This window comes from Coffea arabica, chromosome 1c (assembly GCF_036785885.1).
Source record: "Coffea arabica cultivar ET-39 chromosome 1c, Coffea Arabica ET-39 HiFi, whole genome shotgun sequence".
NCBI classification, from domain to species: Eukaryota; Viridiplantae; Streptophyta; class Magnoliopsida; order Gentianales; family Rubiaceae; genus Coffea; species Coffea arabica.
This window is the reverse complement of record NC_092310.1, coordinates 5,984,206-6,056,294: the sequence shown is the minus strand read 5'-3', so window position 1 is coordinate 6,056,294 and position 72,089 is coordinate 5,984,206. Positions and strand designations below refer to the sequence as shown.

The window sequence follows — 72,089 nt, the reverse complement described above, 5'->3', positions numbered from 1 at the left end:
TCAACTCTAGTTTGAAGAAAGGCAACATCCTGTGGAGTTTTTTGGAGAATTTTTGGTGGAAAAATCTGGTTTCATCTAGAGTTTAGGAGGTAACCTTCATCTCCTTTAATCTTTCCATTTAATCAAAGATTAGTGGTTACTCTTCATGGGTTTACAACCCTAAGCAAGAAAATAGGTTAGAGGACTTGAGGAAACCATTTACCTTGCTTTAATCTCTAGGCTAGTGGTCTTGAGGAGGCTTGTAGGTAGCTAACTTGAGGATATGTTGCTTGGTTAATGTTGTTTGTGTGATGAATGAGAGGATTATGGTTAGAAAATGGAGAGAAAGTTGGAAAATTTTGGAGAGTGTGCTGGCCGAAAATTCTGTCCATGTTGTTCAGTTTTTATTTCGAAATTTTGATACTTGGTTGAATGTAAAATTGATGGATATATGTTGTATATTGTGTGTACAAAGTGCCTGTCAAAAATTGTTTCATTTGGTTGCACAAAACTTGAGTTTTGGTAAAGGTTCAAATTTGGAAAACGTATAGCAGAACACTCGGACAGTGGTCTTTTGTCTGAACATAACTTTTTGTACAAAAATTAAAATTGAGTGCTGTTAGCTGCATTCAAAACTAGACATTCATAGCTTTCCGACGGTATAAAAATCCCCTGCTGGTTCATTTTGAGTGAACCGTAATGAGTCGGCAAATTCGGCTGTTCTGTTTTGACTATCTATCCGAATGAAACTGGGAAGCTGCATTTTGTGGCTCGATTTTGTTCCTCTTGTGAAATGATTTTCAAAATGATGCCTTCTGATGAATTGTAGCATTTTGAACCTAGTTTCCAACGCCATAAACCATTGTCAATTTGGATTTTTATAGAGTTAGTTATGGTTTGATTTTGAAACTGTGACAAAGCTGGAAACTGGAAAAATTTCCCTTCCTTGCTGACCGAATGGTCAAATCTGTTTTGGGATGATATATTTCAAAAAATTTAGTGTCATTTAACCATAAATTGCTTATTAAATGTTTCTAAAATCTTGGTTTAAAAAATGGAGCGAATTGGGGCTGATTTCATTGGGCAAAACTTTTGAAAACGAAAGAGAAATAGGATGGCAGATTAGCTTTGAAACATTTCACAAACTTTGGTCATATTGTTAACTGCCTTTTCGTGTGAATTTTTATCTAAATTTTGATAAAGAGATATTCCATATATGGAGGTTTAGGTGTACCAAATTTGACATAATTTTAGTATCATTTCGATATCAAAATGATGCCCCAAAGATTGCTCTTCAAATCTGGAAATTCACTGTTTAAGTAGTGAAAATCAACCAACTTTAAGCTGTTATATATTGTTGCTCAAAACTCCGAATTTAGTTCTGCTTACTGTGTTTGAAACTTTGTTTCGAACTCTTATTGTGTTATGAATTTCAAAGGCTGATTCACTTTCTGTGAATTTTTTCGAATTTCCAAATATCACCGAAAAACCAAGACTGGTTCTGTCTTGCTTTCTTGAATCAGCAATTTTAAGCTGAAAAATGAATGCATTCTGTTTAGAATCTTGGAAAAGCATCTACCAGAAACTTTTAGTACTTTGGATCTAGTTTCCAACGGTATAAAGTTTTTCATTTTTTGGATGTACTAAACTCAAAATATGATTTTTCAAGTTTTGTCGCGGAAAACTGAAATTTTCTGATTTCTTAAGAGTTGAACTTTTAAGAACTTATCACGTTCTTTTGATATTGATGGTTTATTTTAAACCTGATTTCATGGAGGATACAAGTTTCCCTTGTGACTTTAAATCCTCACTTTTAAATCTTGATTTTTGATGGATTAAGCTCCTTTAAGACATTGTTTTAAGTTTTAAACAAGTGTACTTCTTTCTTGTTTGATAAGCAGACGTGAGTGTGTGTGAGTGATGGTTGGTAAATATTTCTTCAGGTACTCAAGAGAGATTCGAAAGGAATTCCGGCGAGGAACACTAAAGGACTTATTTGCTCACTTGTTTTGACTTGGTGAGTATCAAGTACATGACTCATTGCATAATACTTGAAAAGTATCTAATTGAATACTTTAATTTAACTTGTCGAGACGAGTATGTATTTTATCACACTCGCTCTCTTTACTTGACATGTTACTCGATTTACTTGACTTGTTACTCGATTTACTTGACTAGTACTCGACTTGCTCATACTTGAAACTATACTTGTATGTGACTTGGCGTCGATTGGAGCGTTGTCTCATCGACCGATCCTACTCGTGGGGACGCCAAAACTCATCGGATAACTTTGTAAATCGACCTGGCATGAGCTTGGTCGAGAAACTTAGTGAGCCATGAGCAAACAAAAAGATTGATCTATTGGAGAGATCTTACTTGGCATACTCGCGTAGTATTGCCACGTATATTCAAATAATATCAAAACTAGTGATGAGCGGGGCCGGTATAGGGGGTGTAACGGTGACGGGAATCTGAGGAAAGTGGAGATTCTATGGATTTGATACTTACTGGGTTGACGGAGAGTCAACGTGGAAATTGGATCAAGACATTGACCCAACTACGTGGAATTTAGCTCGTGAGAACTACAGTATCCTTGAATTGTTTCTGTTTACTTTCCTTACTTGAAATGTCAATTACTTGAAATCTCTAGTTATTATTATCTCGATTTCTCCCATGCTCTTCTACTTGCTTTATTACGTGCTTGCATGATTTTCTTGGCCTTACTAAGGGTTAGCTCACCCCATTAGTTTTGTTTTCCTTAACAGGACTTCGGAATGGAAAGAATTGTAGAGGGAGTCGACTTGATTACTTTTAATTAGTATTTTGGGATGTAATTGATTTGCCGATTTCTAACGGTTGTATTTTGGAAAAACTGATGTACTTTTGATAACTGACGATGTAAGATTTAAATGTTGATTTAAGAAAGTAACTTTTCTTACTTCGACTATTATTATTGATTGTGTACCTTTAAGTTTCAATTCAACTTATATCGAGTCCTGGCGAGAGTTGGGCAGGTGTTCCGCGGATACCCTTGGGTTCGCCCTAAGGAGAAGTGGGGACGTCACAAAATGAATTCCTTACCACAAGGAACATCCAATTTATTTTTGAAACAAACCCCTAAAAATTTTGTCATGACAAACATGCTGTGCATTTTTTAAACAAATAGACAGAATTTACCACAAAAGAAATACTGTAGTTTGGGGATTTAGTAAAGAAACAAATGTACTAGATATTCTTACTCAAATAGCCCTCAGAAAACAAATCTACATTGCTGCAACAAGCATAAAAATGAATTTTAACATGTAAATTCTCAGAAATTTGTGTATTTTAATGTAGGATAATTCTTTTATATGCTGTCAGTATATATATTTACAGTTATAGATTCATGTCATCTATATAAAATTTGGTGTTTAAATTTAAATTGAAATAATGTGACATAGATCTAGACCTACCAGTGTATACACTGAAGGTGTAGGAAAATTTATTCCTTTAATGTAACGTCACTAACTTGAGAGAGGGACTCCTAACTCCTAAGACTAGAAATATACGTGATTGAAAGTCAACCAAAATGAAGGAAATTAAAAGACGAAAATATTCTTGGACACAACGACCTAAACAAGATAAGCAATCTGCAAATCAATAAAGTAACAAATATCCGATGGAAAAAAAATGAAAAAATCAACTTAGAATTAATCTTTTACAGCGCCGACAATGTAAAGATAGTTTTGTACTTGCAAACTTAGATGCCTAACACATGTACCGAAATAGAATTTTAGCTTTGAAAATATTACTCCTTTCATTTCATTATTATTATCATGTTTTCATTTTATTGATATCTCAAAATAAGAGTGAGCATTTCAAATTTAACACATGCTTTCCAATCTGTAATTTTTTAAAATTTTAATAAACATCTATCAAGAGAATATTTTGAATTCAAAGAATGCATATGTAATTTTATCAATACTACCTCATCTAGATATAATGATTATCATGTCTCTATAAAATGTTAGATTCTCAAAAAACAACTTTAATATTGGGATCGAGGGTATAATTTGTTATGCATTGAAACGTGCTTGTGCAAGTAACCTTTTACATTGTTAATATAGGAGGAACTAAATTTTATAAACTTTTAGGCACTAGATTGGACCAAATAACTAACTTTGGCACCATGATTTTTTATCCAAAATTTGCATTGCCTTCCTTAAACTTACGCCATCAAACTTGAGCTTGCACTGGCATCTTCTTCGACTATAAAGATTGTCTGTTTACTTAGTATTTAAGTTTGCAATAATTAATGGTAATTTCTTTATTTTAAACCAACCAACTATGGAGGAAGTGAAAATTGGCAAACTCTAAGGTGACTTGCATTATTTGTGCCTGGACTTGCGTTATTGGTGTCTAAGTAAGTCGACTAGAACAACTTACAATAAAGGACTGTAATATTCTTTAATATTCTTATTTGGCTCCTCAATGTTTAAAAGCATCTATTAGGTTTCTAAATTTTTGAATTTGGTTTCAACAGGTCCCTGAAACCAAATCCCATTAAGTCAATTTTCATTTTGCCTCACTAAGCTATACTATAATGTTAGTTTGGCCCTCCAAGTTTAAAAAGTAAGCAAATTCTTCACTGTTGTGGTTTTGGGGAACATTGAACGAAACATGTGAAAGCAACTTGAATAAGTTTTATTTATTGTGTTCTAATAAATTGTTATGGTACTATCAAATCATTTAAATCAGGATCACAAATTTAGTGAAGAAAGGAAGCCCATTTAAAACAAAATTCATAAGTTAAGGGATCTAATAGGAACTTTAATTAGCTGAGAAACAAAACAAGAATATAGGCAAAAGTTCAATGACCAATGGTGTTATTTGCTCAACATTTAAACTTGACTCCTCTAAGCACAAATTCCAAAACCAATGGCTAACTTGTGGTATTTGCAACCCAAAGGTAGCCCATTGCAAGGAAAATTTAGTAATGTTTATTTTTTTAAGGTAAAAGTATAAATTGATATATTAAGGCACAGTCACAAGAGCAAACCTACACAATGGTAATAAAATCATTAGTCAACTATAAACTAAACATAACTGATAAGCGTGGGGTGTGTATATAGAAATAATCTCTGCAACAAGTTTTAAATTTGTAACTTCCTAAATAACCCACACACAACTGCAAGTGTACAGGTCATGTTTGAATATAGGGTATTAAGGGTCGATTCTACAGAGAAAAGTGATCAATTACTGATACTATTTGAACTCTTTTATTATTTAAACACTCACTGATGCGAGAAAGTAAATGTAAACTACAAACATATAATAAAAAGGAAATAAATCAATAATATCAAGCTTCTAAGGAATGGAATTCCTAACCACTCTTTGCTTGCAAGATCACTTGGGTAATTGAATACTACTAACTCAGTTAGTTATAGTATAATTTCCTTATGTGTGCGAAATCTACTCTCGTAGTGAATCAACTATACCTATAACTAATTTATATCTACTCTCGTGGTTATGAAATTAGATACAAGTTCATGAACTTCTTTGAAATTATTATAAAACAAGTCACAAAGATGTACATTTACTCTCATGAGTGTACTCTCTAAGTTTAGCATTTTCTTGAACTAATATTGAATTACAACTTTCATTGATAATCCAATTGATAGGTGTCGAGCCTATATAACAATAAATAGCTACTCAAGTAAAATATAAATTATATATATAACAGTGTGCATGATCAAATCCACAAGGATTAGAGATAATTCTTTTGTTCTAAAGTTCATAATACGGGGAATTTTATAAAAATAGAAATAATTAAAACACTAAAATAAATAAAAATACAAATTGAAAATTTATTGGAATTAAAACAATGGTTGGTAGACTCTAGCCAAGAAATAACTCTGGTGATGGTTCACTTAATTGATCATTGATGCAAAAGTAACTCCACTTATTAACTGATAAACAAGTTATAATTGCCAAATAAATAATGACAGTCAACTTTTTCTTATTTTATCGATAGTTAAGGTACAATCGTTAGCTACTACCCTAATCAAGAAATAATCCTAGGTACAACCTTAGAGTTTAATTTCCTAATTGCCTCAAGAATTAGAGAAACCCTATTCTAACCAAATAATACCCTACGAGAATTATTTTAAATTAGCCCATATACTCACTTGACACAAACGCAATAATGCCAGTCATCACTAATTTTAAACAATTAAACAATTATGGATATAACTACTCTAATTGGTTTTACGTTATTAGATTGAATTAAATATCAGACGCCTTTGATATTCAAATAAAATAATAACAATAAGAAATTAAATTTGAAAACATACGAATACCAATAAAATAAAGGAAATAAATATAATCAATTTGATCTCATAATTTTAGATAAACCAAAACCTTAGTTCCTTTACTAGAAAAGAGCTCTTAGTTCATCGTCATGGAAAAAGCCGCGTGCGAAATATTGGAATTTATTGCTTCGGCCATTCTCCAATTGAGATGAATTTCAGAGGAAAAGAAAAACGTCTGCTCCTTGCGACCAAGGAGAAAAGAAAAGTCAAGTACTACCACTACTAGTCTATTCGGCCCCCAAAAGAAAAGCTAAGAAACGATGCCTTTCTATTGTTCCGTTCTTCTACTCCTACTCAACTACTAATTAATACTTAGCCAGTTCAAATTATAACAAATCATCCTCCTTATCCGAAAAAGAAAGATCTTAATAGATAAATAAACTAATGTCCTAATTGGGGTAGAGGACTCTCAATCCGATGGATCATCTATTTCTTGCAACTTCAATTCGAATTTTGGAGATCAGGTGCCAAATCCCGAGTTTCCCGAATGTGTAGAATTAGATTTTGATGCGTCTACGCCGGATTAGATAAAAATTCAGTTAAAAATCACCTTTTTTTTAATTCTTTTTATTACGGATCCCTACCACCAATAGAATTACCAAATATAGGTAGAATCTACCAATTAATGTAATATTTAGCTAAAAACAATGGGAAAACAATAATAAATTTAATAACAAAATTGCAACCTGTCACCAATATCTTCAAATAATCACAACTAATGACTAGTTAATCATGATTGTAAGAACAAAAGTGCTAAATAACTAACTCAAAGCAATAGCATCAACCTCCCAAGCAAATCTCACAAATAAATCATAGCAAATTCATCCAACCCAAGGCATGAAACTTTAGTTAAACATAAAGCAAATGAAAATACAATCTAATCTTGTATTAAACCTAACAAAGGAATCAAATACAAGAGTTAAAGTGTTAGGAGAGATCAAACCCTTGTCACTAAAGCTCAACTTCTCCATCTTCAACCTCAATCCTCATTCAAGCTATCCAATACAAAGATAGGATGATTAATCTACTCCTACACTAACCTAAGATCTAAGATCTAGTTAAGATCTAAATGCTTGTGGTGATTTTTCTCCTTGTTTTCCTTCTTTTTTCTCCAGAAATTTTGTCCATGAGAAGCCCCCTTTTATAGGGAAAAGAAAAGGCTCAATTATTGTGCACATTGACCACGTTGCAGCTTTTCTCGGACTCAAACCGGCTGACAATCCGTGCACTGATTGTTGGTCTGATTGCTCCCCTGTTTCTGCTGAAAAGTTGCTCACAAATAGCCTTCAAAGAGGATCCACGAGGTGATCTGCCTTCAAGTTTGTGGATACCTCATTTTGCTTTGTTTTTCATTAATCTTCTGCTCTCTGCCTCCAATTCGTCCAGGAATCTGGGTCCAGATTTATATGAAAATTTCTCCATGAATAAAGCTGGATTAGCTCTTCTGAAAAACAGAAAAGTTGTAGTCCTTTGAGATAGCTTTTCAATGGCTTAAGAATCAAGTCATTTTGAGATTTGAGGACTAAGTTATAGCTAAAATACTAATGACTGGTCAGAAAACATTGTAGGAGAAAAGCACTTCAGTACTTTGGACTTTTGGCTATGAAAACATGAGAACTAGATTTCGTTGTCTTCATAAGAATAGCATCCCTTCCTTCTAGCTTTAACATGGTTTAAGAATAATTTCAATCCAAACTTTGTAGCTCAGGTTATAACCAATGTACCAAAATATATCATTGCTGCCAATGCTCTTCTTCTTGTTTCTTGATTGCTTTTCATCCCTTGCTCCTTCATGTCATATGATTCCACTTCAAATCATCAACAATCATGCAAGTATCTTCTCACTTCCCTTCAATTAATGATTGAATTATCAAAATCTATAAAAACATAAAATTTTCGTGCTTGAGTCCATAGAAAATGCAAATTTTCTCACTTAACCACCAAAATGCAAAACTTAACTAAAAACCTAGTTATTTGACTCAAATTTAAATGAAAACACACTAAAATACACATAAATAACCACACATAAATATGCAAGACAAGCACTCATCAATAACTATTCTAAACAAAAAGATACATTGATTAAATTGTCAAGCAGTTACCAACTCCTAGTTTGCTCTAATCCTTGGAACTTTCATCTAGCTTGCAATAGCACCACTCCAGCAGCCCTAGCTTTATGTTGAAAACTTTGGAAATTCCTCCTACCAAATCGTAAATAGTAGTTCCTAAAGGCAATTTTCGGATGTAATTCAAAAAGGAGGAATGCTGCAAATGTTGAGCTGACCATGTCATTTCCTCCGCAAGGAAGAAACCCTTATATAATAGACAATAACTTTATGTCCAGCCACAAACACATGTTGAATAAGAACATTCAGTAAAAGAAGTGATCAATAGATTCCAATTGCATATAACATAAGCAATACCTTCAATGAGTCCCAATTCCCCATTTCATAAGACTATCCTTGGATTCTATACCAGATTTTTGGGATATCGGAATGTGCTATGCTACTGGTTAGCTACCATTATGGCCATAGAACACAGGCTGAAGGTGATATGCAAGAAATATTCACACAATGAATAAGGCAATGTGTCTTTGCTATCTCCTGCCATGTCTCTCTTTGCTATAGCATGATATGTTCAATTCAGTTTGCAAATGTGAAAAAGAAGGTGATCTGAACAAGTATATAGCAATAGTAACCCCTGTGCTTCCTATTACTAGGAGGGGTTCACTGCGCATTTGATAAATGCTCAGTTTTGCCAAGTTATACCCACTTAATTTGCAAATTATTATAATGGTATTGGATGTAAATGATAAACAAAATATCCAGAGTTGTAATCTTAGGAAGTATATAATTAGTTCACAATTGTAATAAAGTCCAAGAGATGAAAATTGTAATACAATGCCTTTAAAAGATATAATAGGGCATAAGAAAGACATGATTAGGATGTATATAACTATATATTGGCCCAAAATACAAATTATGTTGTGGTGTCCTCAATATTTACAAATGAAATCTCATGCTTAAAAGCAGCTACATTAACATATTTGCATTACTTAATATGATTCAAAACTCATTCTTAATGTATTCCTGTCTTTTGAGGAAAGCAATCTCAGAATTTTTGTACACTTGTTGGTGGAGAAGTTTACGACATTATGGGAAAAGGCCAATCTAAAGAAAAAAAAATCCTACAAGAAGCACCAAGGATACATATCATAAAGAAACCTCTTTTTCTTTTCTTTTTTTGTTTGGTACATTGGAAGAAGTCATAACCTCTTAAATAGAAACAAAATGAGGATATGCAACCCCTAACACATCTGTTCCTAACAAATCTCGCATCATTGCTGGGATGTCATTTGGAACTTATAACCCTAATGGACCATAGATGTTGCATATTGTGAGATCCCGATTCGTCCTTAATTTTGAATAAGGAATATTAGTGCTAAATTTTGCTATAAAATTTGATTTTAAGGATGATGGTAATTCTTTACATGTGATTTTGCTTTTTAGAATCGAAAAACCTTAATTTGGAATTTTATTAAAACCCTAATGGATTTACACCTTTGATATTTTTACACAAAACCCTAGTTTACGTATTAATCATAAGTTTATGTGGTAGTAAATATTATGCATGCTAATGTATGTTTTCGTATGAGTAGATACCGGATTCGATTTCTATTATAAAGGTTAAGTAGGATTAGAAAGCTAAAAAGTCTTACACTAGTAAATTCCCTAGTGTTTTGCTAATTGAACAACCTTAAGTTGGGTTTAAAACCCTTAATCTAGCTAACGTAAAAAGATTGTGGTTTAGTTGCTTTTATGTGGAATAAGGAATAATTAAGGATGGGTTAGCTTTAGCTTCCCTGCAATTGGGAGAGCATCGGTTGTTTGAGTCACTCACGGCCCTTCCATTCAAAGCCAGAGGGGAGGCACGACTAGATTGCCATGGAGTTCCCCGTATCCGCGCGAGAAGATGTTGAATAGGAGCGACTGCTTTATCTTTCTTGCCATTGTTTGGTCTTTCTGTCATGTAACCTCTTTTGGTTCTAATAAAAGTTAGTATTTAAAAAAAAAAAGGATGGGTGATTAAGATAATAAGGTGATTAGTGAAATGATTAAGTGTGACAAAGTATTTTGGATTAGAATAAGTTGTATCCTATGGAGTTAAGTGCAAGAGTTCCAAACATTTGTGGGCAAGAGTGTGAGAAAACAAAAAGGAAGTTGCAAGGACTAGGAAGTGAATAATCATCTTTTATGTGATTGGTTGGTGGAAAATATCTACTAATAGTCTTGACTAAGTATTAATTCTAGAACATCCAAGAGAACACAAGACATAAACCAAATCAAAAACTAAAAAGAGAGAGAGAGAGAAGGCTTCAACTACTTCATCCATTTCTTGCACAAATCTTGTGATTCAACCATCCAAACTTGAAATCACTCCATAAAACTCCTTAGCTAGGTAGGATTGTGGAAGGTGGTGGAGTGGTTTGGAAAGAGGAGGTGCTAAGGTGCTTCTTTTCTTGAGGTTACAAGGTGAGTTGTTAAGAATATTTCCCTTTAGCTTTGATAATGTTAAATTAGTGGCTTTAGTGGCTAGATATGATGACGTGTGGTGTGATTATGGTGTGTTTATGGTTGGAGGTGAAGTTTTGATGGATTTTGATTTATTATTGCTATTTTTCTGTTTTATATGATAATCATGGTTTAGTTATGGATTGAGGGTTTATTATGATGTAAAATGAAGCTAATATATGTTGGATACGATCGGCTACGGAAAATTTCTGGTTAGTGCGGAAAATTACAGTTGAGGGTTGTGATTAACCCTGTTCTGCCCGAATCTGTTCGACCTAGTTAGAGGCCGAATTGGCCTTAGCACAAAACATGAAAGTTGTAGGGAATGATATTTTATAGTTGCCTACAAAATTCAACTCAATCAGAGCAACATAGCCTGTGAAAAGATGGAATTACCCTGACTACCATAGGATTAAAGTCAGTGAACAGTTTTGACAGTGCACCCATCTGATCGTGTCTTTTCACCTTGATACATACTGAACTAGCATTTATCCAAAACATGAAAGTTGTAGTTTCTTAAGTCCTTGTTATTCCTGCAAGATTTCAGGTCAAACGGATCAGTGTAGCCCGAGTTATAGCCAAAACACTTGCACCTGTTTTGAACACTGGATTGTGTTACGTTTTTGGATTTAGCCTCTGACCATGCTCGGTTCACCTGGATAACGTGCGAACTGGGCATTTATCCTTTCATAAGAAATGTAGATCTTGGTTTTAGCTTCAAAACGGTATAAAGTGCGTCCAAATCCAAGTTCCGTAGCTCCAGTTATAACCAAAACAAGATCGGTTGTTAGAACTGCCTTTGAATTTGGACAGTTCTGACAGGAACTTTGGACCCATTTTTCACCCTGCTCTGTGTTGATTCAGGTTTTGGCCAAAACATAAAAGTTTTAGCATTATGACATAGCTTTCTAACGCCTTTGAAATTTCTTGATTCGGATTTGCGAGTTGCGAGTTATGGTCCGGCAAACATACCCTGTCCGTCACCCTAAAGTGCAAACTTCTGGCACTGTTTTCCATACTTTCGACCTATTTCTGTTCAGATCTGGATTTAGGTGTCTTCATTAAAGTTGTAGCCTTTTCTTTTAGCTTCAAAATGGTATCTCATACACTTTAATCTGACATTTCTAGCCCAACTTATGGTCAAAACAGTTTGGGACAGTAACTATGCCCATTTCCGTTTGCCGGCCATTTCCATTTCCATTTGCCGATTTCGCACATGCATGTGCCAATTTTGCCGTTTTGCTTAATTTACGCACTTTAGTAGTTGTTTGTGTGATAATATGGCTCAACCTTCTGCTACAGACAGTGACGGGCTAGACGGAGCCGGTAGGGCTCACTAGCTGACGACTTGAATTCATTTTCGTACTTTCTCTCGTTATACTTGCTCTTTAGGTGAGTAATCAGGGTTTCTGTGTAACTCAATACTAATATGAGTTTACTATGAAAAATGGGCACTTAGGCGAGAGTGTACTTTATCACACTCGACCTAAACCCCATTAGTTGCTATTGATACCTGTGAAATATGTTTTTGTGATTTGTTATGGAGCATTTATTGCTTGAACCAGAGCATTTATTGCTTGAACTACGATTTTAGAGCATTTATTGCTTAAAAAATATTTTAGAGCATTTATTGCTCGTGGCTTGAGCCGAGGCTCATGGTCTCTCTATGTGGGATCCTTTGAAAGAAGCGAGCTGTGTGGCTCAGGATCTCAAGGGTCAACCAGTGATCAACCTTGACAAATGAGTTAGCTTTGGAGCCACCCGTATCCTTACCATGTGGTGTTACTCTTCTGTTTTTGCTTTGCTCTCACTGTGCAAATGTTAACATGTAAAAATTATATTTTTACCCCTGATTAGTCACTAAACTTATAGTTTACCCCCTTTTCTTTTGTTTTCCTTAGCAGGGGCCGACGCGGGAAAATTTTGGCACCATCACTAGTATAGTTGGGTTTTGTTTGTAATAACCGAATAGTTAATATGTTTTTCCCTATTATAGTGATCCGTGTAAGGACTCTTCTTAGGGTCTACTCTTTGATTTTGGTTATAATCATAAAGATGTAATGGTATGGGTAGTTACTTTTGGGGATATAAATAGAACTCTTTTGCCGATGTATATAATGTGAATAGTACTCTTTTGGTACTTTTAGCTTTTATTTGCTTTTGACTTCGAGTGTTGGCGCGAGTTGGGCAGGTGTCCCGCCGATACCCTCGGGTTCGCCCTTAGGAGAAGTGGAGGCGTCACACATATAACCCTAATGGACCATAGATGCTGCATTTGGCCAACCAATCTGCATATTGATTGCGTTCCCTTCAAATATGGCTCACCTAGCAATCCCAGCTTCTTTGCTTTAACTCTCAAATCTGAATAAGAAGATTGTGATCCAATGAGTTCTGGTACCTTTAAACATTTTACTAAAGCTGTTGCTACTACTTTAGCTAGAACAATTATGAGAAAAAAGGAATTTATTTGCCATGTAAGAAAAAGATCAATCAAGTGAATTTACATATACCTTGCAATGGTGAGGGCACATATGACTACCAACATATCATTTACATCATGCAATTCAATCGATAAATATACACATACAGTAAGGAATTGGTTGATTGATAAAGGATACTCCTAAAATAACATTATTGGTTAATTTTTTGGCTAAGAAGAAGGTTTCTGAGATGGATAAGGATGAAAACTGGATTTGAACAATCAATAGTTTGAAGCTGATATCAAGCTTAGAGCCATTGGCTCCTCTAAGCCCTTCTTTAGTTTTTTCAAAGAATTGGGTTGGAATAAGACTTTCAAGAATACAGCTATGGTCTCCTCTTATGTCAAATAGGGTTTTAGTTTAGATTACATAATTATTGTTAATTAGTAACTGAACTTGGACCAAGTGATCCTTATCATCTTGAGTTTTCTTGGATAATTGGTTTAAGAACTCAGTATCATCCTTATCTTGAATGTTTGGATTTGTAGCTTCTTTGGCTGATACTAGGTTTTGAAGAACAAGACTATCAAGTTCTTGTTTGGTTTTAATTGCCCTAATTTCTTCTATGAGAAGAGCAACTTTTGTTTGAAGGTATTGAAGGGTCAAAGGTTTGGTAAGTTTAGAAGGAAATCTATTAAGGATGTTTGTGAGATTATAGGTTTTGAGAATTCTAGGATTTTTTTGTCAGAGGATTGGAAGAGGTTGAGGCTTGGTTTAGGGATTCTTTAAATTTGTTTAGGTAAAGTTGTCTTTTTTTTTTGTTTCAGGAATGTCTTCAATAATGTTGAGGAGGATGTTTTGATCCCTAGTTAAAACATTGACCGTAGGACCTTCTTTTTCATTTTCCTCACTAGTAGTTTGAGAAGATGATGAGATATCATCATCTTCTAACTTATTGACATAGTTTTCTTCTCGTTCAGATTCATCAGTATCTAACTCAATCAAAAGGTTTGATATTTAGGCTTTGATCTGGTCTTCGAAACCTAGGATATTAATTTTTTGGTTGAGTTTGCAATATCGGGTTATGTGTCCAGGTTTGTGGCATTTGTACCAAATGATTGTAGGTAGGGTTGGTCCTGTGATTTGTGATGGTTGTGCAGGAGGTAGTTGTTTCTTGGACTGGTATTTCTTTTTATAAAAAGAGTGGTTTTCAAGGTGTTTTGTAGGTTTGGATCATTTATGAGATTTTTTGTAACAGCCAGGTAGTCCAAACTGTTCGCAGAAGGATTTAAAGTCTTTTCCCCTTTGGACTTGATTCTTTGCAAGTTGTCTGAGCATCTTGTCTTGTTAGCATATTTTGAGTGCAATTTGTTGAATTTGGCTGGTTAACTATCCATAGGTTATTATTTTCCATGGCACAGTCTTATTGTATTGAGTCCTGAGTTCTTCTCAAACTAGGTATCGTAGTGATTTAGGGTGGCCATCAAGGAATTTTTCTTTCCAATAAGCCGTGTTTCCATTTGATCTTGTATATATTCTGATTAAGAATGTGTCTGTGTACCACTTAAAATCTGGGAGACTTTGGCATTTGAGGTTGTTTAATAACTCTGATGATTTTTCTCTAAATATCCATGGGTTACCGACGAATGTCTTTGCAATAGTGAATATTAATGTTGATACTGCATCTGAGATGGTGTCTCTATCTTGAAGGATTGGTTCACTATTGACATCAATTTTAACTGCATTGAGAAGGCTGTTCTTGTCTTTTGTGGTGAGATATTTGTCCCACCATCGTTTGAGTTGCCCAATATATCCTGTTATTAGGATATGAGTGGCTAGTTGGTTAGTACAATCATGTGATGTTCGGCAGGCTATGACTACCATGGTCATTTGTTGAAGAATTATGAGAATATTGTATTCGAATACTCTACCTATGCTCCATTCATAGATGTTATTTGCATTGTATAAATTCTGAAGGATATTGAATTTTTCTTCAAGAATAATATATGGATAGAAAGCTCAGAAATAGTATAATTTTTGGAAATTTTTTCAGTTGAAAATCTGATTTTGTGAAGAAGAGTCTTGATATAATTTGTTTAAAGTAGGAGATCTTTGAAGGTCTTCTTTGGTTATGGAATAGGCTGATTGGTTAATGCTTGTGGATCCTTCGTTATTTGATCTTTGTTTGGATATTAGGGTTGAAAAGGATTGTTTTATTTTGGCTATTCGTTTCTCTAATTAGTCTAGAGATCTCATTTGTAGATCTTTAAGAAATTTGATTGGTATTTCATGAGGTTTGAAGAGTGGGTTTGAGGAAGAGGTGTTTGTGGAAGGAATTTTAGGGATAGGTCTGGTAAGGAGGTATTTTCGAAGCGTTTGTAGATATTTATTGGTGTAGTTGTTTTGCTTCCCTTGAATGTCTTTGGCATTAACTACTTCTTTGCCCTGACAGTCTTGATTTTGAATGGCTTAGCATTGATTTCTGTTGATTTATATGAGAAGGTGATTGACTTTGGTGGCAGAAGTTCTGCTTCAATTTCTTCTTCAGCTATTTGCCACTTTTTTACTACATTTGTTGTCTGAGAGAAAGGATAATCAATTTTGTATTTTTGGGAATATGCTTCAAACCAATCGAAGAACTGGGTGTGTTGCCTTGTCCTTCTCAGAAAGTTGTAAAATGCTTATTGTATTTCTTGTCGCGATTTTCCTTTATATTTGTTAAAGAACCATGCCCATTCAACATGGTTGTGTTCTACAAAAAAACTCCATCCTAAGACTCTGTTTGTCAATTTAGTACTTGGATATCAATACCCTTAATTCATCAAGTTGGAGTTGATTGTCTGTTATGGAGGAATATGTAGGAGATCGAGGAAATCCTTCTTGATCACTATCTTCAGGAGATCCACCTTGGATAGGTTTGCTGGGGGTATATCTTGCTTGTGAAATTTTAGAAGAGAAATCCTGATCTTGGAGTTGGGTTAAGATCGAGGCAGTTGAAGGTCTTTTTGAGATTGATTTTCTTCCTGATGCTGAATGTCTAGGCACATCTATCTCATTGCTAATGAAGATTTAGCATCAAGAGCAAAGCCAATGCTGAATGTCTAGTCTTAACTCTAAATTTAGCAGTTTTAATGTTTAATGTTAAAGCATCTAGAATATTTTTATCTCTTAAAAAGACTATGTAAAGTTTGGAAAGCAATCAAAGTATACTGGTCCTCCACAGAGGTTAGTTTCTGCCATTCCTAAAAGGGAATCATTGAAATCTATAAACCTACTGTCTCTAATGCAGAGGAGTAAAGGTGTATCTATCCCTTCTCTTGTTAGTGGTTTGGCTGTAATTTGTACAAATCCAAAATGAATGTAATTATACTTTTTTTTTATTTTTTTCTATTGTTCTTTTGGATAATAGTTTTATTTCTTCATGATCTGCATCTAATGCTATGGTTTGTTCTATTGTCTTGATTGTATAGTCTGTAGCAGCAAAACATTCATTTTTTGTCTTCATAAATATCAGTTTGAGTACATTTAGGATTTCTCAATTGTCTATATCTTGATTAACGCCTAATATATTGATTTAATCTTTTAGTTTAGTGTTTGAAGAAGAACTAGAAGAGCTAGAACCGATTCTAAAAAATGAAGCCATGAAAATATAAAAATAAACAAGCAGAAATGAGTAATTTTAATCCTTTTTCCTTTCGCACAGAATCTTCCGGGATCCATGAAGAATAACTATATTTCTAAACTGATTATAATAAAAATAGTATGGATCTTGAAAGGTTAGATATGAACTTCTGAAACAAATTATCTATAAGTAACTACTATATTTCCAAGAAAATTATAATATAAGCAGTATAGATCTAGAAAGCTAGATCTGATCCTGAAAACACTTCATCGTCCTGAATCTCAGAACACAGGAATCTCAACATCTTTACAGGTCTTACTGCCAAATTTCATGGCCTTATTGCTTGGATAGAACGTTGGCAATTACAGGTTCTATGTTCACCTGATAGATCTAGGTGTATAGATCAATACTATGAATATTATAATAAGTTTGAAAACACTAGAGAGTAATTACCAAGTTATGTTCCTGATGAACCAACCTCAAGTTGGGTACCTGATGAAGCAACTTCAAACCAGTTCCAAGCAATTGATGAAAACTCAACAATAAATTGGATTCGGACAATTGAAGATGATGAAAATCCATTTTTAATTCCTGAAAACCCTACTACTCAATCCTTCAAAATCAAACTCAGGGACGATACCATCTCGCACCTCTAGATAGTATATTAGTATCTTGAAAACGAGGACAAATCCCAATCTTTAGTTTATGTTTAGGAATTTTCCAAAGGACATGAATAAGAGTGTGTGTGTGTATGACGAGCGCAGGGTATGCATATAATAATTAGCTTATCTACAGTTAAGTTTTACATTTACAAAATCTTAATTATCATATACGCGATTTTTCGCAAGTTTATGAGCCGTGATTGAGTATAGGGTATTAAAGGTCGAACCTACAGAGAAGATTATCAATTACCGATGATTTTCAAACTCCTTTATTATTTAGATTATCACAAGTACAAGAAATTAAATTTACACTACAAACATGAAGTAAATGTAATAAAAACAATAATAGAAAGCTGCTAGAGTTATGGAATTCCTCACTACTCTTGCAAATGAAATTACCGGTTAATTGAATGTTATTATCTCGACTAGTTATGACATAATTTCCTAATATATATATAAAACTTACTTTTGTAGTGAATCAACTATACTTGTAGCTAAACCATACATACTCTCGTAGTTATAAAATTAACTACAAGTTCATTTCTTCTATGAAATTACATAAAATAAGTCACTAAAGTCACAAAGGTACTCTTCTACTCTCATGAGTAAACTCCATAAGTTTAACACTTCCTTGAACTAGTGTTAAATCTCAAAACTCATTGTAAACTTAACACCTTAAAATTATTACAATTAATGGCCAGTTAATCATGATTAGAAAAGTAAAAGTATTAAATAACTTGTTCAAAATAATATTATCAATTAACCAAGCAAATATCACAAGCAAAATATAGAAAATTCATCCTTAACTCTAGGTATAAACTTTAGCAAAACATGAAAATAAACACCAAATTTGTATTATAACTAAACATGAAATCAAATACAAAAGAGAAAGTGATAGAAGAGAAACCACCCTTGTCACATGAGTTTCAACTCTCCATCTTTGCTCCTCAAATTTTCGTCCAAATATAGCTACAAGTACAAAATGGAAAAACTACACTAACTATATTATACTAATGATGAACTAAGAAAAACTAGTGAAGACTATATTTTGGTAGTGTTTCTAGCCTTCCAAAGTTTTGAAACAAGCTCTCCGAAGGCTATATTTATAGAGAATTTAAGCCACCAATGAGTTGTTTCTAGTTGTCAAATTTGGATCTTGAAACTCTCAAAAGTTGTTATTCCAAGTTTTCACACACTTCTTGATCAGATACAACTGAAATTATTAGTTGGAATTGAGATGAAAAAGTTGTGTGAAAGCAAGGCAAGTTGATGAATAAGTTGTAGAAAACAAGGGGAGAATACGTGACCTGATGCCATGTATTCAGAGCTCACATTTTCATTTCTATGAATTTAGTACCATTTCAACTAATATTTTTTTGATGATAGAAGCTGAACTAGCTCTTATGAAAACATAAAAGTTGTAGGCCTTCGAGTTAGCTTTCCAATGCCTCAAGAATCATCCAATTTGGAACTCTGTAGATTGGAAAATGACCAAATACCCTCGATTGGTCAATCCCCTGTTTCAACTTTTGATAATGAACAGGACTGACTGTATTTCAACTTTTTGAACTGGAAAACTCATGAATTGGATTTTGATATCTCATATGAAATGTAGAGTTATATGTTAGTTTCAAAATGGCTCAAGAATCACTTCAATCCTATATTTGTAGCTCAATATATAGCTGAAATACCAATATGTGTCAAAGCTGGAAAACTTGCATTTCATTCTTTAAACATTTTGCACTTCATGTCTTCTTTAAACCACTTCAAATCATCAATAATCATCTATTTATCTTCTCAATTCACTACATTTGATAATTGAATCAGTAAACCTACAAAAACATGAAATTTTCACTTTTCAAATTCATAGAAATGCAATTTTTGACACTTAAATCATAAAATGCATAACTTCACTAGAAACTTAGTAAGTAGTTATAAAAATAAATAAAACACACTAAAATTAAATAATAAAACACATTTAAATCACTCAAAATATGCACTTATCAACATGTACACACACACACATATATGTATATAAATATGTATGTATATGTATATGTATATGCATATGTGTATGTGTATATCCATATATGTGTGTACACACACACATATATATGCAGGGCATATTCAATTGTGAGCTGAAGTACCATTATCTTGATTCTGCTGCCTTCTTCATTCTGCCTCCACCAAACTAATCTCTACTCTTCAAACAGGAACAAGCAAATACCAATCTTCAAACAAACAACCAATATTACTACTATTTTTTAATTTCTTCTCTTTGTTGTCTTAATCACTTCTTGAAACAACCATGGCTGGGTATATTTCCAACAAGGAATTTGTGGTTGAGGGTGAGAATATTATGGTTGATTTTTCATGCAGAGCTACTATAAAGGAAATTGGGCAGAGTTCTATTGTGACAATAGTTTGGAAATTGTTACTTCTTGAACAATATGGCTTTATGCTTGTTTAAAACCCTAAAAATACTTGCAAAGTTGACAAACCCTCTGATCACCAAATGGAAAATAGCCAGGGGAGGAACAATGTAGACTTCCTCAGGTAAATCACCATGGTGAAAAGCATTATTCACACCAACTTCCCAGTTGTTAGCCATGGCAATAGCCATCAAGCATTACATTGTATTTAACTTTATCACAGGTGAGAATGTCAGAGTGTAATCCAAGCCCTCCTCCTAAGTATATTCTTTGGCCACTAAGAGAGCTTTATAGTGCTCCACACCTCCATTTGACTTGTATTTAATTTTATATATCTATCTACAACTGATTGCTTTCTTTCCTAATAGCAAGAATGCAAGGTCTCATGTTTGATTCGCAGCTAAGGCATCAAATTCAGTTTGCATAGCAACTTTCCACTTTTCATCTTGATTAACCTTAGATTAAGTAGCAGACTGTGGCTCGGTTAATAAAGTTACAAGGAAAGCTCGATAGGAAGAAGAAAAATGTGATTGAAAAGATAGGATTCAAGAGTATAGGTTGTACCTGACGATCTCAAAATGGAAACTAAATTAAAGGGGCAAAAGTTATGGGAAGATCAGCCTGCAAACCTACTCACTAAAGCATTTGATCTTGATCTTTTTTATCAATTATTGCACAAATTTGGCATTTCTTTCCTCCATATTCCAGCCTGAGGGGGCTGTTAGCGTATATCACTTTTATTTTCTCTCCTATAGTTTACTAATTGATTCATGTTGTATATGCTTATACTATATTCCTAAAATTCAGTTTTATATTTCTACACAATTAGGATAAAATTATCATTATATTATAAGATTAGGATAGAATTAGCGTTATATTCTAGTATGTTAGGTGATAAGTGAATAATTTGAATTATACTTTGATGAAATATTTTTTTAGTCACTTTTGGGAAATTATAGGTTGGAACAAAGTCATTTGAGGCTAAAATGTGATTGATAGCCTCTGGGAGTTTTTATATGCTTTAAATCCCTTTTACTTATATTATGTTTATGTTTTTTTGTAGGAAATGGCAACGGGCTTCATTTGGATAAGAAATGAACTTGCATTATGTTGACTAAAGTCCTAAAATTCACAAGGATGATGATTTTCAAGATTAGTTAAAGTCACAAAATCAAGAAAATGAAGAAACTTGTCGGAGAAGAAAGTTGCTAGAATCCCTTCAAGATCTTGCAGGGATTGCAGGAGGGATTCGTGGTAGTGAGTTTTGGCCTTGAGCAAAACTGAAGAAAGAAAACAAGGGATGGATCCCTCTCAAAATTTGCGCCATTTCCATCAGATTGCCAGAGCGATTCCAGTCAACTATCTCTTTATTTTTGTTCAATATGAGTTTATACAATGAATCTTTGTACTTACTCGTTTTGTTTCATACGTTGAGCTAAGTTTCTAAATCTAGGGAGCAGATGAAACTAATGATTCTTTGAATACGAGTTGAATGAGATTTACACTTGTTAGTTCTTATCCATTTATTCACGTTTTATTTCTTATAATTGTTTGATTACCAATTGTCAGTTATTAGTTGTTATTACTCAATGATAATTGGTAATAATAATGGAAAAGGGATAAATGGAACATAAGAAATAGGCTAACCAGAGTAGAGATACACTTAAGTGGATTTTCTTGAATATTTCATGTAGTAAATGAGCTAGTTTTAGAACTTCACCACAAAAGTAGAGGAGTCTAAGACTATTAATGGTCATCCCTTCATGAGAGTGAGTTTTGGTTGCATTTGGAATTAAATCCCTAGTTAGATAAGAGTAGTAACAAGAGGTAAATTCATTCACCTGTATTTTTAGACCATTAGTGGATTCTACAATCTAGATACTTAGTATTTAGTGCATTTTCTCCATTTGCTTTTCTCTACAAGTTTTTTAGTGTAACATAGTAATTAGTGAATTAATTATTTTTTCTTGCTTTTAGTTTGATATTAGTCTAGATAATAGGGAAAGCAAAGGACCTAATACTTGTTAAGTAGCTCCTCATCGGATCGACCTATATATGCCCTAATCTACAAATTCAACTTGTATACTTGAAGAAAATAAGTGCATTTTAGAGTAAAACTTGAGCACATATTTAAAACCTGTTATTAGGTTAGAATTTTGCTATTTGTCTTTCTATATATTCTTTGTTGCATTTCACTCCTAGTCATCGATTAATAAAATACAGCAACATTTTGTCAAATATGGTGCGATTAAATTTAGGTAGGATATAAATAAGTTACAATGGGGTGTAAAATATTTGAAATAACCACCCTGGAAAGTATGGATGAGACTCCGGATCCCAAAATCATGTAGGTTTGTCTCAGCAGCTGGCAATTAATGAATTAATACATTTTGGTAAAATTTGATCAAATATTTAAAGACTGTCATTTAACAGGAATTCGAGCTAAGGAAGAAGCTTTGACAAAGTGAAGAACAAGAATAGGAAAAAATAGCAAGTGAAGAAGAAGTTGAGAGAAGTGGTACTAAATCAAGTTGAAAGACAAAGTTCTTGGTTTTGAATTAACTTTCACCCAGAGCCGCATTAATTGCACGGTGAGAACTACAGACTTTAATTTCTTGTTCTCTGAATTAGCCCTTTGAGTCATGCATGGGCACAACAAATTTGTAGAGCTAATAGTACTTGCCAATCTTTCTCATACAATATTCATTATATATACTCTAATACATTTTCAGACTTTTCCAGCAAATTTTGTGTAGAAGGCAAGACTGAAGGAGAAGAAATTTGTTTCCCTAGTTAGTTTGGATAGCAAGGAGAGGGAGATGCAAATATGAGATGCTGTGGATGATATGATTTTAATGGTGTAAAGAGATGCGATATATCCATGTTTGCTTTTGCTCATGATGATGCTACGAATCTTTTTCACAAAGTCTAAGTGAAAGAGGAGTGCCAATGACTCCAAGAATGAAGATTTGCAATAATCAAGAAGGAAGTAGCGGTTTTAAGCACACGTATATATATAAATGCATTAACATGTTAAGACATGTAAAACACACCCATATGTAAAATGACACATATATGCCTTTCCGCAGTTGGCTATAGTGCGTGTTCCGAGCAGGCTCTCGGAGTGCTCAGATGGAAGTTGGTGTTTTACATTTTGATAGAAAAATGTAAATTGATAGGCAGATTGATAGGAGAGAAAGTGGCAAATTTCACAGGGGTTAAAAATTTCACCAACCATGCGTGGGGATATCCCAAAAATTTGGTGGTAACTGAGCTTGGCCCTAACCTCTTTCAATTCCAGTTTGAAATTGATGATGAATGGGAAAAAGTATTGATGGGAGGTCCATGGGTACTGGACAATCAGGTCCTGGTGATTAAAAATTGGGAAATGGGATGTGAAAGAAAGCCCCAGTTTTTTCGATATACCTACTTATGGGTGCAGGTATGGAATCTCCCTGTTCACTGGCTGTGTAGGACAGTGGGGATTAAGCTAGGAAAACTTTTCAAATCAGTGAGGGAGGTTATAGTTCTACCAAGGAGGGAAAAGAGGGTAGACATATGAAGATAATAGTAGAGGTGGATGTGCAACAACCTCTTCTCAGAGGCACTTTGGTGAAGCTTGAGGGAGTGAATACATGGGTGAATTTAAATATGAGCGATGTCCGGATTTTTGTTATAATTGTGGGATAGTTGGACACGGTGACAAATCTTGCACTGGGGAATGGAAGGAAGGACAGTCCGGTAGGGAAGGTCAATATGGAGCATGGATGAGAGCGGGGAATATGAGCTCCCCATTGAGAGCATACTAAGGGGCCGAGGCTGAGGTAAAACAAAGAAGTATGGTGGTAGCAGTGAGTAACAAAGACCCAGGAATTCATGTAGGAACTTCTAGGGAGAAAGGTGTTAGGGTATAGCTGGGACGAGTAGCAATAGGGGTGAGAATGAGAGTAAGAATAGGGAGCAGAATAAGGAAGCTATGGAGAGGAAGTGGAGGGAAATTTTGAGAGAAAAAAAGGAGCTGGATAAAAGTGTGGAAAAAGGTGAAGGGGAGGGGGAAAAACAAGTGAAAAGAAAAGAGCCAATGGAGAATGAAAAGATAGAAATCAGCAAGGTGATTGTGGAATTGGGAAATAGGGAGAGTAAAACGATTGATCATGCTCCAGTGGATATGATGATGGAGACTATTCCAGGGCAGGAGATGTTGGATATTCTTGAAAATGGTGGCATAACAAGTCAAATGAATGAGAGTGGAGTTAAAGATAGCAGATCACCAGTAAATGAGAGAATACAAGGGAAGGGGAAATGGAGAAGAAGCTCACAAATTAAAAGAGCTCCATTACGAAACATTACTGGCAGAGAGCCAGTGTGCTCGTTTGGAGAGAAAACGAAAGTGATGGTGGATAATCAAGTGTTAGATATTATGGAGGAAGATGTGGGTGAAGGCACGAGGTTTAAGCTGGCAAAAAGGGATGAAGGTACTAGTAAACAAGGAGGGGAAATGGAGGCTAGCCCCGCAATGCCTCCACCAGCGCAATGAAGGTGGCGGTGTGGAATTGTCGAGGTGCAGGAGGCCCCTTGACAATTCCCCAATTGAAGGAGGTACTTCACCTCCACTCTCCTAGTATTTAATTTTTGTGTGAAACAAAGAACCAGGAGGCTTTTATGAAACAAGTGCAAAAAAAGTAAAGTTCGAGAATAGTTTTATAGTAAATCCTAAGGGTAGAGCTGGGGGGTTAGCTTTATTTTGGAAGGAGGGAGTGGTATTATTGGATGTGCATGGTTTGGATTGGTATATTGCAGCGAAAGTAGTGGACAATGAAACAAATGATAGCCGGTGGTTTGTAGGGGTGTATGAAAGTACGGAGAGTAGAGTTAGGAAACATCAGTGGGAAATAATTGAGGGAAAAAAATGAGAATGGGGTGAGAAATGGGCTGTGATGGGTGACTTTAATGACATTTGCTCTAATGGAGAGAAATGGGGTGGGAATGAAAGATCTGAGGGAAGTTTTAGGGACTTTAAGGGCTTCATTTCTGAGAACGAGTTAGTGGATATTGGGTTTGTAGGGGTTCCATGGACTTGGTGCAATACATGGGAGGGGGAGGGGGAGGTAAAGGAGAGATTGGATAGATGTTTAAGGAGTGTGGGATGGATGCAAGTCTATGAAAAGGTAACCTGTGAGCATATTGAAACCGAGGCCTCTGATCACTACCTATTAATGGTGGACACAAAACCGCAACAAAGGAGTGGGAAGAGACGATTCTTCTTCGACCAAAGATGGGCGAAAGACAAAGCTACTGTGCCTGTTTTTCGTACAGCGTGGGGAAAAGAACAAAATGGATCCAGGATGTATAAAGTTACCAGAAGAATTAAGGAGTGTAGAGTAGCATTGATCAAGTGGAACAGAACAGCAAAAGGTAATGCAAAGCTGAAAATCCAGGAAATTAAGGAGCAATTGAAGGTCACAAAAGAAGCGAGGGAGTTGTGCAACAGAGGAGTCATTGCAACCTTGAAGATTCAGCTAAGCAAAGCTTACAGGAAGAAGAGCTATATTGGAGTCAGAAGTCCAGAAGCAGATGGCTCAATGAGGGGGACAAAAACACTACTTTTTTCCATCAAAGTGTCATGGCTAAAAGGAAACGAAACAGAATCAGTGTTCTCCAAAAATCTGATGGGGAATGGTGTAGGAGCGACAAGGAAATTGAGGAGGAAATGTGTAACCACTACAATGAACTTTTCATCTTCAACAATCCAACAGAATTTGAGGATGTGCTACAACGCATACCGTGCACTATTTCCAATCTCATGAATGAACAGTTGATTAAACCTGTGGATGAGGGGGAGATTAAACAGACCATTTTTTCTATGTTCCCTAACAAAGCCCCAGGAGTTGATGGTATGTCCCCGTGTTTCTCTCAATCTTACTGGAGCATAATCAATGTTGACATTGTCCATGGCATTTCTACCTTCTTTCATACGGGCATTCTTCTTAAGACCATCAATGAGACCATCATTTCCTTAGTCCCCAAGGTTGATAACCCTGTGATGCTTGCTAATTTTAGACCTATTAGTCTTTGCAACGTTTTGTATAAAAGCATTTCCAAGATTTTGGCTAATAGACTGAAGAAGGTCCTTAAGCATTGCATTAGTCCATCTCAGTCTGCATTTGTTCTTGGCCAGCAAATTTTAGACAATGTTATCATTGCTCATGAAATTTTACATTTCCTTAAAAGTAAGAGATTTGGTAAGGTAGGCTTCATGACCCTTAAACTTGATATGTCTAAAACCTATGATAGAGTGGAGTGGAAGTTTCTTGGTAGAATCATGATGCAAATGGGTTTCTGTCCCACTTTTGTTCATTGGATCATGACCTGCATTTCCATGGTTTCTTACTCTTTTAATTTAAATGGGCAAAAAGTGGGTAGTGTGAAACCTTCCAAAGGGATTAGACAAGGAGATCCCTTATCTCCTTACTTATTTATTATCTGTACTGAAGGGCTTTCAAATCTGATCAAGAAAGTTGTGGATAATAAGCATTTAACTGGAATCAAAATTTGCAAGGACAGTCCTATGGTATCTCATTTATTTTTTGCAGATGAGTCCCTACTGTGTTGTAAAGCAAGTAAAAAAGAAGCTCAAAAGCTCAAGGATGTACTCAAGATTTATGGACAAGCATCTGGACAGGTAGTAAATTTTGATAAATCTGCTATGTTTTTCAGTGGGAATTCTCCCAAGAGAGTTAGAGGGGAAATTAGTAAGGTGCTGGACAATATGAAGGAGATGCATAGTGGCAAATATCTAGGACTTCCGATGACGATTGGGAGAGATAAAAACCAGGAGTTTGGATTTCTGATGAACAACATTAACAGTAAACTCCAAGGTTGGAAACAAAAATTGCTTAGTCAAGGGGGTAAGGAAGTGTTGATCAAAGCAGTCATCATGGCCATGCCAACGTATATCATGTCCTACTTTAAATTACCCAAGGGTCTGTGTAAGGCTGTTAGTGCTAAGATTGAGAGGTTCTGGTGGGGTGGTGAGGAACAGGAAAAAAAGGTGCATTGGGTTAGATGGAGTAAGGTTTCTGAGGTGAAAGGGAAAGGGGGTATGGGTTTTAGAGACCTGGAAGCCTCCAATTTGGCTATGCTTGCAAAACAAATTTAGAGAATTGTGATCAATCCAAATTTGTTAGTAAGCAAAGTCTTGAAGGCCAGGTATATGAAGGAGGAGAATTGGTTAGGACAACATCCCTCTAACAATGCTTCATGGTGCTGGAAAAGCATGCACAAGGAGGGGGGAATTGCTTCAAAAGGGGCTATGGAAGAGGGTGGGAGATGGGAGGTCAGTGAGGATTTGGCATGATAGATGGACACCTAGGTTGGTGGATGGAAAAGTTCACACAGCTAAACCAGTAGGATGTCAACTTGAGTTTGTTAATGAGCTTATAGAGGGAGAGAAGTGGAACATTGATCTTTTGCAGCATTGGTTTCACGTAGATGTCGTGAACCATATAACTAATATTCCACTTAGTTTGTATGACAAGAAAGATAGATTGTTCTGGAACTTCAGTGTGAGAACCCTAAACCTTTCACAATTTATCAGCCTTTAGGTTTATTCTCACTTCCCCTTTTAAGTAAAAATTTGTTAACCAATTGTTTTAAACAAAGGAAGGTTTTGTTATTTCGTGTATTTGTGTGTGAGATATGTATATATGTGTATGTGTTGGAAATGCGGTTGAGCATGGCAATCAAACTCGGAAAAGAGGAAAATTTTTATGGAAATGGGAAAGGGCCAAATCCAGCCACTTCTTGGCTGGATAGCTGGCCAGATTGTTTGGGGGTTTTGAAAATTTTTGGATTCGCCTCTGCCTCAAATCCGGCTGCAAATCCGGCCAGTTCTTGGCCGGATTGCCGGCCGGATTGTTGGACCCTTTTGAAAAAAAATTGATTTTTGCTACTGCCCTGAATCTGGCCAAGAATCCGGCCAGATTCTGGTTGGATTGTGACGTGGCACAGGCGGCCATCAACTTTGACCGCATGTTTTCTTCCCTTTTTATACTGTTTTGGGCCAAAATATCTTCATTTCTTTCCCTTGGCCAACCGTGCATCATAGAGAGAAAACAAGAAAAGCTCTTCATTTTTCCAACTTCAATTTCTACTCAAATCTTGAGTTTTTACCGTTAGAATTTTAATCTACTCCATACAAGTGCTAGCTATGGGGGAATAGAGGTCTTGGTGGAGTTGGTTTTGGAAGGGAGGCCTTAAGTTTCTATCTTTCTTGAGTTCATAAGGTGAGTTGTTAAGAAATTCTCTTTTTGTTCTAATATTGGTTAGTTAGTGGCTTGTAAAGGTTGGATATGCTATATTGTGGATGATTTCATGGTTTTAGGTCAAGATGGTCCAATTTCTGATTTATTGGGTATTTTTCTGATTTTATATGATAGTCATGGATTGGTCTTGGATTGATGGATTAAAATGATGTTAAATGGAACCTTTATACGTTAATTACGGTTGTTTGCGGAAAATTTCCGCTTGTAGGGATAAATTCCGGTTCTAGGGTTTTGAATTTGGGGGTTTTCTAAAGGTGGGCTTTTGAGCTTCTAATTAGCTTTGATTGAAGGATATTGTAACCTAATTGGATGTGTTTTATTGTTTATAAACCGAATTCGTGATTGTGGTTGACTCTTGTAAGGTTGGGTTTTGGATTGTAGGGTGAAAGTGAAGTAATTAAGGGGACATGCTGTCCGTTTATTTTATTCTAACGTGAGTGAGTTAAAGTGGTTTTTGAATTGTGTTTTGTGTCAAGTTGGGAGCATTTCATGGAAAACTACTTTGGTACCCTCGAAAGGTGTTCGAGAAGCTATTTTCTATTTGAACTCATATATTTTCGCTTGGTGAATATCATGACCGTTTTACCATTTTAAAACATGATACATCTTCAATTTGAAATTTCAAATGTGTACTTACTCCTTCCTAAAATAAAGAGGTATGAATTAGGGTTTTCTCGGCTACGAGAAAACTACTTTCAAGTGAGATTTTAAGTGTGAAGTTAAGGTATTTTTGTTCTCCTTTTCACATGATTTTCATCAAGACATTTAGTCTATAATATCTACTTGAATATGAGTTGATTTTGAACCACATAAACGACCCCGAAACAATATTTCTTAGCCTATCTAGTTGGATTCCGACTTGTCTTTGGTTCAAGTGTTTTCCGTTGGAAATTTTATAACCCTTTTGAGTTTGGTTTTGTGTTTGGTTTATGAAACCCTAGTTATTTCCGTCCACAGGTCCAAATGCCCTCGTTTCACTTTAAAGTCATTGTATACGTTCTACTCATCATTTGTCGGGTTTCTTTGATTTCACCTAATTATTTGTGCTAGATGAACTATAATATTCTTTCCCATTTAATCTTAGGTTTTCTCGGTGACTGAGGGTAATATTCAGAAGGATATTTTGTACGTTGTTTTGAGTGCATAGGTGAGTGTTCCTTGTTTGCTATATTTTTCTTGACTTCATGACTTGTGTTATTGTTTGATAATGTGTTAAGTGTTCTCAATGATTTCCAAAACGAGTTTTCTAGGCGAGTGTGTACTTTATCGCACTCGATCTAAATAAATGTGAAATTTTCAATGATTTAATGATTGAAACGTTACTTGTGCATGATGTAAGTCTTTTGACTGAACTGGGCCCTGCCCTTCGTTACCGATCGACTCGAGTTAGAAGCGGACTCGGTCGGGCGATGTGGTGACCCTGGGTGAACGTATGGTATACTCGAGTATTACCTTGTATTCTGGTGGAGTCTGGCCAACGTCTAGGAGGGGATGAATGAAATGAACGAACGAACGAGGGTTTTACTCACAAAAATGCATTTTCAAATGATTGGAGGAATAAGGGGAATGACAGGAGAACGAACGAATGAACGAATAAATGGCTCCCTGTGAGCCCGTATCCTTTTAATGTATGTGTTATTATTGCTTTCCCTTGTAAATGTTTCTTGAATTACTGATACTCTATGTTTAATGTATTTGATTGCTTGTTTGATTATGTGTTCGGAACCTCACTGAGCTTTTAGCTCATTCCTTTAGTTTTATTTTCCTTAACAGGGGAAGGCGAGCCAGGACGGGAGCTTTGTATAGACTAGCTTAGGCTAGATCCCTGATTTTGTAATGGTTCTCGCCCTAGTGCTTGGCACGGGTTGGATGTATGTAGAATGAGAACCTTTGTACATTTGATGGTGATACTTCCTTTTGAGATAGCAATGTATATAAGTTTCGCTTTAAGTTTTGGATTGTTGTTATACTCTTTCTTGTGGTTCGATTTCGATTTTAATTGAGGGCAGAAGTGAACGACTGAATCCCGCCGAAAGTTGGGCAGACGGTCCGCCGAACCCTTTGATTCACCTTAGGAGAAGGTGGGGCTGTCACATTTAGCAAGTCTGGAATCTACACTGTGAAGACCGGATATATGATTGCTAAGGAGGAAAAGGAAAAAATGAATCAAAGGCTAGCACTTGATCCGGAAACCAGTTGGGAGATAAGAAAGCATACAGTTTGGAAAACATTGTGGAGCCTAAACATTAAGCCGAAATTGAAGCATTTTTTATGGAGATGTCTACAAAACGGATTGGCTACTAATGAAGCTCTCTATAAAAGATTTGGAATAGGGAATAAGATTTGTAACTGCTATGGGGAGGACACGGAAACCATTGAACATATCTTCTTCAACTGCCCAACAGCGCAAGTAATATGGAAGATTGCACCTGTACAGTGGGAAGGGCTGGCTAAACTTCAAGGCAACCTGTGGAGATGGTGGGAAGCTGTGTTGCAAGCAGCAAAAGAGACTCAAGGTGTGGGCAGAATCCAGCTTACAGCAAACATCTTATGGCAAATCTGGAAAGCAAGGAACAAGTTTACTTTCCAGTGTGAGATAGCTGATGCAAAAGTAATTGTAGACAAGGCACAATAGGAATGGATCGAGTATGAGGCAGCTAAGGAGTCAGACACAGGGACAAATTTTGCACCAGAAAAGGCAACACCAGTCCAGCAGCGTTGGGAACCTCCTAAGGAAGGAACAATAAGGATCAATACGGACGCTGCTATCTCGACTGAAATAGTCAGATCAGGTCTTGGGATCATTGCAAGGAACTGGCGCGGAGAATTAGTGAGAGCGAAAGGAATCACTGCAAGGAGGAAAGGAATTGCAGCCACTGAAGAAGCTCTAGCAATCTGAGGGGTGCTCGAAATGGCTCAGTTTGCAGGATGGACAAATATAGAAGTCCAATCTGACTGCAACATGTAGTGAGCCTCATCAACACGGACAATGTCCAGAAATGTAGTCTTCAAACAATCCTGGAAGACATTGACATTCAGAAGAAAAATTTTGAAAGCTGCGTCTTCACTTTTGTACCTAGAATGGTGAATCAATGTAGCCATGAATTAGCTCAATTTGCAGCATAGGCAACTAGAAGCTTTGAATGGGAAGGTTCTTTCCCAATTTGGCTTTCAAGGCTAGTTAGAAAGGATATGGGGGTAGTTACCTCTTTTTGTAATTAACTCTTGTAATTTCAAGTGTTGATATATATATATATATATATATATATATATATATATATATATTAGATTATCGTTTGTCAAAAAAAAAAAGAAAAGAAAAATGATTCGGGAGGGTTAAAATTTTATTTGGAGTTCGATCTGGGCATCATACAAAACGTCAATTGGCATCTATATGTGGTGTCCTTAGTGTCTGCAGTAGGGTGCACTTCTTCTGTTGGTTCAAATTTTTTAGGGTGCCGAGCATGCCCATTAGGGAGAGTTGAGATGCTTGACTTGTCAAGGCTATAGGAACACATTCAATCCTAATAGCCTGTTAGATGGAGTTGGGCATTTAACAACATTTTTATTTTTTTTCTTTGCATCAAAAGTTCATGAAGATTTGAAATGCTTGACCTGTCAAGGCTAGGAAGGCTTTCAATCCTAAGCTTATTAGACAGAGTTGGGCATTTTGCACAGCATTCATTTAAATTGTTTGAAGTACTGCATGCCTTACATTGCATGATTTGGGCTTCAAAGTTGACCGGTTCGAGTTGCTGACGCGCAGCATGCTCACTCAGAAGATGTAGCTCATGACGTTGCATCAATAGCAGTGGGCTTGTTTGGATTGATCAGACACCTGTAGGAGTGGCAACGCCTTCCCCTGCATTACTCTTCAGTCATTGGTACAAAAGCAACATCGTTAGCCTTGGCCACCTGTGAGTTTCCTGTATTGCATCCCTACCAGAAGGAATATGAACATCACAATGCTTGACATTCTCCCAACACTGTCCCTCAGGAGTGCAACATAAGGAGAACTATGAAGGCAAGTTCGTGTTCCGAGTCACAACCAAGCAATGCGTCTCGGCCCATGAACTGCAGCCTGAGCTCTTAGATGTGAAACACTAGGAAGGCAGTAGATCATTGACCACTATTTTCCCAAACTTGGTGCTGTATTGAACGACTGCCATCATCATCTCGAGACGTGATGTCCTTTGGATTTGTCGACCTCGTATGACGCTAGTGTTGGTGAAGAATGCTACCTAGTGATCCTACCAGTTGTCATTAGAGCTGTTAAACGAACCGAGCTGTTCGGTAGCTCGGTTCGTTTCGGCTCGTTCGTGTTCGTGAAAGGCTTGTTCGAAATTTTAAACGAATCGAATTCGAACGAATTTTTTTGTTCGATTAATAATCGAGCGAACACGAGCATGTTCACGAGTTTTAACAAACGTTCGCGAACATGCTAAACGAACGTTCGCGAACACGAACATGTTCGCGAGTTTTAACGAACGTTCGCGAACATAGACATAATTATCATTTAACAAATTTAGGGTTAATTTTATGGCTGGACTTTTATATTTGGAGGGCAAATTTCTTTGTTTTATTTGTTGTTTTTATGTTAATGTTAGTTATATAGTTAATGAATAATAGAATTTAGTCACTTAGTGCTTTAATTATTTTTTAGAATGATTAATAATTTGCATGGCATATTTAAGGCATAAAATAATTTGGATTCGAGCATTTCGAACATGTTCGCGAACGGCTCGTTTATGTTAAACGAGCCGAACTCGAACTCGAACTCGAACACGAATTTTACTTAACGAACCGAACACGAACACAGGTTTGGAGTTCAAAAATTAACGAACGAACACGAACGTTGTTCGAACTGCTTAACGAACAGAGCTCAAACATGAGATACTCGGTTCGATTCGGTTCGTTTACAGCTCTAGTTGTCATATACTTGTTTCAAAGATTAGGCCATGCATGTGTAAGAATGAACTAATTTAGACTATGAAACTGTGAATGACTCGTTAAATCAGTTATATTTTGTTTGATAGTATTTGCAAACGGCAATTACGGGTCTCATGAGTTGAAAGTTGTCCAATTTAAACTTGTTGATATAATTTCTACATTTTTTGGTGTAAAATCGCAAAAATTGGGTGTAAACTTGAATTTGTCAGTTCATATAATTGAATTTGTGTAAAATTTAAAATTACACTAAAACTGTGAGAATTTTTGCCAAATGTGCTAATACCTGCAGGGACCATCTGTAACTAGACAATTTTCCAATTTAAGTACCAATATTGGTTGTTATTGGACTCTCTCACCTCAAACTCAAGAGGCAAATAAATTCTACAGCAAATGGACCACATTTGAACAAGCTTAAAAACTATGTAAGACTGACATTCTCAAGGGACTTAATAGACTTGAGCTTGCATGTAAAGTACGTAAACATTCCAAACTTGATGTTGAGGGTTAAAAGACTGATCTAGATTGCCGTAGGAGTTGGGGCAAAGACTAAAGAGAAATAAAGCAATACTCCAATGTTATTTTGTTGGTTTTAGCAATATTGTAGGACCCGGGGAGAAAGTTTCCCCACAATTCGAAGATCAGTCATTTATCTAAAAATACATGTTTAGCTTAAAGAAAAGGGATATGGTTTTCGGTGGGAGGAGGAGGACGGCATGTAAAAATTTTGATTTAACAAGCATGGGAAGAAAATGTTACACAAATTATAATATCCTGCAGGAAGAAGAAAAAGAATTGAGAACAAAAGGAAAAAACATAATAAAGTGACAAAAAAAAAAGTTAGGCTTCATTGAACTCTACCATCCAAATAATAAGCTCAAGAGTTAAGGCTTTTCCTCACACTTATAAACTAAAATATGCCCATTCCACTTTTAATTGATGTAGATAAATTTAACAATCTCCCCCTCATAGCTCACACATTGAGCCCGAGTTTTGATCTGATTGTCAATCTTCCATCTGATATTTGTTAGGTAGAACTGCTGTAACCAGAGATCTAATACATGGATCACATGCCTCACAAATTGGAAGTTATTCGGTTCAAATCGGTTGATGTAATTCTTACACATTTTGGTGTAAAATCGTATAAATCAGGTGTAAAATTGAATTTGTTAACTCATATAACTAAATTTATGTAAAATATATGATCACGTTAAAATTGTAAGAACTTACATTGATTATGATAGTAATTATACGAAGTGGTTTGAACTGGAGAATTTTCTAATGTGTGTATTAATATTAGGCGTTATTGGGCTCTCTTACCTCAAAAGTTAGCCCAAGAAGTAAATAAATTCTACAAGAAAATCAATCATATTTGGACAGGTTTAAAAATCATGTAAGATTGAGACCCTGAATGGGATTAGTAGACTTAAGCATGCATGTAAAGTACGTAAAGATTCCACACTTGACTCGAGATTGCCATGGGAGTTGGGGTAAAGACTAAAGACCTGAGAAATAAAGCAATACTCCAACGTTATTTTGTCGGTTTTAGCAATGTCGTAGGACCCGGGGAAGAATTTTGTGATTCATCTATGATTTCTGCAATCAGTCTATCTATCCCCACATTTGCAAGATCAGTCATTTATCTAGAAACACATGCTTAGCTTAAAGAAAGGAGAGATGATTTTCAGTGGGAGGAGGAAGAGGGCATCTAAAAGCCTAGTTTTTTTTTTTTTTTTTTGGCATGTGGGAACAGAACGTTAAAGAAATTATAATACAAAGAAAAAAGAAAACGAATTGAGAACGAAAGGAAAAAACATAATAAAGTGACAAAAAAAAAAATTAGGCTTCATTGAACTCTACCATCCAAATAATAAGCTCAAGAGTTAAGGCTTTTCCTCACACTTATAAACTAAAATATGCCCATTCCACTATTAATTGATGTAGATAAATTTAACAATCTCCCCCTCATAGCTCACACATTGAGCCCGAGTTTTGATCTGATTGTCAATCTTCCATCTGATATTTGTTAGGTAGAACTGCTGTAACCAGAGATCTAATACATGGATCACCTGCCTCACAAATTGGAAGTTATTTGGTTCAAATCGTTTGATGTAACTCTTACACATTTTGGTGTAAAGTTGTACAAATCAGGTGTAAAATTGAATTTGTCAATTCATATATCTAAATTTATGTAAAACATATCATTACATTAAAATTGTAAGAACTTACATTGATTATGATAGTAATTATACGAATTGGTTTGAACTGGAGAATTTTCTAATGTGTGTATTAATATTAGGCGTTATTGGGCTCTCTTACCTCAAAAGTTAGCTCAAGAAGTAAATAAATTCTACAAGAAAATCAATCATATTTGGACAGGTTTAAAAATCATGTAAGATTGAGACCCTGAATGGACTTAGTAGACTTAAGCATGCATGTAAAGTACGTAAAGATTCCACACTTGACTCGGGATTGCCATGGGAGTTGGGGTATAGACTAAAGACCTGAGAAATAAAGCAATACTCCAACGTTATGTTGTTGGCTTTAGCAATGTCGTAGGACCCGGGGAAGAATTTTGTGATTCATCTATGATTTCCGCAATCAGTCTATCTATCCCCACATTTGCAAGATCAGTCATTTATCTAGAAACACATGCTTAGCTTAAAGAAAGGAGATATGATTTTCGGTGGGAGGAGGAAGAGGGCATCTAAAAGCCTGGTTTTTTTTTGGGTCTTTGGCATGTGGGAACAGAATGTTAAGGAAATAACAATATAAGGAAAAAAGAAAACGAATTGAGAACGAAAGGAAAAAAATGTTAAAGTAATAAAAAAATTGTAAGTGTTGTTGTGCTCTATCATTCATATGCTAAGCTCAAGAACTAAGGTTTTCCTTCACACTTGCAGCTTAAGACTTGCTCATTTCACTACTGATATGAAACAAACTAAACAATCTTTCTCTCACGGCTCACGCATTGAGACCACTGATGGAAGGTTGTGACTCTGAATGGATTTAGAGAAGTTTGCACTCTCAGTAAAAGTTAGAGGAGCGAAATCATTTTTTGTTTGTTTGTTTAGGGAGCAGCTGCTGCACTAGCTGCTTTTTGAAGTTGTATTTGTTGTTTCTAGGATTTCTCTTTCTTCTTCATGCCTCGAAATCATGAGTTATCTTAACTGTACAACTTCTTTTAAGATTTTGAAGAAATTAAGAGATCCTAAGAATGAGAAAATGAAAGTGATGGCCTCCAATTAATTAAAAACTCTCAAACAGAAAAACGGTTATTCCTACAAAAGGTAGTTATTTCATATCGTGCCTTATTCTGCTAGATGGGATTGTAATAATTTCTTCAGATGGGGTGAGTAACACCACATCTAGTCCTAGGAAGAGGATGAGGAAATTGTATACAAGAGAAGTCTCAAATTCTTGAGCATATTCCCATTTCCTGCTAATGTTTCCCATTATGTTTGAGGATATTAAAGTTTTTGGGAATCTGAATTCTTATGTTATATATGCTTACAAATTTTTACACCAAAAGTTACACCAAAATTCCAAGATCAATCATTTATGTGGAAATACAAGTGTAGCCTTAGAATTTTTTTTTTTATTTCAGAAAGAAGATATGCTGTTTTTTTTTTCAGTTTTTTTAATTAACTTTTCATGCGAAGAGAATGGTAAAGGAATAAAAATAGCCTACAAGAAGAAGAAAAATAAATGAGCACCAAAGGGGAAAAAATAATATTAAAGCAACTAAACGAAATTCTGAAACAAAACCGGTCATATTTTAACAAACTTAAAAGCTATTGAAAGTTCAGAATCAAAGAATTCTTTGCTAAATAAAATAAATTCTAATACAAAATCAACCATATTTGAATAAGTTTAAAAACTATCAAAAAGTTGAACAAAGTGTATACCACGGGAAGGAATTGAACAAAAAAGTTAAGTACTAGTATTACACACATAGCCCCAAGAATTATAAACAAGGTATTCAATTTTAACTATCATAGCGAGATTAATTCGGGAAAGAAAATCCAAATCATATGTGAAGGGAAACATAAAATGCAAACTTTGCATGATATGTGATAACATGGATTGATAATGATAACGAGAGACAGACGACTCAAGTCATCCCCAATCATAATTGTTTCTTCTATAATATTTTATACACTGACAGTATATATATATATATATATATGGTAAGATTTGGATAAATAACAACTATGCATTATTTAAATTTAAAATTCAACTTTTACACATGTATTATGGATCGATCTTAGATAAGTCATCTCCAATCTGAATTGTTTCTTCTATAAATACCTGCACAAGTGCGACAATGGCCATCAGCTTCACAGCAAAAGTTTTCTCTTCCATATTTCCAGCAGATATGTCAATCCTGAATTATTCCATCTGTCCAATTACTTTAGTTTTTGCATGCTTGGTCATCCTTGACTTGCTCTCCTGTTCTGGAGTCAATGCTGCTTCTGATCAAATGCATGCAGCATCAAGGACTGCAAGTGAAGGGAAAGCTCTTTTAACATGGAAAGCTAGTCTTGACAATTATAGCCAATCTAAGTTGTCATCCTGGTCATCTTCTGCAAATCCTTGCAGCGCCTGGGATGGAGTTCGATGCAACAAAGCTGGACGAGTATCGGTGATTAACATCACTAGTTCTGGCATCAGAGGTACACTTGATCATCTCAATTTCTCGTCTCTACCCCATCTAACTACAATTGAGCTTTCTCAAAATGCACTCCGTGGGACCATTCCATCCAACATTGAACACCTTTCCAGACTAACCTATCTTGGCTTCTGGTCAAATCAATTGTCTGGTGCCATTCCTATTGAAATCAGCCAACTAACCAATCTTAGGTTCTTGTACCTTTCAAATAACTCATTCAATGGATCAATCCCTACTTCAATTGGCAATCTGACAGGCCTAACCATGCTAAACCTAGGAACCAACAAACTTTCAGGATCCATTCCAGAAGAGATTGGGAAGCTCAAATCTCTGACGAAACTCTCTTTAGCTGACAATATGCTCACAGGTCGGATTCCTCTGTCTGTTGGAAACTTAAGTGGCTTGACTCTGCTGTATCTTTTCCAAAATTATCTTTCTGGACCTATTCCCAAAGTAATTGGAAACTTGACAAAGCTAAATGAATTAAGTCTATTTGGGAACCAGCTATCAGGTCCCATTCCAGAAGAGATTGGGGAGCTCAAATCTCTTACTGGACTCTCTTTAGCTAACAACACGCTCACAGGTCCAATTCCTCTGTCTATTGGAAACTTAAGTGATCTGACTCTGCTGTATCTTTACCAAAATTATCTTTCAGGTCCCATCCCAGAAGAGATTGGGGAGCTCAAATCTCTTACTGGACTCTCTTTAGCTAACAACACGCTCACAGGTCCAATTCCTCTGTCTATTGGAAACTTAAGTGATCTGACTCTGCTGTATCTTTACCAAAATTATCTTTCAGGTCCCATCCCAGAAGAGATTGGGAAACTGAAATCTCTGACAAAACTCACTTTAGCTAACAATACGCTAACAGGTCGGATTCCTCTGTCTATTGGAAACTTAAGTGACTTGTCTCTGCTGTATCTTTACCAAAATTATCTTTCAGGTCCCATCCCAGAAGAGATTGGGAAATTGAAATCTCTGACAGAACTCTTTTTATATAACAATATGCTAACAGGTCGGATTCCTCTGTCTATTGGAAACTTAAGTGACTTGACTCTGCTGAGTCTTCAACAAAATTATCTTTCAGGTCCCATCCCAGAAGAGATTGGGAAACTGAAATCTCTGACAAAACTCACTTTAGCTAACAATACTTTAACAGGTCGGATCCCTCTGTCTATTGGAAACTTAAGTGGCTTGACTCTGCTGTATCTTTTCCAAAATTATCTTTCCGAACAGATTCCTTCTGCCATAGGAAATTTAACCAATCTCATTGGCTTGGATCTTTCTCAAAACAACTTATATGGGGCTATCCCTCCCGAATTGGGAACATTGAAGCTACTAGCTTATATTGATATTTTCAAAAACCAGCTAAGCGGTGCTCTGCCCGATGGATTCAACAATCTTACACATTTAAATAGGGTAGGGCTGTCTCAAAATCATTTTACTGGTCATTTACCCCAAAATATTTGCATTGGTAGCTCATTGACGTGGTTCGTAGTATCTGAAAATAACTTTGTCGGTGCTATACCAAGGAGCTTGAAAAACTGTTCTACTTTAAGAAGAATTATTGCCGCTGACAACCAACTATCAGGAAATATTTCTGAAGAATTTAGCGTCTCTCCATATGTCGAGCATATTAATTTAAACAATAACAAATTTTTTGGTCAGTTGCCTTGGAATTGGAGCGGCTATCTGACTTTGACAGAGTTGAGGATCTCGAACAATAATCTTTCAGGCAGAATACCAGCTGGGCTTGGAGAGGTATCTCGTCTGCAAAAACTTCATCTCTTCAAATCACTTGCATGGGGAGATCCCTAGAAGTTTGGGGAAGTTGACTTTGTTGCTTGAGCTTAAGTTGGATAGCAATGACCTTTTAGGCAATATACCATCAGAAATTGGTCAGATGTCTAGGCTTTTAAATCTTAGTTTATCGGCCAATAATCTTAGTGGCTCAATTCCAGAACAAATAGGTAATTGCACACAATTGCTGGATTTAAACTTGAGCCAAAATGGACTCGTCGAAAATATTCCTTCTCAAATAGGAAATCTTCCCTCACTCGCAACTCTTGATCTTAGCCAAAACATGCTGGAATCCCAATTGCCACCAGAGCTAGGCGAGATGCAAAGCATTGAGATGATGAATCTTTCGCATAATAAGATATCTGGCTCCATCCCAAAAAGCTTTGATCATTGCTTCAGTTTGATTTCCATTGATATATCCTACAATAAGTTGGAAGGTCCTCTCCCCAACATTAGTGCATTTCAAAAAGCTCCTTTTGATTCCCTGAGAAACAATAAAGGTTTATGTGGCACTGTTGCTGGATTGAAACCTTGCTCTCAATCAACTCAAAGGAACACTAGTAGGAGGACAACTAAAAGAATGATCTTTGTAGTTGTTGCTCCAATACTAGCAACCACGTTTCTTTTGGTCGTGGTTGTAGGCATCTTCATTCTTGCAAGGTCACGTAAGAGAAGCGTGGAGAGTAAGCCTCAGGAATTTACTAGAAATATGTTCACTGTCTGGAGCTTTGATGGGAAAATGGTCTATGAGAACATCATTGATGCAATAGAGAATTTTGACCCTAAGTATTGCATCGGAGCCGGAGGATTTGGAAGTGTATTTAGAGCAGAGTTGCCAAATGGTCAAGTGGTTGCTGTCAAGAAACTTCATGGAATGGATGATGGTGCCTTGAGGAGACCAAAAGATTTCGCCAATGAGATCCGTGCACTAACAAATATAAGGCATCGCAACATCGTGAAGCTGTATGGATTCTGTTCACATGTACAACACACTTTCTTGGTTTATGAATTCTTGGAAGGGGGAAGCTTGATGCACTTGTTGAGCAATGATGAAACTGCAGCCAAGTGCGAATGGATCAATAGGGTAAGTATTGTTAAGGATGTGGCAAATGCATTATCTTACATGCACCAGGATTGTTCACCTTCCATAATTCATCGAGATATATCTAGCAAAAATATTTTGTTAGACTCTGAGTATCAAGCCCATATTTCTGATTTTGGTACTGCAAGAATCTTGAGGCCTGATTCATCTCATTGGACTTCATTTGCTGGAACTTATGGATATGCTGCTCCAGGTATACTCTTCTTTGCTCAAACAAATCCAATTTTCGCTTTACCTTCTCTTTTTCAACTAATCCATAATTACATAATGCTAGCATGAGCAAAGCAATTTATGCTTTTGGATTATGATTGAATACTCTAAAGGGATTCATCTGCACCATAGTCTAAAGTGATTATTTTTTTGTGAATTGCAGAACTTGCTTTTACCATGGAAGTAAATGAAAAATGTGATGTTTATAGTTTTGGAGTATTAGCTTTAGAAGTGATCATGGGTAAGCATCCAGGTGATTTCATATTGTCCACATTGTCGGCATCATCATCCACTTCAACAGCATATGATATACTGTTGAAAGACATTGTGGATCCTCGACTTTCATCTCCAAGTAAGCAAGAGTTGAAACAAGTGACCTTGGTGGCAAAGCTGGCATTGTCATGCATAGAACCCAATCCTCAGTTAAGGCCGACAATGAAGCAAGTGTGCGTCCAACTGTTAAAGGAAATACCATCTCAATTCAACGTGTTCCCAATAGTCACAATTGGACAACTTCTGGACCTGCAAATGACAAATGTTTGAACTTCTCTGTTTAAGTGTCTTCCTCTATCCAAAATTTTCAAAATTTGTTGTCTGCAACTCTAAATTTGGGGAAAATCTTGCTATGATCCCTTGTAAGAAACAATAGCAATATTAGTGTCAAAGCATGCAGGGGTGAAGTTCTAGTTTGAGCAGGGCGGGAATATGTTTACTCCAAGCATTGCAATTGTGCCCCCTGACTTATGAAAAATTATAGATTAACTTTAAAAAGGTCTATATTTTTTTATTATTGTCTCTCTCTTGCCCCCTGAATTTTCATAATATTCAATCTATCTCCACAATTGCCCCTCCAAAAGCATTGAATTTTCAAATTGCCCTCACCAATTCGACAATGAAACTTTAAAATAACACATATTATATGATGCTATTCTTATTTCTTTTTATAAATCTTTTTTAGTGTAAATTTTGTTTCATTAACATTGAACTTCTCTCATATGGTTAGTCACATGAATTGCTTGCAAACCCAATATTCATTCGATAGTTTTAATGTATTCCATTATTGGCTTATTAGAATGTACATATTGTCGTTTAATGGGTAATATTAACAATTGGGCAATTCTATGCAATTAGATGAACTAAACAATACAGGACACAGTAAATCACACCCTTTGAATAAGTTGGTGCATGTCGATTAATTTATAGCGAACAATTAGTTGTACCAAAAGTCTACAAATTGCACATAAGAAGCGTGATGTAAAATTATTACACCCTTTGAATAAAGGTCCTAACTCCAGTATTGAGTCAGAGCGTTCCTTAGAATGAATTTCATATTCAAAACTTGATACCAAAATTTATACATTCCTAAATTGCAATTCTTCTAATATTGGGTCTGATACTTTAAAAAGCTTGAGCCAGGCTGTGGCAGTGGAGCACAAATGAAAGCATCTGGATAACCTTGCCTCATGGTAGAAAAGTTGAGAAGTGTTTTGTGCTTCAGGAAGGGAATAATGCTGAAGATGTGACATAGCTAAGCATGCTTGTATAAAGACATTGGATGTTCGATCCATAAAACCAAATTTTCTTGTATTTTCACTAGCTTGGGACAAAAATCATAAAGGACTAATATTTGGTGGCATTTGCATAAATTTCTAGTTAAGAAAAATTAATAAACTTTTCTGTTGTGTGCTTCAGAAAAGCAAATATGGCAATGATCATAATAATGCAATTGCAACACATGTATAGTCTTTAGATTGTGCATTGGCCTGGAATGTATGTATATAGTCTTTTAGCTTTCAACTAGATTTCTTAATACTTACTCATCATTCTCACATCTTACTTGGTTAACGCAGAAGAAACTCCACCAACCAAAAGTAGGACAAATCTCTAGTTTTTTTTTTCATACAAGTACTAAGTACTGAAAGTACAAGGTTCATAATGGGAAAAAGCAGCAACCATAGGCGGATGACTTTCCATCCTCCTACTGTTGCAAGAAAGTAACTGGATCTACATTTCGACAAAGAGATATTCAAAAGAAAGACTACCAAAAAAAAAAAAATGTTATAGCAATGCAACATTTTTTATTGTGCTTAGTTATTGGCTAACATGAATTTGATTAGCTATGAATGACTTCTTGTAAACTGAAAGGTAATACATATAGATGCATCTCTAAAAACTGAAGGACTAATGTTTTGATCTCACTCTAAGTGTGTACTTAATTAGGATTTCTATGTGTTTTCTGGTAAACTATTGAAGAAAATTAATTGCATTGAATGCCACATATGGTCCCTTAATTGCAAAATTTCCCAGAGATAAGAGGAATGAGGAACTCAAAGATGAAGTTTTTTGGCTAGGTTAAGTGTTTCTATTTTAATGAGTAGAGGATCCGATTGCAAGATTTTTAGAATCATGTTTACTGAGCATATATTGTCCCTCTCTGGCAATGTTGTTTGTGTCTCCCACCAAAAGTATTTAAAATAAATTGTAGGAACAATATGTGAAATATTTTTCGAGAGATATGCTTTCATCATCTTCTTTGGAATTTGCAGGGTATTTGAAAGTTTGCTACCTATAAAATCAAGTAGCAGTTACTTGATTTGCAATGGCACATTGGGTTGATCTGTTACTCTAAAAGATTTGGAACTTCTTAGTTATTTGTAATTTTTGAATACTAAGCCCAACTAATCCATCATTGTGCATTATCTTAATCTAAAATAGAGAACCAGCTAAGATAGGCTGAGCCCAGGTCTTCTTTGACCACGTTGACACTAATTGTATATATATATATAAAAAGAAAGAATTTCTAAAAGGTTCTAAAATTTTCAATTTGGTGTTTTTGTAGTTAACTTCCTCCTCCTAAATCCTAAATTAAGTCGAATATGCGGATAAGGCAAACTAAGTTGGGGTTTGTCAGGTTTTGTTTGTTATAAGATTTGGCATGCACTCGTACAATGTCATTGTACATGTGAATTTTGTTTACATATATCAAAATATGATAATTACATCAAATTTTATATAAGAAATATTGATGTTGTATGAATAACAACATCAATGGATAAATTTTACTTAAACCAAATATAGGTCTCTACCAGCCCCCAATTTGGTCTATACTAGGAGGGGAACACCGCGCGATGCGCGGTGTAATTTTCAACTTTGCCCAGAAATGTTCAATTATTAAAATTGGGATATTCAATATAAAGAGTTACATGAAGGTGCACCCAAATCTTTGTGATTATTTTTGAAATTTTATTAAGCACTGAAGAGAGCCACATTTCAGTCTGGTTGCTAGATGACAGCCATTTTTGTTATGCTGACTAATTGGACAGCAATGACAATGTCATTAGTTTGAAAATAATATATTACTGTGTAATGCTGCCTTATATTTTTTATGTACACCAAAATCTGTGACTTTCTAACTCAAAAAAAAAAAAAGACAAAAGATAAAAAAAGAGCAGTGTAGTATTGCAGCAAGGCTTGGCCTTATTTTTAGACAACCAATCCACTATTTTCGTAATTGCATCAAATTAACCCAAAGACCGCAAAGAAAGACCCATTATTTTGTATTACAATAACCAAAATGGCTTCATTAGCTTGTAACTTCAAGAAATCTACGGAAAGGAAAGGAAATTGTGCTTACATATCAACCGTAGTAAGATAAACTGCATTTGACCAAAAACGAAGGAGGATTACTAATACAGGGGTATCTTCTCAATGCATCAATAGCATAGGGGATGGTCAACTACTTAACACACACAAAAAAAAAGAAAAAAGGAAGTTTCACAGGCCTCGATGTAATTCTGCCCTTGATCATTTGATACATGTCGACAGCTCGAATCCCATAAAAGGAAAGACAAGTACATGAGATAATGTAAAAGGCTACATTTATGAAACTTACGACCAGTAGACTGCATTCCAGAGGTTCTCATTACATATCAAAGCTGTTCCAGCTCAAGAAGGAATATACGAAAAAGAAGAAAAAAAAATGCACAGTGTAGTATTGCATCAAGCCTTTTCCTTGTTATTAGAATCATACACTTCAAAATAACCCAAAGACCGAAAAGCGCATTACTTTGTAGTACAATAACTAAAAAAGTTTTCATTAGCCTGTAACTTCAAGAAATCCAATGAAAAAAAACTGTGCTTACATATCAACCTAAGTGGGATAAATTGCATTTGACCAAAAAAGGAGGAGGATTATTAATATAGGCCATAATTCTATCCTCTCAATGCATCAGTAGCAAAAGGGATGGTCAAGCTCTTGGCACAAAATAACTCATCCAGTTACACAAGATTTTAAACCAAACAAAAATATTATGATAACACCATCCACGTGAGATATAATGCATCAAGAGCTGATATACATATACAGCAGGTAATGCAAAGATCAAATAGCTACAGTCACTACAAAATCTAGTATCCAGGGTCATACGCTTCAAGGCTTTGATCTTGATAAAGCTTCAAGGGTGGCCGATTCTGCTTCCCACATAAATAAACACGTAGTTTTGTTAATCAAATAGCAGAAGCATTCTTGAGTGGTACTGCAAAAATCCACTTCATACAGTTAAATATTAGTAACAATTACCATATTCTCCAAAAATATATCATAGATTTTTTTCTTTTATCATTGTCACTTCCATTTTAATCTAACTTGTTTCACTTACAGGAACATCAACATTAGCGCCTATCTATGCAATTACTTATATGCCAGACAAGTTTTTGTCCATATAATTATCCCTGAAGGCAAAAGTATGGGCCAAAGGATTTCGTACAATTCATAGGTTGGGGCATACTGCACCAGTGTAGCCAAAGAATAAATGAATAATCTTCAATTACAATATAAAACATGCAATAACTAAGAATGAACAATTTTCCATTACATTATTATATACACAATATAGACACTGTTGTAAAAAAAAAATTCCATTCATAGAGATGGTTATATTAAAACGAAAGGTGAAAGAAAAAAGGTTAGAATTAGCACCTTAAAAGTAGTAGAAGGCCATTATTTGCTTTATTATATGCCGATAATTTTAATACCTAATTCCATCATGAAGAGCCCGGTATCCATCTAATTTAATGCCAAATAAGGACACAAAGAAATGGTTCGCAAGTTAAAATGCAGAAAAGATAATTAACAGAAACTTAATCATTTTCTCATAATCAACAGAGGCATCTACTAATTATTAGCATACAAGCACATCTATTTGACTAAGATATTTTTCTAAATAAAGTGTAAACAACTTACCTGTCTAAAGCTGAACTATGCTAAAAGGCCAAAGCTTGGGCTTAGACTGACTGGTACTAAACGAAGCATTACCCCTATAAAATTCAACCCAAAAGTTAACAACAATAAATAGGAGCAAACATAAATTGTTCATATGCAAAATGGAAACAAATAGAAAATAAAAAGGCTATAAAATGTTACACAAAAATAATCACCAAGTTTTTAGCCAAAGACATTGTGCTAAAATTTGAACAACCCATGAATCCAAAACTATATGGTCAAAGAAGGAAAAGGATCTAGGGATATTTTTCTTCTAAGTAATAGGTTTTTGCTAAACATACACCTTTCATAACAGCATTGTGGCCAAAGTGTTCATCTACCAACCAATCTAACAAATTTTGCCACTTTAACCTCCTTTCCCACAATTAGTTGAAACTTATTCAAAAACTATAATTAGAAACTTCAAACTAAAGTCATCAAAAGATGGAATAAGTTCAATTCCATTGGAAATCGACAATGGCAGAGACATGAAAAAGAAACCAAGAAAATTGACAATTTAAGTTATTTTGAAAATTCCAAGCAACAACTAAACAAGAGTTGGGAAATTTGAGCATAGAACATTAGCTGCTCTAACCGCTAAATGTAAGACATTTCAACTATTGAGAAACACTAACTGCTATCAATAGAGATAGATAGAACCCTGCTAAATTTCAAGGCAGTAAAGATAGGCTGTATGGCAAATACACAAGTACCAAAATCATAACCGGAGAATGCCCTCAAACTAAATTAACTCTTGCAATGCCCCTCCCAATTTCGTCATATTCTACACCAACCAATTTAAGAAACACATTCATTTTTTATTTAACTCTAAAAGTGTATTTACTTTTTAAACCCCTATATGCACACACAAAAGTCTATCTCTACTTTTTCTGCTTAAAAGAAAACATTTAGACAAAAAATTCCTAAAACATAAGAGACAAAAAAATTGGGAGAATGAAGGAAAAAATGTGTAAAAGTAAGTGCATTCCAGTCCAATGGAAGCAAAAAATTTCTTTTTTCATAAATGGTTTATGGTCAAATGTATCGCCATTCCCGATGTGATTTCTAACATCAAAACTTCAACTTTCTCACCTATTCACTTGTGATATCTCGAGTGATAAGTCTTGCTTCAGAAAACTTCCTGCATTACCCAAAAAATACATTACTTCATTTTTCAAACCAAACAAAAGAAGTGGAGAAATTTTTCTACATGCATATGATTGATTGTTGAAAGCATATTACCAAAACCATTCCCTATTAATCCTTCGGCAAAATGTTATGAAATATATGATATTTCAATCCAAAAAAGTACAATTATAATGTTCTTGATTATTTAGAAAAGGGTATGAAAAAAATCAAACTTTTTGACTTGCTAAACCATCCAGAACCAGAACACTATCATCCCTTCCTTCACTACTCTCTATAAAAACATTCCTAAATTACAGCAACAGCAAAAAAAACCCAAAATGAAAAAAAAAATTATCTCACCAAAACATCATAAAGAGCACAATACATTACAGGGAAGTCAAATTATTCCTTCTTAAAGCAATACGAAAAAAAAACCTTAGAGATGAGGGTAAAAGCATATGAGAAAATGAATTGAGGTAAAGATAAGGGAAAGTCATGGAAAACACTTACCTTGAATTTGGAGTCAAAGTAAATATTCAATCTTTCCACCTACAACACCATAGAAAGTACAATCAAGTATTGGGGAAAAACCCACAAAAATCACCAATGAAGATGACAATTTTTGAGGAGATGAGGAAAAGTCTAAAGGGAAAACGATCTCCACATTTTTTTCTTTTATAATGGTGGATGATCCAACTTACTGATGATTCAAATGATGAGAGGAAAAAATATTTAGGAAGATGGTGGTGTAGAAGAAGACTGGAGAGATGAAGAGAAAATAAGGAGGAAAATTTTTTGAAATACCTACGAGAGAGAATCCCGAGGCCATCGCCACAGCTACGCTTACGGAAAAGCGAGAGAACAAGTGACCTTTGTAGAATTGTACGAACAAAGAGTGAAGAATCAAGGAAAACTTACAAAATCTAATTAAGGTGATGAAGCAGATTTCAAATATTTCACCAGCAAGATCTAAGCACAAGAAAAAGAGAAGGCAGAACACAAACTCAGAAGCATACTCAACAAGAAAATAAAAAACAGCAGATCTCTGGGTTTATAAATACTTCCGACTTTCGCTGCTTTTGGATGAAGATTTTACTACGGTTTTCTTTGTTCGCTCAAAGAAGGAGATGGAAGAATAGAATTTCAGACCTATGGGTTATTAATCGAAAGATTAACAAATCTTAGCAGGAAAAATGTCTTTCTTTTTTAAATAAAGAAAGCTGTAAAACTTTAGGGAAATATTGGAGCTTACCAATTAAGATGATTTCTGTGTCTCATGCGTTTAGTAGCTTCATATCCAGACCAATTCTAACAAGGGAAAAAAATCAGTTAGAATCATATAATTGAAAAAAGGAAAGAGAAGAAAGGGAAAAGAGGAGAGAGGGGAAACGGGAAGGAAAAACAGAGAAAAAAGGACCAAATAAAAAATAACAAAAAGGAACAAAGAAACAAAGAAAAGAAGAGAAAAATGGAAGGGGAGAGGACAGGAGCTCTAGAGAGCAACGAAGCGGCGGAGATGAATGAGGGGAAAGAAAACAAGGGAAGCCCTAAAACAAAATTTTTGGCACGTGAGAAATGCATGAATGATGACCATCCTTCAACCAGTAAAACACAGCCACATTAGCACAATCACCACCATCTTAACAAACTCATTCATGCTTTTACTATATAGGTAGAAGAAAAAAGTAAGACTTAAAAAACTTTAAAAGAATATACCTCTAGAGAATAGAAGAGAATGAAGGATAGGTATTGTTATCTTTCTTCCTGCAAAGACAATAAAGTAAAAACACAAAATCAGATAAACCAAAAATTGGCAACACAAAAATACTTTCCCGAGAGACAAACATATAAAGAAAAAGGAAAATCTTCTTTTAATTGAGAAATTGAATTAGAAAACCAAATGAGAAAACAACTTAGAAATATACTCTCTATTTAAAACGTTACTATGAAGCTTTGGTCTGCCTATGTTCAATTTTTTTGGTTTCGTCATGTCTACCTAGAAATTGCTAAGCATCAGCTGTGTTGCATAGAAACACAGTGGAGTCAATAATAATCTAGTTCATATTTTCTCTCATGTAGAAATGGAGATATTTTATGGAATCAACAAATTCAATAAGATCAATACAAAATTCTGATTTTAGGTCCATGTAAACTTTCTTGCTTTCCAGTTTTACCTACTACAAACAAATTAATAGTTTTGGCATTTTGTCAAACACTTGATTTCATATAAATATCATTGCATTATTACAGAAATTTAGAATCAAAAAAAGGGAAGAAAAGAAGAAATCCTGTATACAAAAGATACAAAAAGCTAGACATCCATAAAATACTCAAATGACTACAAATTCTAGTAACATTATATCAACTTTCGTGTTTCAAAGGTTTAGGAAACATGCCACAACCTAATCTTTTGAAGGCCAACTAATCCATGATAACCAATATCAAAACTTACACCTAATATGTTATAATCATAAATAAATCAACAATTCAAGGGAAAATAAAAAAATTTACAAAAGGACAAAGCAAAAAACCTGTAATGCGACAAAATCGAGGATAACCTCTTCTGCAAGGGAAAAAATGCAAGATGATGTTTAGGGTACACATGGCAATGAAATAGATACAGTCAAATATTCATTTACTATAACCTACCCAAAAATATATATATATATATATATATATTCACTTACTATTACATACAAAAGGCTGGAACATAATGCCTCACTACATAACCTAGAGTATTTCGAAAAAGAATTGAAGAATTTTCCCAAACTTTTGACTTGAAATATAAAAAAAAATTGTAAATTATGAAAAAAAAGAAACCAGGAAAAATTTCTTATAAAGGCATTAGATCGGGAAAAGTTCCAAAAAAAATTCTCAAATTTGTTAAATCCTTTTTAATACTTTTTGGCCAAGAGCAAAATTGAGATACAAATATGGCAAGAGAAGGAAGAATATCAGGGAAAAGAAAGGGGGGGAAAAAGAGCAAAACTAACCACGTGTTTTAGAACACAATTTTAAAAAAAGGAAAAAAAAATCTTACAGAGTCTCACAGGAATGCTGGAAGAGATTCCAAAATTTTCACCTGCAATATCACAAATAAATACGAATTAGATTAGATCAGGCAACTAAACCTAAAAAGAAAAATAGAAGGCTAGAGAAAATCAGGAAGGGAAAGAAAAAAATACCAACCATCTGTTTTGGTCCTGATGTTGCCGGTCATGGAGAATAAGAAACGGGAAGGAAAAGCACAGAAAAAAGGACCAAATAAAAAATAACAAAAAGGAACAAAGGAACAAAGAAAAGAAAAGAAAAATGGAAGGGGAGAGGAGAGGAGCTCTGGAGAGCAACGAAGCGGTGGAGATGAATGAGGGGAAAGAAAACAAGGGAAGCCCTAAAACAATATTTTTGGCACCTGAGAAACACATGATGGACGACCACCATCCAGCCAATAAAACTTGGCCACATCAGCACAACAATCACCATTCTTAACAGATCCATTCGCGCTTTTACTATATAGGTTGACAACTTCAAAAGTAACATATCACCAGCTCAGTAAAGACATTCTAAAATTTCTGCCATATAACTAAAATGCAAAAGGGAACCCATAAATTTTAGTGTATATATATTAGAATCTGAGACTGAGAGAGACACTTCATTATGAACTCCTTTTGTTAGAAATACATATGAATGGAAGTCAACCAAAAGAAAGGAAGGCAGTTCTTAGACTCAACCGACATAATAAATAGAGGAATATGCCAAACCGGTATGATGAAAACATAGGTTATGATCCCTAATTGGCCATGGACAACTATACAGTTACCTCAAAATCACTGCACTTGACCAAAATTAATACATTCTAAAATCATACAACTTGATTTAGGTCCTGTTAAGATTGTAAAAGTTTTTGGAGTTTTTGGAGAAGAATAAATTATAACAATATGATATATGTGAAGTAAAAATGTAATTGAATACTGTGCAAGGAAAATTTTTTCACAACAAATAGCAATTGAAACATGCTCATCTACCTTGACCTTTTCAAACTTGCATCTTTGAACTTGAGGGGGCATTAGCATCTTCTTTAACTTTATAAACAATTCCGGCGTGATGCAATTATAAAGATCTCAGTTTACTTAATTTTTAAATTCACAATAATTTCTTTATTTTTAACCAATATATAAATGAAGTGAAAAAATTCCCCCATCCCCTCCCCGCTCATTAAGTCCCATCCCTCTTTTGTTGGAAAAAAAATTTACAAAGAAAAAACCTATAAATGAAGTGAAATTTGCAGATTCCAGGATGACTCACACCATCTAGCATTAAAGGAAGTTGATTTTCTTTTCCCTTATTCTTTTGTTTTGGTAATAGTCCAACTAAATTGACTAAAACAACTAAAACTTGCCTCTTAGAAAAAAAAAATTCCAAAACAACATTATTCGCCGATAAGAAGGCAAAAGGATCCCAAAAAGAAATAGCAATAGTACATTATTAGGGATACTACTGCCAAGTTGACCTGAACAAATACATTACATACAGATCCACCTTCTTCTTTTTTTTTTTTGGAGGGATACATATCCCATCTTTACTGGCAACTTGGAGCAGCATATTACATATTTAAAATTGCAAGACCTATATTCCTGTGATTAGCATTGGCAATTTGGAAAGCCAATTATTGGGAAAAAGTTCTTATTAATCACAATGTACGTTTTCTAACCAACTTTTCATTTTTCTATCTCACATACGTTAAATTATAAAAAATAAATGTATACAGGTAAAAAGTAGAAAAGATATTTCAAATAACCGTAAATCCAAATGAGAAATTACTTTTGTAAATGTGTTGAGAATAGCAAAAATGTAAAAACCTTAAAACCGCTGTGCACCAGCTTGATTATGATCATATTTGGAAATTCTCGAGAATCATTTCTACCAAACAAAATTGACCTTAAATTCAAAGATGAGCGTTTTTTGTACGTGATATTGTTGTATCACACATTCTAATAGATGTATATTAAACAATTATGAAACCACTAATTCACGCCATTTTTTGTGTGTAAATTTCTAGTAACTTCCCTATGGTTTAACACATTATCACATGACCTCCCTAATGTTTAAAATATTCACATTATCCCTTGTAACTTTATGTACAGTGGATATTTGATAGAAAAAGCAATCTAGACAAGGTTGTTAGTTGAAATATCATTATTTCTCTGACTTAAGTGCCAATCCAAATGAGAGTCTAACCACTTTGTATAAAATCATGGGGGAAATAGTATAGATATATGAAAAACTATAGGAGAATTAAGTGAATTTTTATTAAAAAAAAAACTATAAGGAGGTTAAATGGATATTATAATTTCACCATATAAGTTTTTAGAGTGTGTGAGGATAAATTTCTATAACATGAGATACTTTCTCTCCATTTTTCACTTTGCATAAAGCCATAGAAGGTTATGTGGATATTTTGAAATGTTAAAAAAATCATGTGCCAATATGCAAAACTATGGGGGACTATTATTATTATTATTTTTTTGATGTACAAAAGGAATTGAAATAATCAAGTATAAGGGAAATTTTTCACGTACAATTCTCTTTGTTATGAGAGGTTGATCTCGGGGCCCAGGGAAGCGGTATTGGGCTATTGTATCTAAGAGAGAAGAGGAAACAAATCTACGACTACATAGGCCAGGTCCAAAATAATGTCAACATTGCGATAAAGTTTTGCGAGGCCCGGAGCTACATGTGCATTGCACATTATTTTAAAATAAAATTTAGCAGAGACTTGTATTGAGTATTTACTCAGTTAATATAAATTGATTAATTTAACAGACCAATTTTGAGAATCAAAACATTTCTTGTTCTTTATGAAAATAATAAAAAACCTTACCAGCACAATGCACATGTGGAGAAGTCATCTTGATTGGATATAAATTTAATTAAACCTAAGGCAACATTTTGTCTTTGGATTACAATTACACTTTTCTTCCTTTGTTATTAGCATAAAGTACTAACAATGAACCAGTTTACAATAAAACAACTAGTATTTTTTTTATAGTGTGAGTAGAGGGATTCAAATTTGAAATTTCTCACTTACACTCACTTCCTTTAAAATTAACCGATCCATAATATCATATTTGCTTCTCGTGAATTCCATCTATGCTTAACTATATAAAAGTTTGGCAATCATTATTGTCTTTGGCGAACATTGATAAAATAGGATCTTCATTTCTAGGAGCTTTTTATTTTTATTCTTTCTTCCAGTACTTGTTGAATTAGCTAACAATTAACAGCACAATGACATCAAAATAGACTTTAAAACGTTAAGCTAAAGAAAGTAATATATTCTTGCTTTTGCTTTAACTAACATTGGCTTGCTGCTTCTTATCCACAATAATTCTTCTTCGCAAAAACCTCTTCCTATATGTTTAAATTTCTCATATCAAAGTATTGAGGTCCAATACCTAAGAATTGTGAGACTTGAGGTTGCAGAGATGATGGCTATGATAAAAGGCATTAATTTGGCATCTAGAATGATTTTCCGATAAAGCAATTGTGCTTGAGGGAGACGTGGTGAATATCACTAAGATGTTAAACGTGCATAGAAAGATCATTTAATTTGACATGAGAAATATATAAAATGATGCTACTTAAATCACATCTACAACAAAAATTACTGTATAAATCCAAATAGGGCTCGAACTGCTTAACCAAGTAATGTGCACGCACAGAAGATGCTAATAGAATCAACCAACTGATGATTTGACATCTTTAATCAAATGGTGTTTGTGTAAAAGAATGACAAGACTTTCAATGAAAGTTTTATACTACGATAGTAATAACACCAACAGAAGGATAAATAGCTTTATAGTATACAATATGGCCAAAAAAAAGATAAAATCACGTTGTCTATAATTGTGATTTGAGCCTCGGTTGGCCAATAATGATAGTCTTACTTAAAAGAGTTCCTTTTCAACTTTTTATATGGATGTTGATCCTTTTCTAACCCATAAAAAGAAAAGGGAAAAAAAAAACACGATGCTTCTACCAAACGATACATCTATCTCCTATGAGAATCCTGAATGTAATTATACCAGTACAGAGTGCAATTGTACTTTGAAGTTTGAACGATGATATGCTTCTGATTTTCAATTGAAGTCTTTGTTGGTGAAAACCGAAGTAGGAGTGCAAACAAATCGGGTTTTGATTTAATTAAGTCGAACTTTAGCATAATTTTATAAAATTTGAACTCGAAGTCGAATTCGACGAATTCAAAATGTCAAAATTCGAGTTCGAGGTTAAAAAAATAAAAAATAAATATTTTTGAGCTGACTCATGAGCTAACGAATTTAGCATTTTTGAGCTTAAGTTCGATTTAATCAATTCAAACTCGACTCGATTTCAATGTTGATCGAACTCGAGTCGAGATAAGATTCGAACCGCTCGCGAACGGATCGATTCGTTTACAGCCCTGTGCACCAGAGAACCACCGTGGAATTTGGAAGAAGAAGCATACGACAGCACCCTCTGATCCGTCCACGGAGAGAGAGAGAGAGAAAGCGAAACACGGACCAAATCAAGTTGTTACAGTATACAATGATACGATGCGTCCATGGGTCCCTAATTTCTGCATGCTTGCCGGTGATATACTACCAGCCGCGGTTCTCTCTTTTTAACGGGTTATTCAACTTTGCGTTCTTTTCCCAATACCAGCCTCCAGTTCTGTTTCTTGTACCTGTCAAATTCTCCTTGGTTTTCTGCGCTAGTAGCTAGACTTACCTCGATGTCTATCTGCATTAATTATAGTAAACGTTTTACAGTGCCTTGTCGGCAATGAAGAGAGGATGGCTATATATGGACTATCAGCCCAGCCGCCAAATGCAAATGTGGATACAAGTTCTTCTTTTCTTGGTCCCATTAATTATTGCTATTTGCTAGCTACACCGAAATAATAAAGAAAATTAGTAAAAGAAATCTAGTAGTGCTATCTGCTACTCATGAATGTCGCTGATTTTATCTTTGGTCTTCTCTCCATCAATAAACATCTAATCGTTATCCTAAAAAGGAGAAGCGCGTAAGAGTTTCTCTGGAATCAGCAACCCATATAAAATGATGAGTAATTATTAGTCTTTTGCCAGGAATGCAATGGTTAAATTAATCTGTGATGTTGCCCTCAAACTCAAATTACATGTGATGGGTGCGTGATCAAACTAAAGCGGGAAGTTATTCAGATTTTCCCACATGATCATCCTGCTGCTACAAGTACAATGCGTGCACAAAACAAACTAAAACAGATATAGCAAAACAGAAAGACGAGTTTCTTGAATTCCCCGTCTAAGATCAGAATCAGATGGTACTACCACATGGGATAGGCGCATCAGCTATATTTAGCAGCCCTTCCCAGCCTTTCTTTGTTTTACCTCAATCCCATGAATTCTTCGGCTGACGTTCGGCTTTCAACCAACCAACCCTCTCTCTGTCTCTATGTTTCTCATACTCTTTCTCATCACCCCAGTTTACGTGATAGTGATACCCCACCCCTGCATGCATGATGCATCATCGAACGAATCTCCATAGTTAAATCAATTTAGCAAACCACCGTCACCGGAAAACCTACTTAACTTCCGCTAGGTTTTCTATTTTTAGCAACACTTCTTATCATCGGCACCTTATAAATAGCTCCCCCCTCCCACAATTCATCATATCCCCCTCGTCAGTCATCAACCAGTCAAATTAACAGTCTCCAGCATTATAGCAACACACATCATTCCATTGTATGCAGCAATCAATGGCAAGTTGTAGTAGAAGAATAAGCCATCTTTTTGGACTAGCTGCTGCACTAGTAGCGCTGCTGTCACTAGTTCTTGCTTGTGAAGCTAGCGGTAGTACGGTTCCAAGAAATGGTGCAGGATTTGTTAGGACTCAGGGTCCCCGTTTTGCTCTGAATGGCTCACCATTTCTCTTCAATGGATTCAATTCCTATTGGCTGATGCACGTAGCCGCCGACCCTAGCCAGAGGTATAAAGTGTCTGAAGTGTTGAGGGATGCCTCCGCTGCCGGTCTCTCGGTATGCAGAACCTGGGCTTTCGGCGATGGAGGAGACCGTGCACTTCAAATATCACCTGGAAGTTATGATGAACGTGTTTTTCAGGTTCATTATTGTTTTTTTTCCTTTCCAAGCACGTCTATTTTCGTATTGCAACTAGCTAGCTTAATCATAATACTGGTGTACGTGGTATACCACTATACAGGCGCTGGATTTTGTGATTTCTGAGGCAAACAAGCATGGAATTCGTTTGATATTGAGTTTTGTGAACAATTACAATGACTTTGGGGGTAGAGGGCAGTATGCTCAGTGGGCTCGAAATGCAGGAGCACACGTCAACAGTGACGATGATTTCTACACGCATCCCACCATCAAAGGTTATTACAAAGATCACATCAGGGTAAGACTAAGAGAAAGCTGCAATTAAGAGTCGGTTATTATGTTTCCAAGTACGTCTTCCAGATTTATTTCGCTAATCTGGACGAATAATGCATTTTTTTGTTTTTTTGGAAACATGCATATGGTTCGTGTTTGCAGAGAGTGGTGACAAGGTTCAACACAATTACAAGAATTTCGTACAGGGATGATCCCACAATCATGGCATGGGAACTCATGAACGAGCCCCGCTGCCAAGCTGATTACTCCGGAAGGACGGTCAATGTGAGGACTCGTTGCCGCTGCTTTTTAGCATCCCTCAAGTTTTTTAGTGCATTTTTGGGGCTAAAATGAATGAATGAATGAGTTGAAGTGTTGTTGATAGGAATGGACTCAAGAGATGGCAAGTTTCGTGAAGTCATTGGACCGGAAGCACTTGCTGGAGATTGGCATGGAAGGATTTTATGGAGACACAATGCCCGAAAAGAAACAATTTAATCCTGGTTACCAAGTTGGAACAGATTTCATAAGGAGCAATCTCCTTAGGGACGTTGATTTCGCCACCATCCATGCGTATCCAGATCAATGGTAAACTAAAAAAGAAAAAAATTATATTAATCAATAATCCCATGGTTTTAGCAATCAAAACGTGAAAGCAAGCATGATATAATTAATTCCTTATTAATTTGAACATAAAGTTAATCTTTTAATTTCAGTTTAGTTGCCAATCGCATCCTAAAAAACCGACATGATCATCATGATCTCACATATTAATGCATTGGGTGGCAGGTTATCTGGAAAAGATGACAAAGCACAATTGGTATTTATGCAGAGGTGGGTGTCAAGCCACTGGGAAGACTCGAGGACCATACTGAAAAAGCCGCTAGTCATAGCGGAATTTGGCAAGTCCAGCAGAGATCCAGGGTACAGCTTGAGTGCGAGAGACGATTACATGAGCAACGTGTACAGAATAACATACGGCTTTGCAAGAAGCGGAGGAACCATGAGCGGAAGCTTAATATGGCAGCTCATGGCCCAAGGAATGGATTCGTACGACGACGGATACGCTGTTGTCTTAGGCCGGAATCCTTCAACCACCGCAATCATGTCCAGACAAGCCCATGCCATGAGTGCTCTGTCCCATTTGCTTGCAGGAGCTGACGATCCCACAGCCACGCCCGCGGTCAGGCTCACCCAAGATTGATGAATCATCGTCATCCTTCGCGCAGAGCACTGCTTCATCATGCAAAGCAGCATGGCCATCATCATTCGTCATCCCTTCTCTGAGAGTATTGGCTCTTGATGGGGTCATATTTGATTAGTACTATTAAATTCTTAAATAATGAAAATTGATTCTGCATTAAATATTTGTACTTCTTAATTTCAAAGATGTACAAATTTTTAGTGTGGCACGCAAATCCTTGGTCGATGCATCACCTTGTTTAAAAAGCTTGAGAATCTGCATCGAAATTCTCATAGCTTAATGCAGGATAGAGGTTAATTACAAATTTTATTTGTTTTTATTCAAAGTTGTAACCAAAGAAATAAAAGTGTGATTTACCTTCAATTAATGGATCCAGTACTATCTTTCGTTTGGTTATTTGAAATGATGTTATTTCTTGACTACTCGATGTAGTTTTTTTTTTCCCTTTTAAGGTTTTTGTCCTTCTTGACTTTTTCTATGCTCTTAAGTGGTCAAGCGGATCGGCAAATTACACTTAGAAGTTAGATGCCCTACATGCAGTTTCAGAATGAAAGCTCTTTGAGTTCGATAAATGGTGAGTATTTGGCAATAATGATATACATATAGTAAGTAATTAAATGCAGCAGTGACGTATATAATTGATAAATAAGGCAAGAGGAAAGGGATCCACAAATGTTTTACAATTCATTGCCTTGTAAATTATCTCTAAACCAATAAACTAAACCCAATGTTTTAAGGTATCATTGAAGTGATGGATTATGTGCATTACTAGATTGTCTTATTAGAAATTTTTAGCAAATCATTCACGGCCACATGTTTATATTGGATTTTGACAACCCAATGCTCAAATATATATTTTCTTTTGTCAATCAATGGGGGCTAATTGATAAATTAGTGAGGCAAAAATATGTATATATTGAGAATTTTAAGCATAAAAAAATGAAATGAAAGTTTAGGAACTAAATTGATCCGCCACTGCCTACCCTTTTCTTTCTTTTTTTTTTTGTTTTGGAGTCTTTGACCAAAATTCAGATAGCAATAGCAAATTGCGTAATTAGATTAGATGCCACATACATACAGACATATGCATTTGCATCCGTCACACTCACACACGTACGTTAGTTTGGCATTTTGCCTCTGGCGGCGGTTTTTCTCATCAAAACTTAAAAAGAAGAGAAGAAAAGGCAAAAGTCTCCGCATTTGCCAATTTCATGATCCGGGTTTTGCTTTAACTTCATCTCAGCAAATTGATAGTAATTGATTTATATGCATTTGCATGTTCCTGATTTGATTAACTGAAATTAAGGCTTTGTCTTTTCAAGACAGTTTCCTGCGCGTATGCACAAAGATTTCGATACTGTATACCCAAGTTCCACAGAAAAATAAACAATAATTCAAGACGGTTTGATGCTAAACATTCATTCATCCCGTCGAAGCTAGGAAAGGCGTGAACAACAGCAGGCAATACTCGGCTGAAAAATGTTTCCACCACCATTGAGTTCAAGAATTGGATGGCTTTCTCAGATTTAATGCCCTTAACTTTTTCCTTAAGCCTGGTGGGTGGTTAATACCAAGTCAAATTCCGGGACCGAGGGCATAAATGCTATTGGTTTCATCTCTTACAGTTTCAATTATATGCTATTGGTAATGCATAAATGCAACCTGTGCGTAGAGATGTCAAAATGAGTGATTTAGACGGGTTTGTGTTGGATAAAATGGGTAATGGGTATAAGTGAGTCAACTTATTTATACCCATTTAATTAGATGGGTATAAATGGGTAAGTCAAAAAATGAATTGGATAACCCAATTACCCATTTATAACTCATTTATTTTAACTTTTTGTAAACTCATTTAAATTTATTTTTGCAAACTAAGTTATTAATTTATACCACTCTTTGCACCCATCATTAGTTTTAAATATTTACTTATAATGTTCAATAAGCTTAATTATCAATTTTTTTCCTATCCGTACTCTATGTCGCAAAATTACATACTATTTAATAATTGAATAATAAGAATATAAAAATTTAAATTAAGTACTATACAAATTAACATAAAAACTTAATCCAAAAATTTTGAACCCTTAATATTTTTTTCATATGTAAATTTAAAATTTCATTTTGGAAATTTAGGAAAAGAGGCTAAAATTTATCATAAATTGGTAATGCTAAAAAGTGAGTAAGTTAACAAATTAAGAGAAAATAAAACCAACAAATAATAATACTAGTGAAACAAAAGTAGTTAACATCATAACAAAATAAAAAATCTGAAAAAAAAATGGGCGGGGGAAGAGAGGAGATTTGGGGGAAACAATTCTAAATGGATTAATTGGGTTTGATGGGTATTATTGGGTAGCCCATTTATACATATATGTAAAAACTTAAGATACCCATACCCATCTATTCATGGATGGGTATGGATAAATTTAATTAAATGGGTTGATTTGCCACCTATATCTCAAAGTGACAGTCGAATCTACTTCTTTCGAAGAAGGCACGCCTCAAAAAACGTCGAAGACAGCTATACCAAGCATTGGTTCCGAGTTAGGCTGCAAATTAATTGTATCGCCTGATACCTTTGAATTTCCAATTACACAAGAGAGATAGATAGATCCTGGGATGATCTATTGCTTGCTGTTCTTTCTAGAGAGGCAGTAGGCGATGGGCATACATCTGGCCGTTGCGAAACGAACATACATAAGCTCATACCTACCCAAAAAGGAACATACATAAGCTAATAAGTAGTACATTGTAAAGATCGGCAAAGGTTATATTGCCAGCAAAAGCTTGAAGCAATTGTTTATTGGTAGAGACTTCGTTAGCTACAATAAGATATTTACAGGCTGCAATATCCCAATCGTTTTTTTTTTAAATTGGAACCTGTAGGTGATGTGTTGATTTCATTTCAAAGATGAACCAAAACATATTCAATCCGTGTAATAGCTTCAAGCAGATAATGACAAATGGAAGTAGTTAACATCGAAATTTCTACATTGCGATTCTGTCATAATAATTCCTTCCTTTCACAAAACAAACCTCAGCTAAGGCTGCTTATGGCTTCTGGCACCAGGAAATGTGGTTACCTTGTTTTTCCCTCCCTCTCTGCGTGCTGTTTATGGGAACTCTGCATACCCAACTCAGATTAGTCGTATATATCCTTTTGCCTGCTCTAACAGCATCAAGACGTGCAATTCTTACCTTTACCAGCACAATGGCTTTAAAAAGAGCAGATTGCTTCTTATTACTCAGTGAATACATCACAAATCAGGCCGATCACTGACAACAACAGAAATGACTACCTTGTAACTGCACCTTGTTCTTGCAAAAATGTTAATGGCACTGTTGGGTACGTGACTTCAAATTCGGTTTCCTAGTGGTTTCACCTGGTGGAGAGCTTGCAACTCAGCTAGCAACTGGATTCAATGGCACCACTTTTGCATTTCCTAATGCATTAGACATCGACCAAGCTAATCAAATTGTTTACTTCACAGATGCTGGCGCAATATTTTTCTCCAGGTTCGTTGAAAATTTCAATATCATCAAATTATTTAAGCGTTCTTGGAGATTGACATGCCTTATAAAACTGGGCAAAATTGATTGTTTTGCAGGAATCTTTCCACGATCATCCAGAGCAATGACACTTCAGGAAAGTTATACAAATATGATGCAAGAACTAAAACGTTGTCATTGTTACTAAATGGACTGTCTGGACCACTTGGAGTTGCTGTAAGCAAGTATGGTGCATACCTTCTGATTGATGAATATATTGCATCGAGAGTTCGAAGATACTGGGTGAGTGGTCCAAAGGCTGGCTTCTCAGAAATATTGGTCAATCTTCCAGGGAGCCCAGATAACATTAAAAGAACCATTTCGGGGGAATTTTTTGCAGCTGTGACCATTTTAAATCGGCAAACTTTTCAGACAACTTCGTCTGTTGGGCAAAGGATCAATGGCGATTTGGGCATTGTTTACAAATAACTTGATTAGCGAAGTACAAGAATTCTTGGGGAAGTTATACATAGGATCCTCGACCGCTAGTTTTGTCGGTGTATATGGCCCTTGAAGGATTAATTGGTCACAATTATATAACGAAATTTATATCTTATCTTGCTCTAATAAAAGCATCGTTATGTATAGCATCTTGACCATTCATTCAAGCTGTTTGTTTGATTAATGGTTTATCAGTACATTAATTCATTTGGTGGGATCAGAAAAAAAAATTTCCACTGCTTCCTTTTTTTTCCCGCAATGATAACATTTATATAATCTAATCTATCCTATTTTATAGGAAGGGAGTCTAAAGAAGCTCTGAAAGGGACTAGCAGATATACAGATCTAATTAGACCAAAAGAGTGATCTGATTCTGATACCACGAATTTTTTTCACTGTAAATGGGATTCAAACCCTCGACCTACAGTTTAAAGAGAGATTTAGCCCCTTTTTGGTAGTCACTGAGGGACTAAATCTCTTACAGCAGCTTCAAGGTTGCCTCTACTATTATTTTTGGAGTTCGAACCCGGTAGGGGGTTAAACGGTGGACGGAGATTAGAGATAAGCGGTGCTCTACCGGATTTGTTACTATATTTCCATGGTTGACGGAGTGTCAACGGATCCTGATCAAGCTACTATCGAAATGGCTCGCAAGAGCAAACTGTATCTTTATGCATGAAAGTATTAATTGCTTATCTGATTTGTTTACTTGAAATGTTAATGACTTATCCTATGATATATGTAACCACCAACTTACTACTTCGTTTGCATGTTGTCTTGGTATCTTACTGGACGTTAGCTCATTTCATTAGTTTATTTTCTTACAAGGGGCGAGATCATGGGCGAGTGAATTGGAGAACACTGGCATTTTGGTCTAGACTCCTTGTCTTTTGTTCTAGTGTTTTTTCTAGTTTTAACAGATGGACTTGAGCTTGAATCTCTTGTTATATTTTGGGTCTGTATGAGAATTTGATGACCACGAATTATATATATCTAAGCCAAAGTTGCTATTGCTTTTGTTATCGAGGTTCTTATATTGTAAATGAACTTGTGAGTGAGATCTGGCAAGAGTTGGGCAAGCGATCAATCAAAACCTGGGGTACGCCCTAGGAGGAGGTAGGGTCGTCACACCCACTACACTGATTCTTCTAGTGATGAAGAGGGCCGCACTGATCATCACCATAGAGTCAAAAAGTACATCAACGAGATCATATTCAAGCACCTCCCTTCTAAAGAAAATAGTAACGGTGATGGGAATGTAAAACAGAAACCTAGCAACATAAATGTAGTGGAGAACAAGAGAAAAAGCAAAGGCACAGTAAAAGATGAGTCCAAAGATGAAAACAAGTGCAAGAAGTTTCATGGTGTGCGTCAATGGCATTGGGGTAGTTGGGTAGCTGAGATAAGAGATCCTGTTAAACAAAAACAGGTGTGGCTTGGCACTTATGAAACAACAGAAGAAGCTGCAATGCCTTATGATCATGCAGCTATTCGGTTCCGAGGACCCAAAGCAATCACAAACTTTCCCTCACCATCGCCAGTTAAAGATGAACTCTCAAGCATCACAAGTGCAGTCAAGTGACAGATATTTTCATGAAGCCATTAAATGTGTAACTATTTCTCAAGTTGAAAAAAATGATTGGTATAGTAAAATTTGAAGACATTGGTTTCAGGGAGGTAATGTAGGATTCTAAACTAAGTCGTTTTAGTATTAGCATATTTATTGAGTAGTTTTTTATGCACTGTCAGGGTACATACAAACGAATATTGATGCACGTCATGTAAATTAATTCCAAATTTGAAGTACATGTAATTTTACATAAGTGGCAGACATCTACATGCTGTTGGTGTAAAATGTAACAGCCCCACTTTCCCCTAAGGCGAACCAAAGAGGTTAGCAGACTGCCTGCCCAGCTCTCGCCAGGACTACGGATCAGTTTACGTCGATCTATTACGTTCCGGAACATACCGAAGCGCGCAAACAAGTCAAAATCGCAAAAATAAAAAAAACGAAAATCAAAGCCGAAGATGAACAGTAACGGACACGTCAGAATCCGGCCGGAATCTGACCGGATTTCCGGCCGGATTCTCGGCCGGATACAAGGCCGAGAGCAAACCAAAATTTTTCCAAAATCCTTCCCAATCCGGCCGGCAATCCGGCCAGTTTCTGGCCGGATTCCTGGCCGGATTCGGTCCTGTTCATTCCCGCCAATTTTTTTTCCTTCTCCGTTTGAAATGCGTCTAAATCCGAAATCCATACAATCATCAACCAAACATATATATACATTGAAATTCAACTTTTACAACCATAGTGGCATGCCAAAAACCATTTATCATGAATATACATACTCGATTTGCCAATCAAAGAAAATGAACCCAATACACAATAGGGTTTCATTCAACAAGCTAAACAAAAGCCATTTACACTAGCTCAACTTGGCAATCGACTATCCAAATCAGTCCCAAAAGTAATTATATCCCTGTAAGAAAAACAAATGGAACGGGATGAGCTAAAGCCCAGTGAGTTACTACCACATAAGCAGTAAAGATCACATAAGCATAATCTTTCATTTCAAGTACACACTTAAGAAGTAAACAAGTCGGTAAAAGGATACGGATGGCTCTCAAGAGCCCGTTTCCACGCTTACGTTCTTGATCCAATCTCATTGACCCTCCGTCAATGTTTAAGAATACCCGACCGTAGATCTCACTTCACTCCATTCCTTCCACCAAACATACCCCAACCGGGCCCGCACTCCAATTCAGTAGCTTTTGGTAATACTCGAGTATACCGGAACCAAGAGTCTCATTACTACAAGGTTCCTCAGTGCAGTCCCCGTGGTATGTCACTTATCACGACCAAGCCCTTGCCGGCTCGATCCAAATGACCACCAAACGGGATTGAGCTCAATAATACAATGAGGTCGTTGGACATCGTCCAAACAACACCAAATCAGTTTTCCAAGATTGCAATTCAATAACTCATATAGCCAGTGCAGTATTTCAGTATAACAGTAAGCAGTCATGAATGAAATCACAAGGGGTGAGGGCGGTCAAGTACACCCTCACCTCAATCACTTCCAATAACCAATTAAGCGTTCAAGGCATCAAATACACATAGAGCAAAGCCATATTATAACAAGTAAGTGAGTAGTATACTCACTAAGCAATTAAGTGCTATGTCATGCACTTCCGTCAGGGGAATGTCGTGAACCACCGTCACGCCCTAGAACACGTAAGCAAGTACTATGAGACTCAATACCGAGCCATAAAACAATGCCAATCACAACCCCAATAGGGTTTTATAACCATGTACAAGCATAATAGCAAACCAGAAATTAAGAAAGGGCTTGAACTTAAGCCTTCATAGGAAAACCGGTTTTGACGTCATAATGCGGTAATGGTACAACTCTCACTACAATTATCGGATAGGGGTGTAAGACCTACCGTTTCGAAGCCAAGAAACAGGGCTACAACAATGTAGAAGGTCACTCAATCCAGTTCCTAACACAACTAGGTCAAATATGCAAAATACTAACCCAGAATCACCAAAACAGGTTTGCAAAACCAAAAAAACTGTAATCGGTATAACTCAGTCCATACAAGTCCAAATGCCGAAATTCCAAAGGAATATGTTAGCTAAGACATTCAGTTACATTTCATCAGAAGACACCAACTTCAAAATCCAAACCAATTCCAGTCAAAAGGGCCAATTACTATCGCAGTTTTCGCATTCTGATCAAAACAGAACAGCTACAGTAAAAACGGTATAACTCACTCTACACTCATCCAAATGACCTGAAATTTTACAGGCACCTCAAACACATCAATACCTACAACTTTCATGTTTTGAACAAAGTCTAGTTCGGCCTCTAACCCAGTGAGCTAAAACCGGACAGAATTGGTATTTTATGAACCCTAACTTTCCATTTTTCACACCAAATCCAAAATTGATTACATTTAACCACAATTCACACTCACTAGAGTCATTTCCAACCATTACAATTCATCATACCAGCCCCCAACACCAAGATCATATTAAACCAGAAAAATTCCCAATAAAATAAAAACTTCTCCAAAACAAGCCAAATCAAGAAACAAATCATATATTCCTTCACTCATGCCACCATTAAGCATAATATAACCATCATTAGGTATAGGGGAGAGGTTGTAGCATCACTTACCAAGAAACAAGGGAAAGAGAGATTGTAGACACCTTTGCTCTTCAAAACAACTTCACTACAACCCTTACTAGCACTAGAAGATAGGATTTTATGGAGTGAAATCTAGTCTAAGCTTTTGTTTATGGAAGATTGAGTGAGATGGAAGCTTGAAATTTGATGAACTTTCTCCCTTGTGGAGCTTGAGATGGCCGGCCAAAGAGAAAGAAAAATGAGGAATTTTTTGTGAATTTTTGGAGATATTAACTAATTGGGTCAAAAGTCAAAAAATTTGTCAAAAGATGAATAGTGTTTCTTAAGTCATAACCAATGAGAAGGTGACATGTGGCATCTCATTAAATGCCTTCCTATCTTTCTTTTCTCTCTCACATCAATCACTTCACACACTCTACTTATCACTTAACACCCGATAAATTTTACACAGTATCCGAAACTTAACCTTATTGGCCGAATTTTTCCGAACTTTTCGCACTAGTGGGTCCCACGTCCACTATTTACTCTTAATTTTCTAAAAATTCTCCAATACTAGAAAAATCATCTTAAAACCATAATTGCTCATAAAATCCACTAAGAAAATATTTCTAAGCCAGAAAATGCAGAAAACATGCAATTAAGGGGAAATAAACCCTAGAAAAAATATTAGGCAATACGGGTTCTCACACTCTTTCCCCCTTAAAAGAATTTCGTTCTCGAAATTCCTTATCATTGACTACTTCGGGATTATATTGAGCATTGTACTTGGCTAACAAATCTGTACCCCTTTCACTGGCCAGGTTCAGTAAATTCTTACCTTCCACGTCCTCTAATGGGTCAAAGATTTGATGTTGTTCTAAGGAGTACACCCGAGAGGACACTTTCGATCCATCCTTGTCTCCCTTCGACTGGTCAGGGTGGGTCGTGGTTGGTGTTAGAGTCCCTTGTCGCTCGCGCAGGCGAGCTGGACAGTTAGCAATTTGATGGTCAGCACTCCCACAGAGCAAGCATTTTCCTCCTTTCCTCCAGCAATTGTCCTCCGAGTGGTTTAATTTTTCGCAATACCCGCAGGGTCCGCGTGCTGCAGAAGCTGAGCCTCCTCTTGACGGCCTCTCTGGTGACATTCCCGGCATCCTCACTCCTCCCGTTCCCCGCCCAAATTTGGGAGGGATACTTTCATCCTCCTGTCCCGAATTGTCTCCAGGAAATCCTCTCTTTTTCGCCTGAAAATTTTTCACCTGGAGCCTAGCATCCTCTATCCGTTGCGCCATTTCCACTGCTTCACTGAAGGCGTTAATTTGGGCTGCCGCGAGGTCATTCTGGATTTCTACGTTCAGGCCCTGGACAAAACGCCGTATTCTTCGTTGCTCGGTCATGATTAACTCAGGCGCAAACTTGGATAAGCGGGTAAAGTGGCTCTCATATTCCGCCACAGTTTGAGCTCCTTGGCGGAGTCGAATAAACTCGTCTTCCTTCCTCTCCTGAACTAGCGGAGGGAAAAACTTCGCATTAAACTCTTGAATGAAATTCACCCAGGTCCAAGGCGTCTGTTTCCTTTCCCATTTCTGCCGAATTACGTTCCACCAGGAACGGGCTGCCCCCTCAAGCTGAAACACGGCAAAAGTCACCTGCCGTTCGTCAGGGTAGTGTAAGGCTGCAAATATATCAACCATCTTTTCAAGCCACCTCTCGGCAACGTCCGGGTCGGGTCCCCCTACAAACTTTGGCGGAGCGAACTTTTGAAAACGTTCGAGAGCTCTATCTTCGCTCTCGATATGATGGCCAGGGTTTCCGGGGTTCCCAGGGTTAAGGTTTGGGTTGTGGGCTTGTTGCTGCACTACTTGTGCTAGCAGGTCTGTCATTTGCTGCATAGCAGCAGCTATCTGTACATTAGGGTTTACTTGCGGTTCCAGATTGGGTCCAGTAGAGGTTTCCCCCGTACCCCTAACCGGTGTGGGTTGCCTAGTTCTGCGTCCACGGCCTCGACCACTCCGAGTGCCTTCCATCAATCTAAGTCAATCTAGGTCACCAAATAAATATACTGTTAAAGGGCACCTAACCCTCCTTTCCGTAACACCAGACAGGAACAATGAAACAAGAATAAGCAACTCAAACATTTACTGCGAAAAGCATTTAAACACATAACACGTATACATAGATCACATAACCAGGTTAAGCAATCATACGGAACAGTCAGTCAAGTACATATGAAGTCGTTGCATGAAACAATAGGGTCCTCAACAAATACTATGAACAACTAGGTCACAAGTGCAAAAGAACTCACGAAAAGCTTTTCCCCCTTCTAGGGTTTCGTCCAAATATTTATATCTTAATCAAGGTCGATCACGCTTAACCACCCGAACAAACCACACGAAGTTCCATAGAATTGCCTTTCTAGTTCACCAAATCCTTTCTAACCTAGGCCTTCATATCTTTCGTATCCGGGCGCAAGAATCTCATTTAAGATAATTCACATCTCGAGCCGGCCGGTCCCAAGAGTAAACCATCCTTGTTAAAGATTCCTACCCGACATACATACCTAGCTTCCTCGAGTCCCATAATAATGATTCATACACTTATCACATGCCCGGTTCATAACTTATGCTCAAACGAGCACTTAGACATATTCATGAAATTAGGACCACAACACCACTTGACCCAGTCTCACTTCGCGCAGAGACCACGCGACGTGGCTCTGATACCACTTGTAACAGCCCCACTTTCCCCTAAGGCGAACCAAAGAGGTTAGCAGACTGCCTGCCCAGCTCTCGCCAGGACTACGGATCAGTTTACGTCGATCTATTACGTTCCGGAACATACCGAAGCGCGCAAACAAGTCAAAATCGCAAAAATAAAAAAAAACGAAAATCAAAGCCGAAGATGAACAGTAACAGACACGTCAGAATCCGGCCGGAATCTGGCCGGATTTCCGGCCGGATTCTCGGCCGGATACAAGGCCGAGAGCAAACCAAAATTTTTCCAAAATCCTTCCCAATCCGGCCGGCAATCCGGCCAGTTTCTGGCCGGATTCCTGACCGGATTCGGTCCTGTTCATTCCCGCCAATTTTTTTTCCTTCTCCGTTTGAAATGCGTCTAAATCCGAAATCCATACAATCATCAACCAAACATATATATACATTGAAATTCAACTTTTACAACCATAGTGGCATGCCAAAAACCATTTATCATGAATATACATACTCGATTTGCCAATCAAAGAAAATGAACCCAATACACAATAGGGTTTCATTCAACAAGCTAAACAAAAGCCATTTACACTAGCTCAACTTGGCAATCGACAATCCAAATTAGTCCCAAAAGTAATTATATCCCTGTAAGGAAAACAAATGGAACGGGATGAGCTAAAACCCAGTGAGTTACTACCACATAAGCAGTAAAGATCACATAAGCATAATCTTTCATTTCAAGTACACACTTAAGAAGTAAACAAGTCGGTAAAAGGATACGGATGGCTCTCAAGAGCCCGTTTCCACGCTTACGTTCTTGATCCAATCTCATTGACCCTCCGTCAATGTTTAAGAATACCCGACCGTAGATCTCACTTCACTCCATTCCTTCCACCAAACATACCCCAACCGGGCCCGCACTCCAATTCAGTAGCTTTTGGTAATACTCGAGTATACCGGAACCAAGAGTCTCATTACTACAAGGTTCCTCAGTGCAGTCCCCGTGGTATGTCACTTATCACGACCAAGCCCTTGCCGGCTCGATCCAAATGACCACCAAACGGGGTTGAGCTCAGTAATACAATGAGGTCGTTGGACATCGTCCAAACAACACCAAATCAGTTTTCCAAGATTGCAATTCAATAACTCATATAGCCAGTGCAGTATTTCAGTATAACAGTAAGCAGTCATGAATGAAATCACAAGGGGTGAGGGCGGTCAAGTACACCCTCACCTCAATCACTTCCAATAACCAATTAAGCGTTCAAGGCATCAAATACACATAGAGCAAAGCCATATTATAACAAGTAAGTGAGTAGTATACTCACTAAGCAATTAAGTGCTATGTCATGCACTTCCGTCAGGGGAATGTCGTGAACCACCGTCACGCCCTAGAACACGTAAGCAAGTACTATGAGACTCAATACCGAGCCATAAAACAATGCCAATCACAACCCCAATAGGGTTTTATAACCATGTACAAGCATAATAGCAAACCAGAAATTAAGAAAGGGCTTGAACTTAAGCCTTCATAGGAAAACCGGTTTTGACGTCATAATGCGGTAATGGTACAACTCTCACTACAATTATCGGATAGGGGTGTAAGACCCACCGTTTCGAAGCCAAGAAACAGGGCTACAACAATGTAGAAGGTCACTCAATCCAGTTCCTAACACAACTAGGTCAAATATGCAAAATACTAACCCAGAATCACCAAAACAGGTTTGTAAAACCAATAAAACTGTAATCGGTATAACTCAGTCCATACAAGTCCAAATTCCGAAATTCCAAAGGCATATGTTATCTAAGACATTCATCTACATTTCATCAGAAGACACCAACTTCAAAATACAAACCAATTCCAGTCAAAAGGGCCAATTACTATCGCAGTTTTCGCATTCTGATCAAAACAGAACAGCTACAGTAAAAACGGTATAACTCACTCTACACTCATCCAAATGACCTGAAATTTTACAGGCACCTCAAACACATCAATACCTACAACTTTCATGTTTTGATCAAAGTCTAGTTCGGCCTCTAACCCAGTGATCTTAAACCGGACAGAATTGGGATTTTATGAACCCTAACTTTCCATTTTTCACACCAAATTCAAAATTGATTACATTTAACCACAATTCACACTCACTAGAGTCATTTCCAACCATTACAATTCATCATACCAGCCCCCAACACCAAGATCATATTAAACCAGAAAAATTCCCAATAAAATAAAAACTTCTCCAAAACAAGCCAAATCAAGAAACAAATCATATATTCCTTCACTCATGCCACCATTAAGCATAATATAACCATCATTAGGTATAGGGGAGAGGTTGTAGCATCACTTACCAAGAAACAAGGGAAAGAGAGATTGTAGACACCTTTGCTCTTCAAAACAACTTCACTACAACCCTTACTAGCACTAGAAGATAGGATTTTATGGAGTGAAATCTAGTCTAAGCTTTTGTTTATGGAAGATTGAGTGAGATAGAAGCTTGAAATTTGATGAACTTTCTCCCTTGTGGAGCTTGAGATGGCCGGCCAAAGAGAAAGAAAAATGAGGAATTTTTTGTGAATTTTTGGAGATATTAACTAATTGGGTCAAAAGTCAAAAAATTTGTCAAAAGGTGAATAGTGTTTCTTAAGTCATAACCAATGAGAAGGTGACATGTGGCATCTCATTAAATGCCTTCCTATCTTTCTTTTCTCTCTCACATCAATCAATTCACACACTCTACTTATCACTTAACACCCGATAAATTTTACACAGTATCCGAAACTTAACCTTATTGGCCGAATTTTTCCGAACTTTTCGCACTAGTGGGTCCCACGTCCACTATTTACTCTTAATTTTCTAAAAATTCTCCAATACTAGAAAAATCATCTTAAAACAATAATTGCTCATAAAATCCACTAAGAAAATATTTCTAAGCCAGAAAATGCAGAAAACATGCAATTAAGGGGAAATAAACCCTAGAAAAAATATTAGGCAATACGGGTTCTCACATAAAAACAAAAATTACTTTAATCCTTATCTATTTAGGAAACTACTTGTGTTATTTTTATTCAATTATGTTCCCAATTACGTAACTAATCCTTACAGGATTTTATCATTCAATGACCCTTTCTTGGTTCATTGATATAAGTGTGACAACATTCAGAT

The 72,089-nt window shown here is 36.1% G+C and overlaps 1 protein-coding gene, 3 long non-coding RNA genes and 1 pseudogene across 9 annotated transcripts; 3 read left to right on the top strand and 2 right to left on the bottom strand.

Moving 5' to 3' along the window:
* The first annotated feature begins 37,658 nt into the window (after positions 1 to 37,658).
* LOC113709098 (uncharacterized) lies at positions 37,659 to 41,878 on the top strand (annotated as a pseudogene).
* A 3,382-nt stretch (positions 41,879 to 45,260) lies between these two features.
* On the bottom strand, positions 45,261 to 49,132 carry LOC113742294 (uncharacterized). Of its 6 annotated transcripts, none has more exons than XR_011815827.1 (6): positions 48,732 to 49,132; positions 48,284 to 48,448; positions 47,990 to 48,028; positions 47,444 to 47,492; positions 46,334 to 46,407; positions 45,261 to 45,561 (listed from the first exon to the last, which is right to left on the bottom strand). It is a non-coding gene; the product is annotated as an uncharacterized lncRNA (long non-coding RNA). The 6 variants fall into 6 exon arrangements; XR_011815830.1 differs by having other exon boundaries at positions 48,284 to 48,349; positions 48,732 to 49,127; XR_011815822.1 differs by lacking the exon at positions 48,284 to 48,448 and adding an exon at positions 46,070 to 46,156 and having other exon boundaries at positions 45,261 to 45,626; positions 48,732 to 49,125.
* Positions 49,133 to 50,009: 877 nt separating this feature from the next.
* Positions 50,010 to 51,066, bottom strand: LOC140008461 (uncharacterized). The gene is made up of 3 exons (XR_011815833.1): positions 50,669 to 51,066; positions 50,520 to 50,561; positions 50,010 to 50,042 (listed from the first exon to the last, which is right to left on the bottom strand). It is a non-coding gene; the product is annotated as an uncharacterized lncRNA (long non-coding RNA).
* Positions 51,067 to 55,888: 4,822 nt separating this feature from the next.
* LOC113709004 (mannan endo-1,4-beta-mannosidase 5-like) lies at positions 55,889 to 58,498 on the top strand. The gene is made up of 5 exons (XM_027231788.2): positions 55,889 to 56,621; positions 56,722 to 56,916; positions 57,054 to 57,176; positions 57,277 to 57,479; positions 57,681 to 58,498. The coding sequence occupies exons 1-5, from the start codon at positions 56,247 to 56,249 to the stop codon at positions 58,093 to 58,095; spliced, it is 1,311 nt and encodes a 436-aa protein (XP_027087589.2). The 5' UTR covers positions 55,889 to 56,246; the 3' UTR covers positions 58,096 to 58,498.
* A 2,680-nt stretch (positions 58,499 to 61,178) lies between these two features.
* On the top strand, positions 61,179 to 62,806 carry LOC113737148 (uncharacterized). The gene is made up of 2 exons (XR_011813805.1): positions 61,179 to 61,611; positions 61,704 to 62,806. It is a non-coding gene; the product is annotated as an uncharacterized lncRNA (long non-coding RNA).
* The last annotated feature ends 9,283 nt before the right edge of the window (positions 62,807 to 72,089 follow it).

What these genes read in the sequence shown, in the direction of transcription:
- LOC113709004 (XM_027231788.2), top strand. Translation starts at nt 56,247, where the DNA reads ATGCAGCAATCAATGGCAAGTTGTAGTAGAAGAATAAGCCATCTTTTT. An exon ending in ATTACAAAGATCACATCAGG is followed by an intron (nt 56,917 to 57,053) that starts GTAAGACTAAGA and finishes TCGTGTTTGCAG; the next exon opens with AGAGTGGTGACAAGGTTCAA. An exon ending in CATGCGTATCCAGATCAATG is followed by an intron (nt 57,480 to 57,680) that starts GTAAACTAAAAA and finishes ATTGGGTGGCAG; the next exon opens with GTTATCTGGAAAAGATGACA.